Source organism: Prionailurus viverrinus, chromosome B2 (assembly GCF_022837055.1).
Source record: "Prionailurus viverrinus isolate Anna chromosome B2, UM_Priviv_1.0, whole genome shotgun sequence".
NCBI classification, from domain to species: domain Eukaryota; kingdom Metazoa; phylum Chordata; class Mammalia; order Carnivora; family Felidae; genus Prionailurus; species Prionailurus viverrinus.
In genome coordinates this window covers 31,624,715-31,696,803 of record NC_062565.1, presented here as the reverse complement: position 1 = coordinate 31,696,803, position 72,089 = coordinate 31,624,715, and the positions used below count along the sequence as shown (strand labels likewise).

General features: G+C 39.8%; 2 protein-coding genes across 2 annotated transcripts; one reads left to right on the top strand and one right to left on the bottom strand.

Annotated features, from left to right (window-relative positions):
• Window positions 1–12,846: 12,846 nt before the first annotated feature.
• LOC125165420 (DLA class II histocompatibility antigen, DR-1 beta chain-like) lies at window positions 12,847–23,233 on the top strand. The gene is made up of 6 exons (XM_047858310.1): window positions 12,847–13,018; window positions 18,097–18,366; window positions 21,302–21,583; window positions 22,000–22,110; window positions 22,563–22,586; window positions 22,887–23,233. Exons 1-6 carry the CDS (start codon window positions 12,919–12,921, stop codon window positions 22,898–22,900), a joined length of 801 nt encoding a protein of 266 aa, XP_047714266.1. The 5' UTR covers window positions 12,847–12,918; the 3' UTR covers window positions 22,901–23,233.
• A 20,707-nt stretch (window positions 23,234–43,940) lies between these two features.
• On the bottom strand, window positions 43,941–47,802 carry LOC125165421 (HLA class II histocompatibility antigen, DR alpha chain-like). The gene is made up of 5 exons (XM_047858311.1): window positions 47,645–47,802; window positions 46,242–46,487; window positions 45,498–45,779; window positions 45,036–45,201; window positions 43,941–44,347 (listed from the first exon to the last, which is right to left on the bottom strand). Exons 1-4 carry the CDS (start codon window positions 47,724–47,726, stop codon window positions 45,047–45,049), a joined length of 765 nt encoding a protein of 254 aa, XP_047714267.1. The 5' UTR covers window positions 47,727–47,802; the 3' UTR covers window positions 43,941–44,347; window positions 45,036–45,046.
• Between the last annotated feature and the right edge of the window lie 24,287 nt (window positions 47,803–72,089).

Genomic DNA, 72,089 nt, shown 5'->3' with positions numbered 1-72,089 from the left:
GTCCATTACCCATCCAACACATCCCCCCATCCACCTCCATCAACCCTCAATTTATTCTCTATCATTAAGAGTCTTTTATGGTTTGTTTCTCTCTCTTTCTCCCCCTTCTCATATGTTCATCTGTTTTGTTTCTTAAATTCCATATATGAGTGAAATCATATGGTATTTGTATTTCTCTGACTGACTTATTTCACTTAAGCACAGTAGTCTCTAGCTCCAACCACGTTGTCTTAGCACACTCCTTCGAAACAGGAGGTGTTCAATAAATATTTGCTCTTTGAATTTCACCTGTTATACTCCATGCTTCTATAGTTCATATAGTAATTAGCATAGTGCTTGACATTTATAGGTGATCAGATAAAATTTATTGTTTAATTGATATCATTGCATCAAGGAGAAATTTAGATGGACATTAAGGAAGAGTTTTCTCTGACTTTGGAAGTGATCATTAGGGAGTTCATCGCTGATGTGCCACACTTCCTCTCCTCTTGCACATTTCGATTCATCACCTTCCTGAAGGTCCTCTTGTTTCATGGATTTAATCACCCCTTTCCCTTCAGTGATTTCCAAAGTATCTAAAGGTGTGCTCCTCTGTTATCTTATTTCTCTTCCTAACCACAGATATTGAAGCCCAGCCAGTGAGAGGTTTCTGGTATCAGTGTCATATGCTCATCGAAGATCGTTCAGGGGTTTTCCTAGTGTATCCCATGACACTCTCTAGTTGTGTGCAATAATTTCTTGCTGTCCTCATTAAAATTTTTTTAATATTTATTTTTTTTTTTGAGAGACAGAAAGAGAGAGAGAGTGGGAAGGGGCAGAGAGAGAGAGAGGAAGACACAGAATCAGAAGCAGGCTCCAGGCTCTGAGTTGTCAGCGCAAAGTCCAATAAATGTGGCTCGAGATCATTACCCAAGTCAAAGTTGGGTAACTGACTGAGCCACCCAGGCACCCCTGTCTTCATTTAAAAGTTATACTTGTGACTACTGGCTGATTTTTTTTGTTATGACTGGTGAGCTTTGGATCCTATGTTAAAAATTATTTTTGACATCAAGGTCATAAGGATAGTCTCTATCTCCTGAAGGTTCTATTGCATTGCTTTTTACATACAGAAATACATTTCAGCTGGAATTAATTTTGTATGTGATGTGAGATAGGTGTTAAATTTCATTTATTTTTTTCAATAAAGATTTCCAAGTTCCAGCAGCATTTATTGACAAGACTATCCTTTCCTGGCTGTTCAATTGAAAACAATTAGTGCACAAAAGTGAATGTGCTGTATGATTTAATTTATGTACTGCTACTAAGCATATTTACAGGTAAATAACACATTGTGAAGGTATACCAAAAAGCCAGGATGTGGTCATTATACAAATCTGGATAGTGACTTATCTTGGTGGGGACGTGAAGAGGCACATGATGGGCTTATAAGTTGTTGACCCAATGTTCCATTTCTTGATCTGGGGAGTTTCATGGATGTTGGCATTATCTTAATCAAATAAGTTGTACATTAATTGTCTATTGTCTATTCTAATAGAACTAATTATATTAATTAATTTTTATTAATAATAATAAAATAAATAATAAAAAATAAAAAATTATCATTAGTGAATTCTAACTAATTCTAATAGAATTATTGTCTATTTCACAATAAAGTGTTAAAAATGTAAACTATTTAATTTCCTGACTAGATCCTAGTAATCACTATTTATTGAGTACTACTAACTGGTCAGCATTTTTTCAATGTACTGGGATGTAGCAGTTAACAGATAGTATGAGGTGATACAATATACCTATTGCAATGCTATGAAGATAATTAAATGAAATAAAGCACATGGAAGTACATAGCTCAGTGCCTGGTCGAAAATAAATAATTCATTATTTGCTTCCCCCTTCATGTATATGTGCAACTGGAGTTGGGGTTATAGATCTCTTTCATAGCCCCCATCTCTTTTATAACAGGAATAACAAGGAGATACCAACATCACAGCTGTTTATTCATGCTTTTTAATCATAGCCAGAGACTTCCTAGATTGGCACAAAAACCCAAGCATTATGTCTCTGTCATTCTAAATGCCTTGTTCCTCTAATCCTCACTCCATGTTTTGTTTTACTCTGCAAGTACCCTTTCCTCACTACCCACCTAATTATGTCCTAAATAATTCCATTAAAGGAAATGTTCAGTCTTTCTTATCCACATCTAACTTAGTCGTCTTGTCCTCCCCTGACTTCTACCTGAGACTTTAAATAAGACCTTCTGGTCAGGTTGATCTGCCAGAGATAAGTGATGCTGTCTCAATCTTTATCCCCATTGGATACAGGAAAAAAAAAACAACAACAGTTATCTGAGAGAGGATAAAGATTTCTAGCATACCTCTCTCTCTTTCTCTTTCTTTCTCCAAAGTGTGTCACCCATAAGCTAACACCTACACCAATAAGAGGTTTGATCCTTTGGGTCTTATTTCCAAGAAAAGAAAATACATTCTTTTAAAAAAAAACCCTCAGGTTCTTTATTTATTCATCACATACCAATTTTTAATGCATGTCTAGGAATCCAAAAGATGCATGGCATCCCTATCGTCCTTTCCTATACATTCATTCCTATTGTCATCATGTTAATCTCTATGCCCAGTGCCTCATAACTAACCCTAGATTGTTAAATGTTTTCCTAGTTAATGTTTTTTTTTTCTGCTTCCACTCCCATCTTTCTAAAAGATGTTACTTCTTCACCAATTTATCAATGCCTTTCCTAGCATAGTTCAATCCTGCACACTCCCTCTGATCTCCCAGCATTATTTATGGAGGAATCTAAATTCCTGTCAATCAGGACGCCTTCCTATCTACCACCTCCTGACCACCCCTCACCCCCACACAGGTTTTTCACTATTGTTTGTGGTTCCCTGCTAGTCTCTAACCAACTGGAAGAATAACCCCTTCCTCTATGTTCCTCACTTCCTCTAGAACTCACGTCTATATAAATGCTGTTTCAGTATAAATTATATGTTTTTACTTAATTTTAACCATTTTGTTTCATCTTGAAAATTAATGTCATCAATTTGTGTTCTTTTTAAAAATAAATGTATCTATTGTGGATCTTGTCACATTATTTTATATTAATTTTATATGTCTGTTTTCACTGTGAGTTTTAGTTTCCTTAAAAGTAGGATCTAAACCATATGTATGTATCGCCAGCATTAGAAGTCTGCACACACAGGAAGCCCTCAGTAAACTTTTTGTGAATTGACTATCTCCAACTAAATTGCATATGCATATACATATACATGTGGTGGATTCTCAGCTAAAATTACTGAATGGTGAATGGTTGACATCACTGCAGCAAAAAATACGAGTGATATATATCAGGGATATTTTTCTGATTGTGAGGATATTAGATACGGACAAGCCCTGCCACACAATTCTTTTTTCACCAAAATACTGTTTACTGCTGCCACCCGGTGTGGCTCCAACAATTTTTCCTATGTAGAAAGAGGTAACTATTTCTTTCTGGAAAATGGGAGTATGAACTGACTAGTGAACAACGGTTCACTGTTTCTGGGATCATATACCAGATGATACTGATGCTCCTGATTTCATAATTTAATTATCAATAAAAGATTTTCTAGATGCTGGCTGTTGGGACTTTTAGATGTTCTTTATTTCTATTTGCCCCCACTCCTCAATATATCCACAAAAAGCCTTGTCCAAGGGTAGTATTTCATACAATTATCTATTTCAGACCCTGTTGAGGTTCATCTTCCCTTTCTTCATCTCCCCACATCAAATGCCAGAATCTTTGCAGTAAAAAGAAGCTAACATTAACCATGTGCTTATTTTTGGGCTCTAGTCAAGAACTTTCCTAGAGTCCTGTGGGAATCAGTAACCTTGTCTCAATACTTTCTCATTGTTTTCACATTATTCACTGTCACTATCGTATATCACTACTGAATTATTACTTTTTAAAATTAGATTTTGGCAACTGGCCCAGTGCACTGTATTGGTTCATTCTCTATATGTTATGGTCCTTTTATGACTCACACATGCTACTTTCCATGAACCACACAGGATTTTTATCACAGAAGACAATGCTCAACTTTTCCTCCAGATCCCACTCCTTCTTCTCAACACTTGGACTCAAAGAAATGTTTCCTTTCCACTTTTGTTTTCTGCATTTACCTTCTGTTGTCTGCTCCAATATCCACAAAAACATTCCTAGTTCTCCAAGGCCTTTTGTTTAAAGTATACTGCTTATTTTCATGCATTTAAATATATACATATATATGTGTGTATGTGTGTGTGTGTTTAAATGTTTATTTATTTCTGAGAGAGAGAGAGAGACAGAGGATGAGCGGGAGAGGGGCAGACACAGAATCTGAAGCGGGCTCCAGGCTCTGAGCTGTCAGCATGGAACCCAATGCAGGACTCGAACCCACAAACTGGGAGATCATGACCTGAGTTGAAGTTGGATGCTTAACCAACTGAGCCACTCAGGCGCCCCAAATATGTGTGTGTGTGTGTATATATATATATATATATATTTAGTGCTTTATACATACTTGGGAAAAATGTCAGGTTGGTGCCACTCTTGAACCCCAGTTCTCTATTTGGTAACATTCTGCATTTGGGTAGGAGGAGTGAAAGGAATGTTGATGGGCACAGCTGTGAACATGTTTGGTACATATCTCACCTGGGCTATGTCTCTAGAAGTTATTGGATAGTTCGTCTGCATCTTGCTATTAAAAATAAATCTTGGGGGGGCGCCTGGGTGGCGCAGTCGGTTAAGTGTCCGACTTCAGCCAGGTCACGATCTCGCGGTCTGTGAGTTCGAGCCCCGCGTCAGGCTCTGGGCTGATGCCTCGGAGCCTGGAGCCTGTTTCCGATTCTGTGTCTCCCTCTCTCTCTGCTCCTCCCCCGTTCATGCTCTGTCTCTCTCTGTCCCAAAAATAAATAAACGTTGAAAAAAAAAATTAAAAAAAAAAAAATAAATCTTGGGGAAAAAAAAGAGTCTAATGTGTGATCCCAGGATGCCATCATGAACAAAGATATTAAAAAAAAAAAAGATGTATATTGACAGAGTGATTTCTCAGAAAGAATGCCAGAGAGTTCCTGTTTTGATTTCCTTATTTGGAATTAAACACATTTTTGTTGAATATAGAAGTAGAATTTCTTCATACTATTTGGAATATTTCCTATTACAGTATTACTTGGATATAGTTTATTTATACTAAAATTATTGAATTTTTATTATACTTCTCAAAAGTTTACTCTAAGTATAAAGGAAGGCTTATGAGTTTTTGGGATTTGCTTACTCTTTTGTTCCAAATATCTTTCATTGGCTGGAATTATCAGTGCAATACTTAACTCTACTGGTACTAGTTTGCATACATTCTTATTTCATGATCTGAATGCGATCAATCCTAGGAATTCATATATTATATTATATTCATTACTCATTAGAAAGAGAAAGAGAGACTGAGCCTAAGCCTACATTGTTTTTTTTACCTTTTAAATTTTTTTAATGTTTATTTTTGAGAGAGAGGGAGAGAGTGAGCAGGAGAGAGGCAGAGAGAGAGGGAGACACAGAATCTGAAGCGGGCTCCAGGCTCTGAGCTGTCAGCACAGAGCTCAATGCAGGACTTGAACCCATGAACTATATGATCATGACCTGAGCTGAAGCTGAACACTCAACCAACTGAGCCACCCAGACGCCCCTAAGCCTACATTGTTAAGTGTGATTTGGAGTTAGTACTTTTCATATATATGAAGTAATAAATAAAATCAATTTCTTTATGCTCTGGAAGATATAGCTGATATGATATGAGAATTATTTCTATTTTTTGAGAATCATTTCTATTTTGAAAAAAAAGAAGAAAAATAATACAATGTTCTTGGAATGATTTAATACCTTATACTCTCTCTCAGTTTATATATTATTGTTTTGGGTATTAAATTGTATATTATTTTATTTTATTTTTAAATTGTATATTATTTTAAAACTCCATAGGATAATCTTAGTATTATTTTATAAGTTGATACATTTTAGCATGGCCCACATATTTACCACTGTCTTTGTTCTTCATTTCTCATTTCATCCCAGAATTTCTATCTGGGGTTACTTTCCTTCTGCCTGAAGTATATAATTTATAATTTTCTTCATTAAAATATATTGGAGACACATGATCTTGATTTTTGTTCATATGAAAATGTTTCCTCATTCTTTTTCTTTTTTCCTCATTCTTTAAAGATAGAATCACTGGTTATAAAATCCCAGGCTGATCATTATTTTTATTAAACACAATGAAAACATCACTGTACTACTTTTGGTTTCCATTATTGCTGATGAAAAGTCAGCAGTTAATCTAAGTTTTTCTCTTTGAAGATAATCTGTACCCCATCCCCTCAACCCCATGCTGCTTTAAGACATTCTTTGTCTTAGGTATTCTATGGTTTTTCTAGAATGTCTAGTATGTTTTCTTTTTCAGTTATATTGCTTGGAATATTCTGAGTGTCTTAAATATGTAAATTGGTGTTTCATCAGTTCTAGAAACTATTTTCAGAAAAGGTAAGCATCATCATCAGCTCTCATGAAGCATTCTTCAAGATTTTCAGTACCTCGTGCTAGAGTCTGGCTGACTGACTGTGGCATAAGTTCAGTTTTTATCAGGGGGGACAACTGACCTATTACACCTAATGGCCACTATGATTACCACAGTGAAATTCTGCACTTTCTAGAGAATGGTGATAGCTGTAAGATATCTGTATAGTAGGCTTTTTGTGCCATTAGGCTGGCTCATGACACCTGTTTGGGGAATGGTTAATGGTAACAAAATTGCATTTCAAGTTACTAGATGTTTCTGTTCATGTTTGGCACATGTGCCATTTTGAACATCACAACATTGTGATCTTGTTGCTTTTGGGCAGTTTCATAAGATAACATCAACCAAATATATGATCTCCAACACTCCATGTTTGAGATGGGGAAATGAATTGAAGATGATACTAACAGACAATTCTTGACTTCAAATTTTCCATAGCAGCTGGGACCCAGAGATACTTCTTGAGGTACTTATATGAAGGTTTCTTTTTGCATAAAGCTCCCAATCTAGAGAACCTTTTGTTACTACCCCACTGTCAATCTTAGAAGATCATTTTCTGGTGGGTCTGGGATAATATTTAGATGCAGTTAGGGGTATTGGCATACCTACCAAGGATATTTTTCATCTTTCTGATCAGGATATATGGAAAGCTGATGTTTACTCTCTGTTGCATCTGGGCAGAGACCACTAGTAAGCACTTGATGGACTCAATTGCAGCAACCTGCCTTCTAGTGGACCTCAACTATCTCTGTCCAAAGGTTACCAGGTCACCAAGATATTTGACATTGAGGATTTTAACAACGTTTTCACTGAACTCTTTGGAATCTATATCAGACTGCACTCTGGAAGACTTCTGAGTTTCTCCCTGGGTATAAACTTCAAATCTGGAGGTCCAATACAGAAAGGACTCTCAATTTGTGCCCTGATGAGGTCAGCCTAAATTTTGCCAATTTCCCTGATTTTATTATTGGTTGAATGAAATTGAAATTGTAGTCACAACTCCCAATACCTCTTGATTAGGAAAGCTGTGGAGAGTTTGAGTATATCTCTTCACTTTCCCAAGAAGTTATTTATTTATTTATTTATTTATTTATTTTGAGAGAGAGACAGGGTGGGGAGGGGCAGAGAAAGGGAGAAAGACCATCCCAAGCAGGCTCTGCAATGTCAGTGTGCAGCCCAACCTGGGACTCTATCTTGCATACCATGGGATCATGACCTGAGCCCAAATTAAAAGTCCAGCACTTAACCAACTGAGCCACCCAAGCACCCCAAGAAGTTTTAAACCTAGACTTCATAGGTGATAAAGCTGTGATCTTCCAGAGGTGTGCCAAAGATTACAGCATGTCAGAAATTTCTCCCAACATTTCATGGCCCACCTAAACTTGCTTAAACCTATCTAGAATTTTACAACTCAATTAAATCTTTGTCATGGTAGTGATTATGTTTTTAACTAATAGAGAGGGAAACTAGAGGCACCCTTAGGAACCTGTCTATGTAAACACTCCAGTGAATTGCCCATACAGGAGCTCAAGAAGGGGTTTGGTTCTGATGTTCTGAAGTAACATGGCTATAAAACTACAGGTAAAAAGACCATGGTTAAGATTAACGATATTACAATTGATATCAAATTATTGATATCAGCAATAGCACTAAAGGAAATGTTGATGGTTAAAATAATTTGGTGTTCAACTGATGTTCTAAAGGAAAATAAACCAACAGCTATGTATTTTGCTTACATTGGTGGAACCAATTGCCTATGGGACTGATCCTTGTTAATGCTTTTGTGGTTTTCATAGCTTAGAAATTGTAAATGCAATAAGGATTCCTCACTTCTGGAGAACCCTAAACTTTCTAAGTGGTCTTATGTTCTCTTCTGCTATGTTACTAGAAATTTTTTTTTCCTCTGGTTAATATAGATTTTTAAATAATTAAATCTCCCCTTGGATCTTATTTTTTTAATTAATTTTTTTAAGCTTATTTATTTATTTGAGAGAGAGAGAGAGAGAGAGGGCAAGTGGGGAGGGGCAGAGAGGGAGAGAGAGAATTCCAAGCAGGCTCTGCACTGTCAGTGCAGAGCCTGATGAGGGGGCTTAAGCCCATGAACCATGAGATCATGACCTGAGCTACAACTGAGTCAGGTGCTTAACCAACTGAACCACCCAGGTGCCCCTGCCTTGGATCTTATTTTAACAACTGACATGATTCATCTGAAAACTTTTTCTTTAAGGTCAGGTACTGAATTCTGAACTCTAAAAACTGAGAGGTTGTCATTGCACCCAAATTATCTTTAATATCTCTAGGCAGAGGTGTAATGCACCAAGTTTTGTTCCTTGTGTAAACTATGGAATGAGCATATGACCAAAATATGGATGCCAGCAATAGTGAGGGTCATACACTCTAATGTTCTCAATATTGCTCTACGATATTGAGAGAATTGCTTTGAGAGAGTTGCTTTGTGAGATGCACATCAGGTAGGAAGAGACTACAAAGCAAAGAAAGTATCTTTTTCTCTCCCTTGGGGAGAATAATTACTAATAAGTTTACATTTTCAGGGTGGAAACTTGCTTATTTATAAGGGGATAGACTACTGAACTATTAATAAATGGCTAAAATATTTTATTATTAATTTTGAATAAAACAGCTTTTGAGGCATACAACTAGAATCACTGGGCCGTTGACTAGTGTGACAACAAAGCAGAATTTTGAAAAATAGTCTGGCCAATATTTGTACTGTCTGAGAAGTAAATTCTTTGCCATAGCACAGTTAAAGCATGGTCTAGATCAAAGAGAAAGAAAACTAAAACTTTTCTTATGTGCAATATTAATGACAGGCCTGTGAGAATTCTAGTTGTTCTCCCTGTGACTACTCAATGGTAAACATTCTGGTTCTAAAAAAGAGTGCTGTGTTAAAGTATCATAAAACACTTAGATAACACCACAACATAAAGACTGGCTTCATCCAAAGTCTTGGATGGAAGACTCAATGGAAGACATTGCTGAAATCTCACTGGAAAGGGTCTTATCAAGACTTCTAAGTGCTAATATGACCTGTAATTGGGACAGACTTCTGTTAAGGATACATGTCTTTCATTGTAGAAGAAATTGGCCCTGTTTATCTACTTCTTGTTATTAATATTTTTTTTCATAGATAAAGGGATCTCTGATCTGCTTCTCACTTTAAATTCCATATTCATGGTCATAGCTATCTGAGAACTACAGAGAATATTCTGACACTACTTGGACAAGTGATGGACATTCTGTGCTAACTGTAGATTGCTGATACCTGAGAGCTTCCTAGAGGTATTGCAACTTTCCAGACTTAACTACAAATGAGTCCCATTCTATGACAATCAGTGGGACTCAAGACATTCTGTAATGCTACAAATTTCAACCTGCCTGCTGTTCAACAAAAGTCTGTGCTTTTGATGTCACTTGTTTGTTCCCAATGGTGTTTTATTTCCAGTGAAAACAAACCTATGATTTCATGTATCAAGAGCAGAGATGGTAGAACTTCTGTACTGATAAGCACTCTTTTAGAAACCAATTTAACTCTCTTTTCCTCAGGAAACAAGGTCTTACCTGACACTTCTTACTTGATACACAGCAGAAGTTGACTAGGACTGCTTCTTTTGTGTTAGGTGAAGAATTTCAGCGTACACACCTGCAGGATTGATGGTTTGGTAAAATTTGCTATAGTGTTTCACCTGAACTTTCCTAATACTGAATTAATATTGAAGAAAAGTGTGAAATATGTTATATTTAAAGCAGCACATTTTGTTACTCACAAATGTATACAACTATAGAATTTAGCTCATCGTTGCTGGCTTATTCTTTTCAAAACTAAATGGATATGATATGTAAATTGTCAATTTTATATAGATAAGTTTTGATAGTGTTGTCTTTGACATTTCAGTATGTTTAATATTTCAATATGTTCTTGATATAGAATTACTTTTCTTTGCCATTCCTTTTATCCTATAATCTAAGGTGAATTTAAGCTTAGCTCTCTTAGATTATCACTGTTATAACTATTTAATTCTGAATAAATTATGGCTTTCATTTTTGAAATTAAATATGGCATTCTTCTGGTTGTAATTATACAACTTTCTAAGTGGTCTTATGTTCTGAATTATCGCTGGGGTCTAGGAACACAGTTTCTTCTGAAATCCAGGGACAATAATGACTTCTACTCAACTTCTACAGGATATTTTTAAGTTTCCACATTAATAGAAATACATTTTTCCAAGGTATGTGAGATAAAATTTCTATCCTTTTCTGACATGTTCAAATTTGCAATAAATTATTCTGAGAAATCTGAAATAATGATTGAGAATGATAGATTGGATTTAAGAATTTGGAGGCCACTATTGTCTTTGATAGAAAGGATACTTAGGCAGGAGCTGTGGGTGTCATTACTTAAGATAAATGCAAATGTTGTCATTTCCAGAGGAAAGTAACAATGGTGATGAAAGAACTTTTGGAGGAACTAGAATTACTACGTGGTAATTTATGTAAAATGCTGTCATTCATTAAAAGGAGTAGTTGCATTGTTATGGATAAACCATGAATTAAACTAATAACAATAGTTTTAACAAAATGGACACTATTCTCTTCAGAAATTGAATGGGAGGTGGTGAGGTGGTGTGATGCAATGGCTGGCCTTCTGAGTTTGGACTCGCATATAGCTGGGCTCAATCTGGAGTGCGCCATTTACCGCTTGTGTCCTTGCCAAACTTATTTAACATACACCCATTTTATCCTCTGCATCTGTAGGGGTGCAAAGGGTACGCAAATCACTGAGATGATGTGAGGATTAAATATGAATATGGTGTATAAAAAGCTCTTGTATAATTCTGGGTGCAAAGTAAAATGCTCAAAATTTGCTCAGTAAATATTAGTCATTTTTATTGCAATGTGGTTTGTTCTCTGTCACTAGTCCATAAATAAGGACTGCTGATCAGACTGTGGTAGACTGGCAGTTAATGCAGAACTTTAGATAGATAGTTGTCCTTTAAAGTCCATTCTGAATCTGAGATATTACATTTATATTAATATAATACATAATAATTATCTAAAGGTAGAAATATATATATTTAAAACTACATGTTGACATTAAAGGATGTGATTCATAGTATTTCCATTGTGTTCTCTTTCACGGACACTCTATAATGTATCCATTAGCACCAGCTTCTTATTTTCTCCTTAGGATAAAGCAGGAGAAGGTAATATAATAATAAGAGCAGGGAACATAATAAAGGAAAAAAATTCCCAATAAAATGAGGAAATCAGAGTGTGATCCAGGAGTATGGATTGAACACATTTTCCGTATAAAATATTAAAGTTTTTCTAAGCAGAGCTGTTATGTTAGAGGTTGAGTTTGAATCCTTTATTGATCTCTCAGCCCCCTGCATACTTTGATTTGGACAGTGGCCTTATCATTTTGTTAGGTTAAATGCTATACAAAGGAACTTTCAAGACCCTTCATTCCTTACAGATCATGTTCTCTAAGCCCCTTTTTCTATGCAAATTCTGGAGGTGCCTCCAACTCAATGACAGCATCAGCAGACAAACTTGAAGAGCATTTTCACTCAGGTTAAGTTGTGAGTAAATTCCCATTTCCTTTAGTTTATCAGAGACCTTTCTACCCATAAGGAGGTAGAGATTATACTCTCCAATCAACAGGTATAATTCTGCCATGTCATCAGTTACCAGGAGATGCTGCTCCTTGCTTGAGCTGTCCAGAGAATCACACCACTTTTCATTATCCAAGTACCAGAAAGACTGCTGTGCCTTCATTTCAGGGTGAAGGTTAAGTAATTTCCCCAATCTACACTACTGATGGGTGCAATAAGTTCCAGATAAAAGGTTTCTTCATTTGCAATCATCGTCCCTCCACTCCCTCAGCTCCTAAAATCCCTCGGACATACATTAAACAACCCTGTCTTCACTGGAGAGACATGAATACTCCTAAAAGACTCAAACTTTTGTTTAAATAACTGCCCTGCATAGAGCTGGCTTAAAATAGGGGCCCAATCAAATGTTTCACATACATTGGATGAAACCTTTCAAGTACTAAATTAAAATCATCCTTTCAATGAACGAAGTCAGAGTTTCAGAAGAGGCTCTTGATACTGAATCTCTGACCAGCAACTGATGATGCAGTATATTTGTGATGCTGATTGGTTCTCAAACCTAGATTACCCAATCCAGGAGCAGAGAAACAAATTCCTTGGTTGGTATTATTTGGGAGGTGCCTAAAGGAGGGTCTTAGTTCTCACTGACTGAGACTTGCCTGTTCCCCTGCCCCCTGTCCTCTCTGTTCTCCAGCATGGTGTGCCTGTGTTTCATGGGAGGCTCCTGGATGACAGCTCTGATGTTGATATTGATGATGCTGAGCCCTCCCCTGGCTTGGGCCAGGGACACCTCACGTAAGTGCACTCCTTGGGTGGTGAGCTATTGTGGAGTGGGGGGAAAGAAAGAAATCAGTTTTGCCACTGTGTCCACGCCATGTGCCTTAGAAAATTGTGACATTTTCTTTAATGATGGCCCACCTTTATCATATAGATCCCCAATTCTATCCAAAACAAGAGGAGGCCGAATGCTTGCCCTCTCCATAAGAGCTGTGTAAGGGGCCTCCACCTATAGAGGCCATTTCTTCTCAACTCTTCCCCAGTCAAAACTCTCCAGATTTGAGTTTCATTCCCTCAGTGTCTTGAGAAGACTCAGAAATAATGATTTCAAATTAATTCCCATAAGTGGTTCCCTTTATAATGTTGAGTTATGCTAGAAAATAAGAAAGTTTCTCAGAAAATTAGACAGAGAGTCAAAAGGAATTAGAAAGGTGTCTCCTAGAAGACCCTGTGTTATGTCTTCACAGGATTAGTTATGTTGGTACCTCTGTGTAATATGCGAGGCTGTACCAAGGGTTCTCTCCCATTATCTCCTTTACTTTCTCCGCACCTCAAAGTTTACAAGGCTTTTATCCCTGGTCTGAAGGTTCTCCGACCAAAGTTGGGGCTAGTTTTATCTCTATTTCTCACCCTGGAGGTACAGCAGAGATCCTTAGTACTTGAAATGACATTTTAGATGAGAAGCACGTATGGGATGTTCTTGGGAGTCTTAAAGAACTTAAGATATCTTCTGAGAACATGGCACAAGTTAATTTTTCATTATGAATCTATGTTGAACCTTTCTATGGTGTCCGTTTCTCCTGCATCTTTCTGTTCTGTGGCCTGAGCCCACAGATAGGGATTCAACTAGTATAGGATAAATTATATGCAATTATGGCTTTGTAACCCCAAAATAGGCAACATCAGGATTTCATATGGTTCCAACTATCTACCCCGAGCAGAGTACAGAGAGCGTGAAGGTGTTTACATTTCATAGTACTGAAAGCCAATATGCAAGTCAAGGGAATATATTGGCTCACTGAGGTGATGTCCCCAGATGGCATAGGTTTATTCCTCATGTTTTCTGTTTTTCTTTAATAGCCATGTTGGGTTGCCTCCACTTCCAGTTCCTATTCTTTCCCGAGCCATGCTGTCACCATTACTGTGAATCCCCCGTGTATGCAGAGACCTCAGCACTATCACAGATCTACAGGATGAGCTGAAACTTAATGAGATTTTTCTTTTTTCTTAAAATCACCCTTTCCTTACCTGTGATATTTTTTCCAACAGTAGACGGAGAAGGAGGTAGTCTGTGTGAATTTCTCACAGGAAGTGGAGGGGATATAATGTATCATCAGAGTAAAAGAATGTTGGACCTGAGCCCCTTCTTGCTTTCCAGGATCCTCACAATGACTGATTCTCGGAGCCCTGTGTTTATCCATTGTATCACAGACATTTCTCTGAGAAGCTATGATGTACTAGGCTCTGTTCTGGGCTCAGTGAATTCTATTTGAATAGGCTAAAGATCATTACCATCATGGATTTTATGTAATGACAGAGGAGAAAGCCCGATAAACATTTAACAATAACAACAAAAATTCTGACAACAATAAGTATGCTGAAAAAAAAATACTCCTAGTTGTGAAACAGAGAGAATTGGATGCACCTGACTTCAGTTCAAGTGTGTAGGGAGTTCTCCCTGAGGAAGTGACATTGAGTTGAGATATGACTGGTGACAGAAGCCAGGCAAGTGAAGGATGTACAGGACAAGTGTTGTAGGGAGAGAAAATAGGATAAAGGTCAAGGGCGGGAAGATGTTTGGTGAGTGTAAGGGACAGAAGGAAGGCTGGAGAAGCTGGAGTGTAGGGAGCAAGTTGGGGAGTGCTCTCAGTCACCACTACCATGTTTCCATCACTCAGGGAATGCCCCGTGTGACCCCATCATCAGTGCTCAGTATTTTTGGATCAGCACCTTTGACTTATTTGTTTGTTTGATTGTTTAAGATTATAGGTATACATTTAGGCAGAGAATATCTTTTAAAGTTATTATATACCTTCCATTTGGTTAGCATACAGTGTAATGTTAGTTTCAGATGTACAGTGTAGTGATTCCACACTTCTATACACTACCTGGTGCTCATCTCAAGTGTACATCTTATTCCTTGGATTTATTTAGATAAACTTATATATACATTGAAGTGTCATATAATATTTTCTCATTCATCACATGACAGTTTTCATGTCTTCAACTGGTAGTTCATTTGCAAACTCAGATGTAGCCCAAAGTCTTGCTAGGCAGTTTTTCAGGTTGGTTTATTAAACATTAGCTTTGTCATAACACTAGCCCTTAACTTATTTCAGAAGATGTGGATTCGTAGGCCTCTGTAAACTGCATCAAGAACAGAGTTTAAAAGTTTTTTATACTTGATCTTCATGGGATGAGAAAATTCCTTGTTCAAAGATTGCAATATAGACGTCATACTTGGTGGTGGGGCAGGGGGAGAATTAGAAGCCAAAGCTTTAATTTTTATAAGAATTTGAGGAGTACAGTATGTGGAACAATTATACAGGGACAATTAATTTCCAGGTTTCTCCCAGTCCAGCTTGCGTCTCATGAACGAAGCCCATTGATACAAAGTGGTTTTGAACCAAATAAGATATGTATCTGGTTATCCATACTATCTTTTTTGAAAACTAATGCACAAGTAAAATATTTGTCCCTTCCAGGCATCCTGGATTTTGGCTTTTTCCAGTGTCTGCCCACTTTGATTTGGGTAAGCCTGAAGCATTAGCACACCCAATCATCTTTTGGTTGGAATTCATAGTAAATTTTGATACTCTCTTGGTAGGCAGTATGAATTTTTTTTTTCAGAATCTGGTCTCAGTGAAGAGCCATTTATCCAGCAAAATAAATTTGTTCAGTATCAAAGGTTTTTTTGTTTTTTTTTTTTTTTACCAGATATAATATTGGCAAAGTTTTCAGTGTAATTCTCAGCTGACATAGAATTAACATTGGCTTTTTGTACCACAGATTTTTCAGGTGGTGTAACAGTGGTTCTCATATGGGGACTTCAGGGAACATGGCAATGTCTGGAGCCATTTTTGGTAGTCACTTGGGGCTTTTTTCTGACATCTGCTAGGTAGAAGCTAATGATGCTAGTAAACAATCTACAACGTACAGAACAGGCTTCCCACAAAAAATATCTCGTCCAAAATGTCAAGAGTACTGATGTTGGAAACACCAGTTTATACTCTGCTGCTTCTAAAACCTCTAGACTTACCCTTTATACACACACTTACCTCCAATTCAGGTCTTTGTGGTGTAGTTTAGCTTATTTTATTACAAAAAATAATAAGATCAACAGTTCATAGATTGAACACTTTCTCGCTGAGTCCACTCAGTCAATGCAAGCTCGAGATCTTCATCTTTTATTCTTTGTCTTATGCAGTGTTTTATAAGATTTCATGATTTCTTGATCATCAGCATCTCTGTTAACTTTCGACAGCTTGCATTATGAGTCATCAATTGTGACCGTCACAAGTATCTTTCTGTATCAACTTGTGCAGAAATGCTACATTCTGTTCTGTTGATAATGTCAAAAGCTCCTTTTTTTTGTCTCATTTTTAAAGGCACAGGTATTTTTAAACTATTTTTAAAATGTTCATGTCAATTCCACTTGAATAAAAAATTTTTCTTAGTTCAATTAAACAGAAAATAAAACATCAAAATATATACATACATGTATGTATGTGTCATGTATGTATATGTGTGTATATATATGTATGTATATGCATGTATGCACATATGTTATGATGTGTGTGTGTTTATATATTGAAACTCCAGAAGCCAATGTGACTGACTGACCAATAAGAGGTCTGACATGTTTGACCCTTTACCTCATCAGGTTAGATTTGGCAAAAGAGTTTGGCATCAAGGGGCGCCTGGGTGGCGCAGTCGGTTAAGCGTCCGACTTCAGCCAGGTCACGATCTCGCGGTCCATGAGTTCGAGCCCCGCGTCAGGCTCTGGGCTGATGGCTCGGAGCCTGGAGCCTGTTTCCGATTCTGTGTCTCCCTCGCTCTCTGCCCCTCCCCCGTTCATGCTCTGTCTCTCTCTGTCCCCCCCCCCCCCAAAAAAAGTTGAAAAAAAAAAAAGAGTTGGCATCAAAACTTGTAAAAAGATCTGGTTTCCTAGGTTTCTGGAGTTTGAAAATTCCAGGTAAGGACTTGAGGGACTGTAGTGCAGTCATGGTTTTAATGTCCTTAAAACTCTTCAGTAGTTTCCCATTACGTGTAGTATGAAGTCAAAATCCCAACATCACCTGTAAGGCTTTTACTGCCAGCTCCCCGTGATTTCTCCAGTCTAACCTTTTGCCTTCCTTTGTCCCATTGTGCTTCAGTGAACTCCCTTTTTCCATTTTGTTGAGGAAGTTCATCAATTCTTTCAAGATTTTGCACATTGTATTACCTTTCCCTGAATTATCAAACACACACGCCCTCTAGTTCACATCTAGTTACTCTTTCCTGTCACATCCTAAACATCCCCCTTGAGACCACCTGTCTGGCGCCCTAAGGAAACTCAGATCACCCAGTTATCCCCTGCTCTAGAACTGCAGTCTTGTCTTGTGACATTTCTCCCCCCAGGTAAATAAAGTCCTGCCTGGCTGGGTTTTGTCCATCACTTTCCCTAAATTTTAACCCGAGAGTGGAGGGGATGTGGGGGTGTTTCCCTTCTCTGGGTTCGCAGGCGCCTGAGCCACTCAGCCCAGACCAAGTGTTGGGTGGGGGTGGGGGAGGGGGACGCAGGTGGGACGTGTGTGAGGCCAGGAAAGGGCTGTGGGAGGCGAGGAGGGAGGTGGGTGTCTGCCAGGAGGAGGCGTCCAGGAGGAGGCGGTGAGGGGCAAATCCTCAGGCTGGGAGGTCCGCCTCTGAACCGGAAGCCAGTGACCCGGAGAAGCTCCCAGGAGAGGGGTCACCTCCCGGCCTCCTTCCGCCCCGCCGGCACAGGAGAGAAGAGCCGTGGGTGCTGGTGGTTTGGGGGTGCGGGTGGAGCCCCGAGGGGTGGCGGTGTCAGTGTCTTCCAGGATCCCGCGAGTGACCGGGTCGCCCTGTCCCCACAGCACATTTCTTAAATATGTGGAAGTCCGAGTGCCATTTCACCAACGGGACGGAGCGTGTTCGGTTCCTGGAGAGACACTATCATAACGGGGAGGAGAACTTGCGCTTCGACAGCGATGTGGGGGAGTACCGGGCGGTGACGGAGCTGGGGCGGCCTGACGCCAAGTACTGGAATGGGCTGAAGGACTACATGGAGCGGAAGCGGACAGCGGTGGACTGGTTCTGCAGACACAACTACGGTGTTGGTGAGAGCTTCACGGTGCAGCGGCGAGGTGAGCGGGGCAGGGGGGCTGGGGCGGCCGGGGCTGCGCGGGTGCGACTGTGAGACAGAGACTGGGTCCCAGTGAGCCTACAGGGTGTTGAGCAAGAGCACGTCACGGGGATCCCTGCGAGAGTGCGACGTCGGGGAGGGTGTGCTGTGTCTGTGGGGTGGGGACAGTGTGGTGTGTCCTTGTGTGACTGGGGACAGTGTGGCTGAGTCTCTGTGTGACTGTGAGGTCCATATGGTTGTGATCGTGGGGACAGTGTGATTGCGTCTATGTGTGACTATGGGGACAGTGTGGTGAGTCCGTGTGTGACTGTGGGGAAGGCGTGGTTGTGTCCATGAGTGACTGTGGGGACAGTGTCGTGTGTCCTTGTGTGGCTGTGGGGACAGTGTGGGAGGGGTGCCCTGTGAAGTGAGGGGGACAGAGAATGAGTGTGTGGGAAGGGGGGGCGGTGCATGTGGAGAGAGTGGGTGTGGGGGGAGGCAACAGGAGGGGACATCGGGCATCCTTGGTGGCCCCTGGGGGGCTCAGGAGCTCCAGCTGGAGGGCACACTGGGCAGGTGGTTGGAGACCTGGGGAGGGAAGTGGAGGGTGTCCTGGTTGGGGTGAAGGTGGAGGGGAGGGGAGGGGAGGGGAGGGTTAAGAGATTGGGGAGATGTGAGGAGGCCTGTCACCTTCTGTCCCTGACACTCCCCCTTCTTTTTCTGAAGCCCCTGAGATACGTGTGCCTGTGTCTGTATGTGCTACCACTGCAGTGAGAAAAATGGCCAGACTAATCGTTGAAGATTTGGGGGGATTTCTGAGGTCCCTCTGACATTTCTTTTTTTTTTTTTAATGTTAATTTTTGAGGGAGAGATCCAGTAAGACAGAGTGGGAATGGGGGAGGAGCAGAGGGTGAGATAGAAAAAGTGCAAGCAGGGGAGGAGCAGAGAGAGAGAGGGAGATACAGAATCCCAAGGAGGCTCCAGGTTCTGAGCTGTCGCCCAGAGCCTGCCCCGGGACTCGAACCCAGAAACTGCCAGTTCATGACCTGAGCTGAATGGGACCCTTAACTGACTGAGCCACCCAGGCTCCCCAAACCCTCCTGATATTTCTGGGGCTTCTTTTAGGTCTCTACTTCCCGCTCTTTGTTCTCTTAGACTATGTATTCTTACATTCTTGAAATGATTGTGAAACCAGGTATCTTAATTATAATTTTGTTACTAAATGTATTGATGTTGCTGTTTTTATAATGATGAAAGTATTTAAGGAGTTGCATATTATTTCTTTATATAGTTGTAACAATTCACCTCACGTTCCCCTTTGTTAGATCTTTTTCTCCCAATATTGCAAATACTCGGTTGAAATTTTATATCTTTTTTTTATTTTTAATGTATATTCCTTTGATTTTAAGGTCCTTGGATTTTTTTTTTTTTTTACATATCTATTGGCTAATTGTTGTTACTGATGTAAAAATTATCTACTATTATCTCGGGGATTCTGGTATATTTCTCAGTGATTTTAGGTGTTTTCTATGCATAAGATTATTAATGCTTTGCTGATAGTCGATTCAGCATTTTCTCTAGTCTGTGGCTTATATTTTGACATTGTTTATTACTTTTCATGCTAGGAGTGTAAACATTTATATTTAATGAAATATGCTACAAAAATTTTTAGCAAAGCTTTGTCATCAATCTTGAATCTACCATTTTACGATATTGTAAAAATGGTTTCACCATATATTTCCTTTCTTAAAAACAGTATTTATTGAGGCTAGTAGTGTAAGGGATTGTCTCTGCACTAAGGATACCTGTTAAATAGTCTGAGTCTCTACCCTGAACTCAAGTGTCAGCTTTCAAAGGGAGACAATTATAAAGGTATAACAATTCCAATAACAGTAATTTTTTTTTAAATTTTTTTCAACGTTTTTATTTATTTTTGGGACAGAGAGAGACAGAGCATGAACGGGGGAGGGGCAGAGAGAGAGGGAGACACAGAATCGGAAACGGGCTCCAGGCTCTGAGCCATCAGCCCAGAGCCCGACGCGGGGCTCGAACTCACGGACCGCGAGATCGTGACCTGGCTGAAGTCGGACGCTTAACCGACTGCGCCACCCAGGCGCCCCAAATAACAGTAATTTTTTATACTGCACAGAAGGAGTGATCATCTGAGTGCAATTATGAGAACTTTTTAAAATCAATGAGTTTCCTTGTTCCTTTCCCTCTCTTTCAGGACTCACACTGTTCTTGCAATTAAACAAATAGGCTAGAGTATCACCTCTGTCTTTCCTGCTTCTGGGGGAGAAGCATTTGTGTGGTGTTATAAGGTGTGAGTGGAGCATTTCCAGGGTTTCATACTCTATTTCCACATCAACCTCAAGCTGTTCTCCAATTTACCCAGACTGCTTTAAATCATATTTTCTCTGTAATTAAACAGGGTAATAAGTACTTAACATATATTGAAGGCTAAACTCCAATCATCACTTTACATACTTTAGGTGCATTAATCCTCACAGAACTGTAAGAGGTTAAGTATTACTATCTCCTTCGATAGAGGAGAAAGCTGGGGTGCAGAGGAATGTAATATTCTTCTAGGATCAATCAGTAAGGAGCAGAGCCTATATTTGAGCTCAGTCAGCCTGCTCCAGAAATCATGCTTTTAATTGAGACCCATTATCTCTTGCAAAATGTGTAAACACTTGAATTCCGCAAGGAATAACTACCTCACACTATGAAAAACAAACCCCACAAATTTCCTCAACATCTCTCAAACTTAATGGACCCATACTGTCAGGATTGAATTCAGGACTCATGAGACTGGCTGGTACTGGGCCACGTGGCCAGCTTTGAGGGAGGCCTGCACGAGATGCAGCCTGGGACCAGAGACCGGAGGCAGGAGGGCAGCCAGCCAGGGAGACTCATTCTGTCGTCCTCACTTAGTCCCGCTACCACTTGTCTTCTAGTTGAGCCGACAGTGACCGTGTTCCCCTCGAAGACGCAGCCCCTGCAACACCACAACCTCCTGGTCTGCTCCGTGAATGGTTTCTATCCAGGCCACATTGAGGTCAAGTGGTTCCGGAACGGCCAGGAGGAGGAGACTGGGGTCGTGTCCACAGGCCTGATCCGTAATGGAGACTGGACCTTCCAGACCCTGGTGATGCTGGAAACAGTTCCTCAGAGTGGAGAGGTCTACACCTGCCACGTGGAGCATCCAAGTCGCACGAGCCCTATCACCGTGGAGTGGAGTGAGAAGCTTTCTGATCCCATAAGTTCCTCGCCCAGCAGGGAGGGGACTTTGGTTTGCCTTTTGTGCTTCTGGCACATCCTCTATTTATAGGGACCTTCCGGGCAGGAGGGGAATACAATCTTGGCTCTGCCTTTTATTAGCTCTGTCACCCTGCACAAGTTACTTGAACTGCAAGGAGCTCCTCATCCATAGATATTGAAGTAGTGGATTTGTCAAAGCTGTGGTATTTAAAAAGTTCAATACCTAAACCTTGTATCTATGGAATGGGATTTAAATTTTTCCCCCAGAAATTGCCACTTACTCTATTTCTTCCAAGGCAGGCTTCATTCCTCATTCTCAAAGTTCTCAATCCAGAGTCTCCAGCAGGGGAGTTGGATTTGGGGTAAAAATCACTAAAGCTGCTTCTTCTCTCAGGGGCTCAGTCTGAATCTGCACAGAGCAAGATGCTGAGTGGAATCGGGGGCTTTGTTCTGGGTCTGCTCTTCCTGGTGGTGGGGCTGTTCATCTACTTCCGGAATCAGAAAGGTAAGGCACCTGTTGGTAGCTGGGCCTCCTTATAGACCTTGTGGGAGAGAAATACAGCTTTGATCGCATAAACTCTCTGTAGACCAGTGGCCTTGTAAAGCCTTTCCTTCTCCCTTTGCCCTCAGATTTCCTAGAAATCCAGACAGCAAGGGTCCATGGTTACTGAGTTTCAGCATAAGAGATTATGGGTTGTAGAGACAAGAAAGAGGTTAACAAGACAGATATCTTGGCTTGGGGTCCTGGGCCAAATCAGGAAGAGCTATGAAAGCTAACGAAGCCACAGTAGATTGGTGTGATAGAAACTTCCTGGGTCACATCTCTCCCTTTCTGATCCCACTGGCATCATGCGATGCGGGTTGTGGTGGTAGGTGGGTCTGGGGTTGGGACCTTGTATGTGGGGACAGATTTACCTGTGTCTCTGTTAAGTGTATGTTGTCCCTTTTCTTTTCCAGGACACTCTGGACTTCAGCCAACAGGTAATTCTCTTTGACCCTCTTTAGAGATAGAGTTGATTATCCTGGAACAGATGGTGGAGATGAAAGACAGAAACAATGTCAAAGACTTTGGATCTGACTTCTGCTCAGGCAGTTAACTGAAGCTTCTTCTCTCCACTTACTAAAAGGCCTGCACTGCAAATAGCTTTAGATCAAGGATACATAAGAAAGAATATGTTGTTCTTCTTACTGTAGTGCTTTCACTTGAGGCCCTGGGAGAGGGGAGAGGAAGCTGCTTGTGGAGGTGGGTCTGGGAACAACACTCTGCTCTGTCTTCTGCAGGACTCCTGAGCTGAAGTGGAGATGCTGACACTCCAGGAAGAACCTTCTTTTCAGGCTTCCTCACATAGTGAAAATGTTTCCTGTTTGGCTCGTATTCTTCCACAAACACAGTGCTTCTCAGGATTTGGTTTGCCCTGGGTTCAGTGACCCTGCAGAAACTATCCTCCCTGATGACTCCCTCCACCCTATCTTTGACCTGGAAGCCCCAGTACTGACTGCAGTTCCTTATCTTCATTCTCTCCCAGCTCCCTGTGTATTCAGCCCCTTAATGCCTCCTCTACATTGGAACTCACCTCTGTTCACGTGTCTTTATCAGCTTTTCTCAAATAAACATGGAGTGACAATCATCCGTTGCATATAGTTTCAAGGAAAAGAAGTAGCAAAAAAAAGGGAGAAAGGGAGGATTGCAACAAATTACAATATTGGTTTTTATTTATATTCCAGAATTTGGGTCAGATGTGGATCTGGAAGGTATCTTTGTATCATGTCCTTTTATACTTGGTCTTTTTCTATTCTGTAATTAGGCATGTTTTCTGGAGCTAGGAAATGGAGCTTCATGGCCCATATGATGCTGGTGTCCTACACCTGTGTGTTTTCAAAGACAAACCAGAAGTCCCTTTGCACAAAAGAGGGGACAAAAAAATATCAGCAATCCACTAACTTATAATGATATGACACACCCAAATTTTTGTACTCACTTTGTTTCGTTACCCAGATTTTTTATTTTACTTTTCATATTTTTATTTCATTTTATTTTTAAGTAGGCTCCACGGCCAATGTGGAGCTCAAACTCATCACCCTGAGATCAGGAGTCGAATGCTCCACTGACTGAGACAGCCAGGTGCTCCTTTCCTTGATTTTTCATATTAAAGTGTCTAAACCTATGGAAACCCCTTTCATTAGCCTGATGGTGGGCTGTATCTACACTTCCATCTCTTTCTGTGTCTCTCAGATAAACATCAGTGGCATGCTGACACTTTGGCTTAGGGGACATCCTTCCCCATCCTTCCCCTTAGACTATCAGGACCAAGCCACAACTCTAGTGGAAAAGAGGTATGTCTGAGGCCTTCCAGATTGTAAGCAAATGTATCATCTGTACGGGAACATCCTGTATGGATCTCATCTTAGAAATCCAAGGCAATGCTGGGAAACAAAGAAGGAAATTATGAATACTGTGATGTGCATACAAACAGTGACATACTATGTAGCTAGAAGAAAAAAATAACCCTTGCTTACAATAATCTCCACTTCTGTACAGGTAAGGAGATTTTGTACAACACACAACATTTTGTTTAATAGGATCCAGGAAGAGAATAGGAATACATAGCTATATCAATTCAATTTATCTGCATCCATCTATCATTATCTCTTTCTCCATCATCTATTAAATCTATTTACTTTTTTATATATGACAACTAAAGGACTTTTAAAAAATGGTTGCCTCTTGGGCACAATGAGGGAATAGATTGAAGGGAATAGGAATGAAAGCTGAACTTTTCTGAAAGTGTCTTATTTGATAGTTTTTTAATTTCAAAAATTTCTTTTAGAGAGAGCGAGACTTTAGTGAGGACCAGGGGATCAGAGAGAGAGAGAGAGAGAGAGAGAGAGAGAATCTTAAGCAGGCTCACGTGAAGCCTGATGCAGGGTTCAAACTCATGAACCATGAGATCATGACCTGGGTGGAAATCAAGAGACGGAGGCTTAACCGACTGAGCCACCCAGGCACCCCTCTTATTTAATAGTACAGAACTGGCAATATTTTACGTAATAAAACTTTACACAATATATACAAATGAACCCAATTTAATGAAAGAAATGTGACAGAGAGTATATGAGGGGAACAAACTAGACAAGGAAACCAAATATTTGTGTCTCCTGCATAAAACAATGTGGAATCATAATTATAAATCAATATACAGTTAAATTTCATAAACTTCAGTAATATAAAAGAGTTAGAAAGGTTTCAGAGAAATGCAACAAAATTGTTTAAGTAGATGATGAGTTCTGTTATCATATTCTGTCTGAAGGGTCAGTGTCAAATGTAAATTAAACCTAAAGAGCAGACAACAGATTCAGAAGTTTATTTCCAGGTAATAGACACTCAGACAATTTCTCCACGATCAGAGACAGCTATAAATTTCAAGCCAACTCAAAGTTTGTGTATATTTCAGTCATATATTATGCACTATTTGTGTGAAACAGGTTATCATCGCCTGGGAAGTTAATAACTAACAGTAACGTATGCAATATTTATATGGTTGGGATAAGTTCTCTTGATCCCAGGGTTGCAACTTTACTTTGTTTTGTTCCCCAAGATGAAGAAGTGAATTGTCTCATTTTATCTGAGACCTATGGTGTGACATTATAATATAGAATTAAAATGTATGGCAGGAGTCTTTCAGTGGAGATGCTTTGTGTTGCTAATGGAAAAACCCAATCTATTTGACTTTATTTATCTTTAACTACTTGTCTCACAGAGCAGATAGACCCACGGTACTTCATCTCCAGACTGGTCAATTCATCAGGCCAGTGGTGTCACCAGTGATGCTGGGTCTTTTGGCCTCATCTCCTTATCGCACACCACTTGTCAGTGTTCCTAAAATGGTAGTAGGATGGTGCAGCAGCTTTATGCTTCATTGTATCTCATAATTTCCAAAGGCAGGAAAAGGGAACTGCTCTTTTATGCTTTTATAAGAGTGACCTATACCTTTTTCAGGTGTCCCCAGTAGACCTACTTCCCACATGTTGAGAGGACCACAGGATTACAGCGATAGGCTCAGACAAATCATGCTTCATCCTTTTCGGCGATGGGCTTGCCTCACCTGATGCGTTGGAAAGATGGGAGCAAATAATTTTCTTTGGAAAGGAAGAAATATTAGATGGGATAGATGAGAACAATTTCAGGCAAGGAAACTATAGTATCTGGTACTCTCAGAATGTTACTATTTTTTTAAAAAAAAGATTTTTTAATGTTTATTTATTTTTGAGAGAAAGAGACAGAGTGTAAGCAGGAGAGGGTCAGAGAGAGATGGAGACACAGAATTGGAAGCAGGTTCCAGGCTTGGAACTGTCACAACAGAGCCCCCGAAGAGGGGCTCAAACTCAGGAGTGGTGAGATCATGACCTGAGCTGAAGTCAGATGCTTAACCAACTGAGCCTCCAGGCACCCCTCTAGTGTTAGTATTTTAACTTATCTCCTCATAAAGGATGATACATTGTTGAGGGGAAGCATCAGTTTGTGATTTTTTTTAACAGGGAGTATTAAATGGCAGCTATAAACCCAATTACAATTAAAAACAGCAACTGAAGAAGAAGATTATTTGTTTGCTCTTAGAAATTAACATGCCGAGGGGCGCCTGGGTGGCGCAGTCGGTTAAGCGTCCGACTTCAGCCAGGTACCGATCTCGCGGTCCGTGAGTTCGAGCCCCGCGTCGGGCTCTGGGCTGATGGCTCAGAGCCTGGAGCCTGTTTCCGATACTGTGTCTCCCTCTCTCTCTGCCCCTCCCTTGTTCATGCTCTGTCTCTCTCTGTCCCAAAAATAAATAAACGTTGAAAAAAAAAATTAAAAAAAAAAAAAAAAGAAATTAACATGCCGAGACTTAATTTTGTAAGGAAAAATATATTTTCCAGAAAATTTTCAAAGATAATGGAGAAGGGATGCTAGTGTCCCTTCGCTTCTCCATTGAATCCTTGGCTATAAATGTGTGCCTGTGATATGAACAGAAATACTGTGTGGTGCTGTGCCTGGAAAGCTGTACCATAAAAGGCCAGGCTGTAGAAGGCCGTGTCTTCGTTTACTTTGTTTTGAGGAGCATGCCATGAAGGTCATGCCTTAGTTTCCTTGAAGGCTGTGCCGTTTTTAACCCATGGAAAACACTAGAAATGGTTTACAAGGGGGAATTACCCAATTCTGTAATTTAAGTAGTTAATAGAGGACATTGACAGAAAAGAGTAAACATAGAAATCCATCATGATCTAAGTGACATTGCAACACATATTGTCTTTACATCCAACTTTCGTAGGAAATGGTCCCCGGTTGGGTTTTACTTCAATCGGGTACTGGTTTTGGCAGGCTTCTAGTGGAGGTCTTGTGGCCAGAAGTGGCTAGACCAGGGATGTGGAGGGGATCACATTAGACCAATAAGGAGGAACCTCAACAGGAATCATAAGATTGGGAGCTGTGCCAGTTTCTTAGGTGGCTGTCCCATGCCCAAGAAAGACAACGTTGTATGAAGACAGGAATAAAGAGAGGGCATCAAGTTTCTGGGTCTTAATACCATTCTGGCTAGGGTACTAACTTCCAGCTGAAAGGCAGGTTTTCTCCTCTCTGGAGAGTAGACATGGGCTAGAGGATTATAGACTGAGAAATCGACATGAAAGTGTTCCAATAAGAGCCCAGTCCTTGAAAAGCCCCTGAAATGAGAGTAAAGGAAGAAAAGAGAAAGTTCTCACCAAGTTTGAACCAAGGCTCGGAGTACGGATGAAAAGACTCAGAAAGCCTCACATAAGAGCGCCAATATGATGGGGCTCTTGAGCAAATGGCAAGAGGGAATTCTTGAGACATCTTTGGTGCAAAAGTGTGATTTTATTAAAGCACAGCGACAGGACTTGTGGACAAAAAGAGCTGCACTGAGGTTGTGAGGAGTGACTGATGATATGTTTTTAAGTTAGTGGGGGCCAGGGATAGTGTAAGTCTCTAACGAATTTGGAAGCAAGGCTTTCAGGACCTTGAGGGCCTAGCTGCTGTGAAGATAAGTTTACTTTTAGGTAAACAAAAAACATCAAGCAAGTAAGGCAGCCCTGAGTTCCTGGAGCAAGGTCACACTTTGCATGTTTCAGATGTCTATCGGTGGGCAGCAAACTGTAAGGAGATTTCATTTAAGCAAAATTTCTCTGGCCTTTGTTTCCCTCATCACTATCAACAGTAAACAAATTGTAGAAAGAGCTCAAATGTCCATCAACTGATGAATGGATAAAGGAAAAGTGGCATATATGAATATATATAATGGAATATTACTCAGCAATAAAAATGAAAGAAATCGTGCCATTTGCAATAACGTGGATGGACCTAGAATGTATCACGCTAAGGGAAATAAGTCAGTCAGAGAAAGACAAATATCACATGCTTTTACTCATGTGAAATTTAAGAAACAAACGGGTGAACATAGGGGAAGGGAAGGAAAATTTAAAAGATAAAACAGAGAGTGATGTGAACCATGAAAGACTTAAATATAGAGAACCAACTGAGGGTTGATGGAGGGAGGTGTTTGGAGGGATGGGCTACATGGGTGATGAGCATTAAGGAGGGCACTTGTTGGGATGAACACTGGATGTTATATGTAAGTGATGAATCACTGAATTCTACCTCTGAAACCAATACTAAACTCTATATTAATTTACTTGAAATTGTGTTAAAAAAAGAGAAAAAATCACGTATCAATAATCTATGTTCCCACCTCAATAACGTAGAAATAGCAGCAAAATAGCCTAAAGGAAACTGAAGAAAACAAGTAGTACCTGTAAGAACAGAAAGAAACAAAATTGGGAAAAGAAGACAATAGAAAAACTCCATGACACATTGAGCTTGTTCGTTGAAAAAAAAAAAAAAGATGTAATTAAGAAACATTTAGGAAGACTTACAACAAAGGAGACAAAACACAAATTCCCAATTTCAGGATTGTTGGTGAGTGGAGGGACTGTGAAGGCTCCTGCAGACCGTGAAGTTTCTTTGATTGAAAAATGAAGTAGGCAACTCCATCCAGTTTACACAGACTTATTCAGGATAACTTACAGGGAGGATGGCCAACTTATAGATGGTGATCCAGACAGCTGCACAGCTAGTCTTTCTGAAGTCTGGACCTTAGTCGTACAGATTTTACAGAGTGAGGGGACATGCGGAGGGCATTGTAGTGAGATCAAAGGGTTTGACAAAGTTAATTGGTAACATTTAATAGACCTTGTGACACCATGTGTACAATAGGAAGGAGACAGCAAAATCGAGACTCTCGTGTCAAGCAGGAGCCCAGGTCAAAGCAATGACAAAAGCAGTTAAAGGTACTGCACTGGGAGATATCACTGGGACCAGCATCAGCTGACACTCCAGAAGTGATAACGAGCAGAAGCAGAGGAGGTCTGCCAGAGCCCAAGGCTAATTAAATCCCTATAAAAAGGGGAGGATTTTTGCAGCCAACTCTCAGACTCTTCGGACATGACCCCTCTGTGTCTGACCACTTTAAAAAGGCAACTGCTGTCGAAGACTCTGCCCGATTGATCTCCAGGCAGAAGGGAAATCCTTCACTGCTTGAACATAATAAGCAGTAAGTGCCGAGAGCTGACCAGGACCTGACCACGGTCTCTCAAAGGCTTCCCCACAGACGCACTTCATGTGTGGTTTGTTAACTTCCTACACCCTTTTGTTATCTTGTGTGTTGTGTGATTTGTCTCATTTCTGCTGGATGCCCTGTCAGAAGCCAAGTTTAATCACATGGTGAAATGTCATTGAGTTTGGAATTCTGAACCTGCTTATAAATATGATTCACTTTATTTCATGACTGAGTAAAGCTGACATTGTGGAAAGACACAACGGGAGTGTACGCCTTCATAGCATGCTCATGACAAGGGGAGAAACTGTGTTACTTCTAATAGTTATCTAAACAGAGATATACAGGACCGGAACAAATCTCCCTGCATTGTGGTCATGGTCTGCCATTCTAAGGCATATACATTAATGTCCAAGGGGCCTGGGACACGTAGCCCTGAGAGAGGTCAATGGGGGACACGGGCAAGATGGCAGGCCGAAGAAGGAGTATTCTCAGCACTCCTACTCTCCACCCCAAGAAACTTTATAGCCTGTACAGTATTTTATGTGCCATTCTTCCATGATTACCCTAGAGTCGGATATGAGGAAGTGACTTACATACATGGCAACGTGAAGTTGATATACTTAAGACAAAAGAAAATACTTAAGACTATAGTTCCCCAGCAAGTCAGTGAAGAGGTGAACCATCTAGAGAAGGCATCAGCAAAAGAGATCTTCTCTACATGATTGATAATCTTCTGCATATGGGACAACATGCTCAGCATTCCACAGACCTGGCAGTGGGAGCAATTGTGAATTTCAACATCACTGGTGGCCTTTGACAGGCAACAGGGAGGGACATCAGCAGTGTGAGATCAGGGGAGACAAGACAAATGTTTAAAGGCAATTCATAGATCAAGTCTTCATTTAGCAACAACACAGTAGCTGTTTGGTCCCCAGGAGCGAATACCCTGGCTTAGATATCCTTCCTGGGGGAAGTTAGCAGATATTTTGTCCTAATATTGTCATAGGCTGTGTCTATATTATACACGGGTGTTTTGGGGAACACTCATAGAAATAATTCCACTGTAGTACCAAATATCAGCTATCCAGAAGCAGTTAGTTGTGTCCATGTTTTTGTCCTGACCAATATAGAACAAGGGGTCAAAGGCAGCACCTGATGTGACCCCTTGGCCCAGTGAGTTAGGACACCAAGCCACCAAGGGTGAGGGGAGGGGGCATTTGGAGCCAATTTCCCATGTACTAAAGTCTTTGCATGTGGAGGTTTGTGGCAAATGCAAAATGAGTTCCTCCTGCCACTGAATAGGCCTCAAGCCTCCTGACAGTCCCCATACCCACAGTGCCCCAGCTCTGAGGGTGTTATTTGTTAGATGTTCACATGCTGCTGGTTTTCCTGCTGTTAGTGTGGCCTGAAGGAATCCAAACACCTCTCTTAGTTGTGGAGACCAACCTTTGAGGGAACTATCTGGCAAGAAAGTCTTTAATACATTCTTATGTTAAGCTAGTAAGGTTGCATCTAGGGATTACATCTCTAGCATATGCTGGCTATTTGTCTTATAGGTTCCTTTGAATGATAAGCAAACATTCTTTTGCTTTGAGCCTAGTTGTATGTGTTCCTTGGCAGTCCAGCTGTGCCTGGGGGGATGTGACCTCTACTGCTCATTCTTCCATTTGAACTGACAAGATGGATTCTGGCTTCAAATCCCCACTGTTTTCACCATTCCTCATTGTTGCAGGGTAGGAGCAATGAACACTCTAGCTACTGCCTGTTAACAAAGGGCATGGATCAGGATTTCAGGTGTGAAACTGCCTTGCTCCCAATGGCAAATATTCCCTAGCACCAGGCTCAGCCCCCATCCTGCATAGAGCCATTATTTTGGAACTTCCATGTACAGTGTTAGCATCTTATTCCACGATTTATAACGAGGTAAATTGGGTCAGTTCATTTAAACAGTTGTCTCATTTTAGGCGTTGGTCCTGCAGGTGGCCTCTCCAAGTTAGGCCTATGCTGTGAATGCAGACAGTTAGAAAACTAGCCAGAGACTCAGGAGACCAGAAGAATTTAGGATCCAAGCTCAGTTGCATAAACAACAAATACTCAAAGACAACGAATCTGAACTAGAATCTAACACCCATGGAAGTGTGTTTCAGAAACATGTTTTTTTCTCTCTAAAAATCACCCTCATTTCCATCAAAGATAGCCAAATTAAGACTAATTTTTTATGTAAAATAAGTTCTGTTATAATAAACTTGACCTAATTACTTACTTAAATATAGCAAGAATACTGACTGGCCATGTAAGTTTTTTTTTTTCTGATTTTTTAAATGTTTATTTGTTTTTGAGAGAGAGGGAGACAGACAGACAGAACCTGAATAGGTGATGGGCAGAGAGACAGGTAGACACAGAATCCAAAGCGGTCTCCAGTCTCTGAGCCATCAGGACAGAGCTCAATGCAGGACCCAAACCCACTAACTGTGAGATTTTGACTTGAGCCAAATGGAGGCTTAACCAACTGTTGCCACCCAGGCACCCCCATAAGTTTTTTTTAATCCGCTTTGCTATGAAACTTTTCCTAAGGAATTTCAGATTTAGCTTAGAGTAGCCTTTTGAGGCTAAGAGTCAGAATAAATACTTAGCATCAGATTCAGTTTCAATCCCTATAGATTTGGGTGATTTTCTCTCTTCTTAAGGTTCTTCCAAATATGCCAGGTTTCTGAGCAGCTAGGTAATAGCCTTACTTGTTTGTGCTACTGGGAACCCTATAAACAAGATACCAGGGTAATTTTTCCAAGGGGTTTCATTGATTCCAAAAATTCAACCTTAGTAACTCAAAGGTGTCTGGTCATATCTGAGTTTGTGCATATCTTCCCCAAATACGACATTCCAGTTAAAGACTTGGTGGTATGATCAATGTTTCCTGTTACAAGGGAAATAGATTCTTACTGAGATTCTGCAAATAACTATCATTGCCATGAAATTATCAATACTCACTGAGAGTTTCTAAATTATAGAGAAATCAGGTAGGGAGAAAAAGAGAAATGTTTGTTTACAAAGGGATATTTTCCCACATTTTTGTCAGTTGTAGATTATAGAAGTCTTATTCTATAGCTATAGTAACCAAGTAAACCTTTGTGGTATTGGTAGAGAGATGGATATATGGACCAAGGGACAGATCTTCTTGTAGAGGATATTGGATGGCAAGGAAAAGAGGTGAAAAAATGTTCAGCATCACAAATTTTAGGGAAATGCAAATTCAGAGCACAGTAAGGAATCACTGCACCTATTTAACCAGCTAAGAAAATAGTGACAATACAAAGTGCTAGCAAAGACGTGGGGAAACTAAACCTTTCAAAAGTTGCTGGGAGGAATTCAAAAGTGTATAGCCACTCTGTAAATAGATGGGCTGTTTACTATACATGAAATGTTGCCTTTTTAGCTAAACTAAAAGCAGCCTACAGAACGAGAGAAGATACTTGCAAATGACCTACATGCTAAAGGGTGAGTATCCAAAATATATAAACACTTTCAAAACTCAACACCCGAAACCAAAAAATCCAATTAAAAATGGGCAGAAGACATGAACAGACATTTTTCCAAAGAAAGACATACACATGCCAACTGACACGTGAAAAGATGCTCAACATCACTCATCATCGGGGTAATACAAATGAAATATCACTGCACACCGTCAGAATGGCTAAAATCAACAACTGAAGAAACATCAGGTATTGGGAAGGAAATGGAGACACGGGAACCCTCTTGCACTTTGGTGGGAATGAAAACTGTGCAGTCACTCTGGAAAGCATTTTGAGGTCCTTCAAAAAGTTAAAATTAGAACTACCCTACAATCCAGCAATTTAATGACTAGGTATTTATCCAAAGGATGCAAAACTACTAATTCAAAGGGATATATGCACCCCTATGTAAGCAGCGTTATGTACATAGCCAAATTATGAAAATAGCCTGAATGTCCATAGGCTGAAGAATGGATAAAGAAGATGTAGCATATTTATACAATGAAATATTCCACACCATAATAAAGAATGAAATCTTGTCATTTGCAATGATGTGAATGCAGCTAAAAATATTAAGTCAGTGAGAGAAAAACAAATACCATATGATTTTACTCATATGTGGAATTTAAGAAAGAAAACATACAGTCATAGGGCAAAGGAGACAGAGGCAAACCAAGAAACAGACTGATAACTATAGGGAACAAGCTGATGGTTAGCAGAGGGGAGGTGGGCAGGGGGATGGGCGAAACTGGTGATGGGGATTTAAGGAGTGCACTTTTGATGAGCCTGGGGTGTTGTAATGAAGTGTTGAACCACTATATTGTACACCTGAAACTGATATCACACTGTATGTTAACTAGCTGGAATTTAAATAAAAACTTGGGGGAAAAGTAAAAAGCCAAACCAAAGAAAAATTAAAAAACTGAAATGTGTACTTGCCACATGATCCAGAGACTGCAGTCATAGGCATTATTTCAAAAAAGTGAACATTTACATTTATACAAAGCCCAAAAACTTCTATATAAATATTTACAGTAACTTTTCTTGTAATAGTTGAAAAGTACAAACAGCTACATTTTGCTCAATAGGTCCTGATTAAACAAATGGTGGTACATCCATCCCATGAAATAGCAGTAAAAAAACCAAACCACCAATGGATGCAAAAACTTGGATGGACCCCAAAAGCAACATGCCGGGTACAAAATGCTTCTGTTTGGTACTTTCTTATATTTTCTAACTCTTTGTTGAAGTTCTTTGTGTGCTTATTCTTCATCTAGTTTGGTGAGCATCTTTATTACCAGTGTTTGAAACTTTGATAAGGTAAATATCTACATTTCATTAAGGAATTTTCTGCTGTTTTATCTTGTTCTTTCCTTGGGAACATATTCTGTTTCTTCATTTTGCCTGGCTCTCTTTGTTGGTTTCTCTGCATCAGATAAAACAGGCACTTCACCCAGGGTTGCAGAAGTGGCCCCTTGTAGATACACCTTCTCATTCACACCTGCACTAGCATTTGATGGTCTCTCAAACTTTGGTGACTGTCCAAGCAGCCGATTGTATTTTAGTGGTTCCCGGCATTTGAGGGTATGGCAAGCCCTGTGGATGCCCCAGAGGGAGGGTGTCAGTTGGCACCTAGATTCAGGCTGATTGGAAGCCAGATAGTCAGGCAGCAGGTTTCAAAGTGTACAAATACATACAGTGCTGGGGGACAACAAATGTCAGTGCTGCTGGCCACTAGTTGTGTCCCCTTGGGTGACAGTCCCAAAGCCATTCCAGTTGAGTGTACAAGTTCCTTTCTGGACAAGAGCAGGAGTCCCTGGAGCGAGGCAGAGGGAGAGGGAAACGATGTCACCCACCGGCCTCTGTCCCCTGAGTGCACCTCCACAGGCTCCTAGATGTCAGCCAAACATGTTTCCCAGACCAAAGTTCCAAGACAAGCAAATGGCCCCTTTCATAGAAAGACTGTGGGTGGGTTTCAGCCTGCTCTCTGCATAGTGCCCTGGGGATGTTAGTCTGCCAAGAATGTTCTCTCCAATAGTTACAGTTCAGAAATGCAAGGCCCCTGGCCACAAAGAGCCAGATGATCAAGGAGTGTCCCCTGGGCAGATAAGATGGACTCCTTGATCAAGTTGCCTCTTGCTGTGCCCTGACCGTGGTAGCTGGCTAAGAACTCTTTCTCCATTGGTTACAGTCCTGGAGGACCCATGAGCAGAAGTCCCACTGGCTACCAGAGTGGAGCAAGATAGGGGTGGACCCTGGCAGCAGCTGCAAACACTGGGGAACCAGCAAAAGCAATAAACTCCTTTCTGGGAGATCCTGGTGAGCTGGAACTTTCTCCGATGAGTATTAGTTACGTACGCTGGGAAGTGTGATTTGGTGTGAGTACTTCCCTAGTTTTATAAAATAAAGTCAATCTGTTCTTAGCTCTGGAAGACCTGATAGCTGATACGGTATAAGAATTATCTCTATTTGAAAAACAAGAAAAAGAAAATTGATATGAGTCTGATACATTTCCTAGAGGTATTTTAAATGGAAAAAATGTAATTCGTGTTTGCATCTCTATTCTATTTCTGTCATTTTCTTGGATTAATTTAGGCAGTTTTTATTTCCCCACAAAATCATTCATATTACTTGAAATTGTTTGGTGTGATATTTGACCTGATATTCTCCTAAATTCTTTAAAATCTCCATGTATCTGTCATATCACTTCTTAAGCACACAATTTTATATGATCTTAAGTGTTTTATTTCGCAATGGATTTGTTTTCATTATAACTTTAATATTCAAATCTCCCTAATTCATGGAGTTGGCTTTATTGTCTTTTGTTAAACTTTGAGGTGAATAATTATTAGTTCATTGTTTTCACCTTCAGTTTTAAAAAGTTCCATTACAGCTTTGGTGAATAAAGAAAAACATTGAAATGTAAAACACAATTATACGTAAGACTGTTCATTTAATTATTTGCTAAGTCTCTAACCAGTTAAATTTCAGGAAATATTGTCTTCTATGTAGATGTTATTTACTCTTGGTACAGTTTAAAATCATGTTTGAAGAACATGTAAGAAAGTCTCTTTTAGAACATATTAAGGTGTTTATTGTGGTTTATATATGTTTCATATTGTATTTTATGAGAACTTGGGGACCAATTTGTTTCTCTGCCCATAGAAAACATGTCATACATACTATACTACTCCACATTATAATTTCCATTTAAATTATTTGCAATCATTCTATCCTTTTTCCTTTTTAATGTTTACTTATTTTTGAGAGCGAGAGAGACAGAGCATGAGCAGGGGAGGGGCAGGGAGAGGAGGAGACACAGAATCCGAGGAAGCCTCCAGGCTCTGAGCTATATCTCAGAGCCTGACGTGGGGCTGGACCCCACCAGCTGTCAGACCAAGATCAGAGCCACAGTTGGATGCTTAACCCAGTGAGCCACCCCGGCGCCCGTACGATCATGCTATTCTTTAAACTTTTGTTTTTCCTGTTCTTTTGACTTATCATAGAGGGTATGATTTTTAAAAAGAAAATATTAACATTTGACCTAACATCCGTTTGTGGCAGAAACCTGTGAACATAAGGAAAATTTCAGTGAAGAATTAAAAGTCAGCCATAATCCATGATCCAAGTGTTTCCAAATATCTGAGGGTTTTTAATATGTATTTTGGCAAATTTTTGTCTAAACCATTAATTTTCATGGCTACTACAACATTTTTAAACAATATTATTATAGCAACATTGTACATTTTAAGATACATTATCATTTTTGTCACATTTCCTGTTTGGGTAAAATTGCTTTTTTATTGCTTTTGTATTCCTTTACTTTATGTCTTATGTGTCATTCCTATTTTTTCTTTTTTAAAATAAGAGAATATCATTGTATCACATTATAGAGGATATGTGACTTAATTTTTTAAATTTTGTTAATGTTTATTTATTTTCGAGAGAGAGAGAGAGAGAGACAGAGAGACAGAGCATGAGCCAGGGAGGGTCAGATGGAGAGGGAGACACAGAATCTGAAGCAGGCTCCAGGCTCTGAGCTGTCAGCACAGAGCCTAACATGGGGCTTGAACTCAGGAACCGCGAGATCATGGCCTGAGCCAAAGTTGGATGCCCAACCGACTGAGCCACCCAGGCGCCCTTATGTGACTTAATTTTTTAAATCCATTGTGCTTTCTCATCTTTTTAAGTTTGGAGAGTTCTACCATCTGTATTTTATGTCATACACAATATCTCTGATATTTTTTATTCTTTACTTCTTTCTTAATGAATTTCTCCCTTTTTGACCTAAAATGAGATGGAATTGATTTTACCCACTATGATAATAGACTATACAGTTTAATTCTATGGCTGTTAAGTTTTCAAGTCATAAATATAACACTGAACATACTACTCACCTGAAGGAAAACTACAATCATATACACCACTTCTAGATATTTAAAATTGTCAACAAGGTAGATGTACTGTATCAATTAGGAATGTGACTCACCTAAGAAGATAAACTCTGACATTGAGCCAATCATAATTATGTTTATATATATATAGTTTATTTATTTATTTTGAAACAGAGAGAGACAGAAAGAGACAGAGTGAGACAGAGAGCACTGTTGGTGGGAATGCAAACTGCTGCAGCCGCTCTGGAAAACAGTGTGGAGGTTCCTCAAACAATTAAAATAGACCTACCCTATGAGCCAGGAATAGTACTGCTAGGAATTTACCCAAGGGATACAGGAGTGCTGATGCATAGGGGCACTTGTACCCCTATGTTTATAGCAGCGCTTTCAACAATAGCCAAATTATGGAAAGAGCCTAAATGTCCATCAACTGATGAATGGATAAAGAAATGGTGGTTTATTACACAATGGAATACTGCTTGGCAATTGGAAAGAATGAAATATGGCCTTTTGTAGCAATGTGGATGGAACTGGAGAGTGTTATGCTAAGGGAAATAAGCCATACAGAGAAAGACTAATTAGGTAGTTTAAAGGGTCCTCATGTAGCCATTTAAAATCATCCTCAGTAAAATCCTCTTAAAATCTTTCTTCTGACTTCCTTCACTGAGGACTTCTACTTTCAACTTGAGGAGCATTCAGTCCCCTGGAGCATTTACCAAAGTGTGATTTCTCTCAAAACCCTTTGTTTGAATGCTCCTTCAGTCCTCACCACCACCAAGACAGGAAGCACTCACTATTGTTGCAAAGCCTCAAAAAGGGCTGCAAAACGCATAACCATGAGTGCCCCTGCCTGTAGCAGGTATCTTTCCCCAGCCCAGAAAGAAGGGCTTCTATCAGCTACTTACCAGCCTGAAAAGCTGCTCTCCACCCGATCCTTAACCTACAGGCTTCCTTTCCCTGTCTGTCTGCCCCTGGAACTATTCAAACAAAAGCATCCTCCTATGGGAACCAGGGGGCACCTCATCTTCTTGTTACTACAAAGCCTGCCTGCCACAGTCCTGATGATTCACTTTGTTCCTGAATGCAACCTTCGTGTGGCTCTACATGGAATGAAGTGTCCTTCTGTGTCAGGCTGTGAGTATATGTAGTAACTTGCTATCGATCTCATCTGTCCATATTGAGTGTTATATGTTCAGCTATCACATGCTATTTAGGGAGGGGGACCCCTCTTTCATCAACAGGATGAATGAGAGGTGTTCAGAAGACAGGCACATCAGCAAGGAAGAAATAAAACAATCTTTATGCTCATTTGTTGTGATAGTCTCCATAAAAAATCCCAACAAAGTGTTTTCCCAACATAAAAAAACCTCCAAACTAAGGAGGGAATTAATTCATCAAGGCGACAGGAATCAAGATCAACAGAAAAACTCAGTTGTATTTTTACATACAGCCATGAATTAAAAAAAAAAAAACAAAAATTAAAAGTATAACACCATTTAAAGTCACTCACCAAAAGAAAAGAAAAGAACAGGAACACTGAAGTAGAACTCTAGGAGAACATGTACAACTCTTAACAGAAATGCTGAGGAAAGAAATCAAAGATGTAATTAAATGAAGAGACTTACCATGTTCATCAGCTGAAAACCGAGAATAGTAAAGATATCAGTTCTCCTCCCAAATTGATATCCCAGTTTCATGCAATATCCAGATCTCAGCAAAATTTTCATTAGTTGTAGATAGTTATTCTAAAATGTTTATGAAAAACAATGAAGTTAGGATAGATAAAATGAAATTTGAGGAAAAAAATAGAATTGAATGATCACTAATTGAAGACTTTTCTGTACCTCAGGTGATCAGGGCTAATGGGGGTTGTGCGGGGTCAGGCACAGAGATGAACAGTGTAGAGAATTCAGAAAGAGATCCACACTAACTCATTTTTAAAATGTTTTAATTATTTGTTTTTCAATGTTTATTTATTTATTTTGAGAGAGAGAGATAACATGAGCAGGGGAGGGGCAGAGAGAGAGAGAGAGCGAGAGAGAGAGAGAGAGAATACCAAGCAGGCCCCGATGCGAGGCTCGAACTCATGAACCCTGAAATCATGATCTGAGCAGAAATCAAGGGTCAGATGCTTAACAGACTGAGTCATCCAGGTGCCCCCAACTCATTTTTGACAAAGGTACAATGCAGCTATGAGGAAGATGGATTGTATTTTCAAACAATGGAGTTGAAACACATGGATATTCATAGACAAAAACAAAACAAACAAAATTGGAGGAAAAAGGGAAAAAAAGGAAAAGAAAAACATTAGATCAAGTCTTAACACTTTTTAAATTTTTCACTCAATGAAATCATGAATTTAAATGTAAAGTGTACAACGTTCAGAGGAAAACAGGAGGAAATCTTTGGGATAAAACCTTTGAGTTTGGTGGAGAGTTCTTAGACTTGACATCAAAGCATCATTCATAAAGGGAAAATATGGATGAATTGGGCTTTATCAAAATTAAAGACTTCTATTCTATAAGATATCCTATTGAGAGACAGAAAAGGTTAGCTTCTAAAAGAAAACATTTCACATTCAAAATGCCACAAAGACCATGTGTCTAGAATCTATTAAGAACTCTCAGGACTCCCCAGTAAATAAACATACAGGCAAAGAAACACACGAGCACACACACACACACACACACACACACACACAACTGCTCTAATTAGAAAAAGGATGAAAGACATGAGGAGACATTTATCAGAGAGAATATTCATACAGAAAATAAGCTCATTGAATGATGTTCAACATCACTAGCCAGGAGGAAAATGCAAATTAAGAACATGCTGAGATATCATGTACCTACCGAAATAGTTTACATATGAAATAGCGTCAATGCCAAATGATGAGAAGAATGCAGAGAAACTGGAAGTCTCCTGCACTGATGGGGGAAGTGAACTGGTACAACCTCCTCTGGAGGATAGTTAGGCAGTTTCCTAAAAACTACGCATACACATAAAAAGTCCCCACCCAGGAATCACATTTCATGGCTTTATGTCAGAAAATGAAAACTTACATTCACCCAAAACTGTTCACAAATGTTCACGGCAGTTCCATTTGCTATAACCCCAAACTAGAAACCACCAAAAGGCCCTGCGGTAGGTGAACAGTTAAACAAACTGGTGCGTCCATACAATGGAACACTGTCAGCAATGAAGACTAGCAAACTGTGGGAGCACCTGACAACCTGGATGGCTCTCAAGGGCATTGTGCCCGTGAAAAAGGCCAGTCTCGGGAAGTCCTCTACTGAATGATTCCATCCATCTAACATCCTCAAAATGACAAGTTACAGAGACGGGGCACAGATTAGTGGTTGTCAGGTGTGGAGTGGTGGGTCTGAAGGGAAGTGGTTGTGAATATAGAGGGCAGCATGAGGGCGATCTCTGTGGTACTGGAATAATTCTGTGCTTGCCGGTGGTGGCGGTCACACAGAAGCACACATGGGATGAAACATAGGCATACGACTGGACATGCACATTTTACCGATATGGTTCCTGGTTTGAGATTGTATTATAGTTATTTAAGGTATTTAATATGTAATCACTTGGGGAAACTAGGCAAAAGGATACACAGAATCTGTCTATGTTGCTTTTTCAACTTCCTGTGAAACCCCAATTATTTCAAAATAAGAAGTTGTTAAAAGGTGGCCTTCTGGCTAAAATCGAGAACCCTCACAACATCAAGTGCTAGCCAGCCAGGATGTGGTACAGTAAGGGTTCTCATTCCTTGTTGATGGTAATGCAAAATGGTACCATTGTTCTGGAAGGAACCATGGTGATTTCTTACAAAGCTAAACATGCTGTTACCTTGCAGTCCTGCAATCACACTCATAGGCATTCTCTCAAAGGATTAAAAACATATATCCACACAAAAACTGGCACAGGAATGATTATAGCAGCTGTGTTCACAATTGGAAACTTGGAAGCAACCAAAATGAGCTTCGAGAGGTGAATGGATAAACTGTGGAAAAACTATACAATGAAGTATCATTTAGCAATTTTTTAAAAAGCTATTAAACTTTGAAAACACACAGTGAAACCTTAAATGCATATTGCTAAGTGAAAGAATTCTCTTAGGCTAAAAAGTTCTCACTGTAGGGTTTCATTCTACGATATCCTGGAAAAGCCAAACAGAGACCTGTATCATGTCAACAGTGAACCTTAATCTAAACTATGGACATCAGTAAGTAATAATGTATCAATGTTGGCTCATCAATTGCAAGAAATGTACCACACTAATGACTCATGTTAATACAAGAAACTTTATGTGGTGGGGGGAGGGGGGAGGGGGGAGGGCATGCAAATTAGGAACTTTGTACTTTCTGCCCAATTATTCTATAAAGCTAAAACTACTCTTCAAAAGGAAAGTATTCAAAATATGTGTTTCTTTATGAGACGATTGAGATGTTTCCTTTTTATTCCATGTGTCTGAGTTTTACTGTATTCTCTATTGTACACCTGTTTATTTTATAGTAAAAAATAGGAATATGTAAAAGAAACACCCATGCCTGTTATCAACTTTCTAAACACAAGGCTTTGATTTGATAACCCATAACTAAAGAAACTTGCTATTTTCAATTTTTTTTTTAATTTAGAGGGAAAGAGAGAGAGAGAGGAAGAGAGAGAGAGAGAGAGAGAGAGAGAGAGAGAGAGTGCTGGAGCGGGAAAGGGAAGAGAGAGAGGGAGAGAGAATTGGAGAAGGCATCATACCCATTGTGGAGCCCTGGGGAGGGCTCCATCTCATGACCCTGAGATCCCGACCTGAGATGGAACCAAGAGTCAATAGCTTACACAACTAGAAACTTACTATCGGGTGTTGAAAGATAAACTGAGGCATGAGATAACTTCCAAGTGCTTGTTCGAGAGCATGATTCAAATCTGGCAGTGCCAACCAAAAATGGTGAAAGAACTCTGGAGATGGAACTCTGACAGGAACTGGAGAAAGGCTTTCATAGAGCAGATGCAGAGGCAAAACATGGAAATTACCTGATTCGCTATATCTTATTCAGTCTGACTTGGAAAATCCCAGTTGGCTATTGGTGAATTTGGCTGGGATACAAGTGCACTTATAGGAATAGAGCCTGGCATAGGATTCAGTTTACTTATGTAAGTTACCAAGATGTTGGATCCATCTCTGTCTAATAGCCTCCTAGTAAAATTACTCCAATCATCTCCCATTTTGGTCATCCTTTCATGCATGAGAGATGGACCAAAAATTTGGCATTAGTGACTCTCTCAGTCACCATCAGGCTGAAGTTATTCTTGTTTCCTTGTGAAACTCTTAAGTTATCAGATCAGGTTCATGGAAGGTGTTTGCACCTCACCGTTCATGCCATTTCTGCTTCTCCAAGTGCAGTGAGACCATCTGATGTACTGCTGCTGATTATAAACATGTGTTTAAACCCCTTGAGAGAGCACAGCTTCATGACGACTATCAGGAGAATACCAAGGGACTGAAGTATGTCTCTTAGTCGGGACCCCCAGGTACCAAACCAGTTGGTATCAATGTGTTTTAGCCAAGAAGCTTGTTTGTCATTTTCCTGTATTTGAGTTTCTGTAACATTAGAGGCATTGATCCAGGAGCAGCAGGAGGTATCTGCTGTGGCACAGACTCTTTCTTCAGCCAATAAGCAATCTAACACAATTTGATTACCCAAGACCACCTTCTCAGCTCTAAAGGATCCTTTTGGCTAAGTGGTATATTTTGGGGTGATGTATTCTGCTACCCTTCAAAGTCATCTTGCCTTGATTTGTTCTTTTCCGGGATTTTTATCATCAGGTATTGAAATTTTGAGAAAAAATAATGGAATTTATAATTCTTGAAGCATTGTTACTTCTATGCATTGTACTTAGTCTTTTTGCAGTTTTCCTTTGATTTTTATAATAATAACCCAGTGTGGGAAAAATTGCCATCAGTATCTTCAAGAAAGGAATCAGATAGGTTAGTTAAGCAGGGTACCAGTGAATGCACAGATAAGAAAGGTAGAGTAAGTTGAACCCAAAATTGACATCATTGCAACTGCCCTTATTTGCCACTCTAGCAAACTGTCAGGATAATTAATCTGGAAGATATTGGCTAGGCCCTGGTAACCACTTAGTAAGAGTTTCATAGATAAAGAGCAATAGCCCTCTGTGTCTCAAACATGTTTTCAGTCCATCTAAATGTCATGTCCTGTCCAACCTCCCACTTTTTACTGGGGGTTTATACTCAGGGATACATATGCAATACAAGAGTCTTCCAGGAATAAGTCAGACCATTCTCCAGGTGATGAAACAGGTATCCAAGACCATGTTAATTAGATGGGTAATGCTGACACGCAATCTCCAATCCTATTTTTCCTTAAACCTGGAATGAGTGTCACTGATACATAAATTCTGTAAGGTATATGACTCCTACTCTTCTCTTCCCTACTCCACTCCCACCTGCTCCCCATCATGAGTCTTATTCATTATCTGAGGCTAAACCCTACATTTTGCATTCATTCTACCAAAGATCCAGATATATCATTGGGTTGGAGACTCAAGAACCAAGACCAGATCCTGAAACCAATGCTAAGTAGAGATCTCCCAACAAACTCTACTCTAGGGTTTTCCATAGGGGGACTGGATCACAGCAACTGAATTGCTTATGGATGCTACAAGTGAGGCATGGTCCTAATGAACCTAGATATTTCTGATTACTTACAGAACTTATCACAGACATTCAACATTCACGCATTTTGGAAGAAAGAATCATATATATTCTCTAGTCTCTGTGAAGAACTGGCTTACACACCAAACTTTCCCTCAGAACATCAAAAGTTTATTGTGTTTAAAAAAAAACACAATCACAGTTGGGAGAAACCCAAGCAATAAGCGTGAAGAGATGTTTGAATTGAACATTCAAAGTGTTTCTGGGCAGAGAAGGGATCCTCTGGGGTCTATTCCAGAGGCAACACATGGTGATGATCAAATGATGGTAGAAAATGGAGAAAAATAGACCCAAGAAGGGCAATAAACAGGGAATAACTCCACAGCAGAGCCTGGACAGATCAGGAAGGCATCATTCTTCTTAGAATAGCTAAAGGGCTGAAAATGCCGAAAAATAGTTGTCTTCAGTGAGGTGAGCAATTGGGATATTGCCAGGCTTATACAGCTTTCAAGGCACACATTTCTTCATTGATCTTCTCTTTGGGAAAAGCCATTGCCTGTAGAAAGACATACATGGTTACTAAAGATTAAGATGAGTATTTTAAGCTCTTTTTTCAGATCCTTTTTCTTCTCCCTTAATCCTTTGTTTTGGAAAAGCCTCATAACATTCCTCTCACATCTGTCCAGTAAACACAACCTGAATACCACTGTTCCAACATGAACTGCATCCCCTACACTCTGAGTAAGGATGAATGAGCAGAGCACTGCTTACCTTCTCTTGGAAGTTTCAACATCACTTTTCAGATTAGAGAAGGTCAATATAGGTATTGACCTTCAAGAGAATTTCATTTCATGCACTGAATCTGCCCTAAGCCCAAGTGAGCCAAACTCTGGAAACCCTTCTTAACTGAAGGTCTGCCTCAGGAAATACAAACCAGGAAGTGCCCAAATGTTTCCTTGAACACTTGGATTCAATACTCTGATGTGAAACAATGGTCTTACGTAGTGGAGGTAATTTCCAAGACTGAAGTTTTGGTCTAGGTACACACGTACGGAAAGAAATAAGGGATCTTGAAGCTTTGGGATACCAGACGATGTCAATGTCTGGCTCTATCCTAGCAAAGATATCCTAGCAAGAGCCATGACTTTCCTATCACTTTAAAGGCATCACAATCCTCTTTCCCATGCTGTTTCCTACCCTTGGTAAACTCCATATATGTCTTCCTCTGCCCACATTAAACCCACCTGTGGATGCCTCACAGAGGCCCCCGGCGTTCACCAGCATTGACCTTGCGCATGCCCTTGATGATGAAGATGGTTCCAACAATGATGCCCACCAGACCCACGACCAGGCCCAGGGCACACACCACATTCTCTGTTGTCTCTGGGAGGGGGGTTGGTGCATCAAACTCTGGGGAAAATAAAACAGAGTATGGTACAGAAGCAATGATCATGGTCTGGAAAAGCACTTAGATGCAAATGTAGACATTTAGTCAATGAAGAGTTACTAGTCACCTAAATAAGAGGAAGACAGAATGATATATGAAGGGAATGCAGATTAACAAGTGGGAGCTGAATAATGGGATAAGACAAGGAATAGGATTTGTAGCAATGGTTATGGATGAGTTACAGTACTCTGGGTCTCAAAGCACCAAAGCATCATGGGAAGAAACCATAGAAGAAATGAGATTGACGGATGGTCCATACCCCAGTGCTTGAGAAGAGGCTCATCCAAACCCCAGTGCTCCACCTTGCAGTCATAGACATCCTCCGCCGAGGGTAGGAAAGGGAGATAGTGGAACTTGCGGAAAAGGTGGTCTTCCCGGGGCAGGAAGACGGTCTCTGACACTCCTGTGGTGACAGGCTTTCCATTTCGAAGCCACGTGACATTGATCACTGGTGGGGAGAACTTGTCGATGAAACAGATGAGGATGTTGGGCTCTCCCAGTTCCACAGGGCTGTTTGAGAGCACCGTCACCTCGGGAGGTTCTGGGGACGCATGACAGAAATTAGGCCTCCCTGCTTAGGCTATACCCTCTCCCTCCCACTGAAGCTTTTGAAAAAGCAATTGGAAATGTGTCCCGAGATTCTATGCCACAGTCTCAGATACCTATCTCTGATACTCTCCCCCATGAATTGGAACCAATGTTATGGTATAAGATATATTGGGATACTTTAAGTAATGGGTATAATTTTATTCCTGTCTCTCCTGGCATAGATTTGGGGCAATGACTCACAGTATGAGTCACTGTGGGTGGTGAGGATAAGATGTGAGCACCTCAGGAAAGGAATAAACTCATACATTGTTCTTGGGCCTTTGGCATGAGAGGTAGGGGCTTGCTGATGGCGACTCTAAGCCCCTGGGAGGGAAAGTCAGTCACAAAAATGTAACACAATCCAAAGCATCTGTTTCAACATTAGGATTGCAATGTCTAGCGGTGTAGAAGTTACCATTGGTGTTTGGGGTGTGGTTGGAGCGCTTTATCAAGATGTCCAGGTTAGCTTTGTCCACAGCTATATTGGCCAAGGCACCCTGGGCCTCAAAGCTGGCAAAACGTCCAAATTCTTCAAGCCGCCACACTGTCTCCTTCTTTTCCATATCCACATGGAAAATCTCATCACCATCAAAGTCAAACATAAACTCGCCTGATGAGTCAGGCTTCAGATAGAACTCAGCCTGGATGATCACATGTTCCTCTGAAAAGGCAGGAAAGGGTGTCAGAGTGGGTACCAGGTGGAAGAGAGTAAGAATAATCCAGTATGTGAGACAAACATGTTGGCAGGGGCAGTGGAACCATACAGAGTGGAACCATACAGAGTGAAGGAGTGGTGGAGGGCAGGGATGAGTCTGAAGATGAGGGTCAGGTGGAGGACATCCAGGCTGAACAGAGTTCTAAGGCAGAAATAAAGGGGCAGAGTTAGAGAGGGTGGATTGAAGGGAAAGAGGGATGAATATCCCTCAGTCTTGTGAAGCTGTTGTTAAGCTCCATGTTACAAGCTGTGAAGTGATCCACTCTTTGGAAATTCACCAGCAGCTGCTAAAAAGGAATTGATCACTCACTGTATTTTCCCAGGCATTGAATACACTTCAGGCTTAGTTGTGTGAATTTCTCAGACTATTGCAGTTTTAAGAATAGGGAGACACTCTTTAAAAGGCTATGTCCTGAACTCTGGAATCAAATGAAATATTGAATTCTCTTCGGTCAATGGATATAAAATTGACATACAAGATTGTATTCACTTTACCTAGAAAACAAATGTTCTGATATCTATACACATATATACTGCAATTCATATCAGGTACCTGGCCTTCCCTCTCCCTGGATACATTGTTGCTCTGGGGCGATGTTCCTTTCTAGTGATCATCAATATAATATCTGTGCTCAAAATATGCTGATAAGATTCACATGCCAAAATTTAACCAGCATGTATTCTCTAAGTACAGGAGCTGAGAACATCTCATATTGTTTTCTCATTGAATCCCCACAAAATTATGTGAGGTTGAAATTTGTAATGGCACTCATTTTTCCAGTAAGAGACATTGAAGCCCAGACAGCAGCTTATTAATGCTTCTCAGATCCTACTCCTCCCTCACATTTGGCACACTTCAAAGTCAATGGTATTAGTCAATATAGACCTAAGTTTTTGCTTCTCTAAACTACATGTGATTGACTTCAATTAATGGTAATGGCAGCACTCCTCCAGACTACAATTTGCTATACTTTCAGATTTATAGCAACATAATACCTGTCATCATTTTGCTCACTTCAAAGATTGTCCTGCAAGTGTCTACAGTTCATCTCTCCAGTGCTTTCAGAGCTCATATCCCTAGATTTGATTCTCTCAGCACCTACCTTTGATAGCCCTGGATTCCTGAGGACACATCAGGAAAGCCACGATAAGAAATCCTAGCACCAGGACTCCATTTATGGTCATTTTCTTCTTTGGTGCTTTGATGGGGGCAGTAGAGCCTTAGACTGGGGTAGAAGTGACAAGACTAGAAGAAAAGAGAAGGTCTGACATTAAAAATTCAAATCACTTAAGGTACAGCCAATCACAAAGACCTTTTGAGATGGCACATCTGTTACTAAGGGAAGGGCTATTGTAAATGGTTCAGGAAAGGAACCACTTCATTCATTAGATAAAGAAATAAAGTTCTTAATCAAATAAACACACAACCAAATAACAACACAAAACATCAGGTTTTTAAGAATGTTGTGAAGTTACTCACAGACTCTTCCATTTCAGCCCAAATGCTAGAAAGAGATGTGCTTGAAGCTTAATAGTGAGAGGAGAGTCAATGGAAACACACCAAAGTGAGAGCTAATGACAGATGATTCCTCTGTGCTGTGACAGCTGGGGATGCTAATTCAGGGCTAATAAACCATCTTAAGAGATGGTAAATTGTCATGCCATGGAGAATGCCTGATTTTGGCAGTGTTGTGTGACAGAGTTTCACTTAAGAAGCTTCTTATTGCTTTAAGATTCTCCTCCATGTCCTACTGTCCCAGAGGGACAACTCAGTCCAAGAGCTGGGCATCCATGGTACTGTACCATATTTAGAGAACATCAGAGGTGAAAGTTAGTTTCAACATTCCCCTAACTATACATGGATGTTAGAGATGTCATAGGTGGTGGTTACTGGAAACCGTGGACTCTAATCTCTACTATTTGAAATATGACCAGAGCTTGGAGTAGACTGGGGGGACACACCTCACTTGAGGAATCAGGTTGATGAATACGGTAGAGCAAATTGGGCAGAGACTATCTATTTTACTGGCAGTAATAGAGATAAGAAACTACAGGAAAGCTTGACCATAACCTTCCTCATGTCATAAGATCATGACTGCTGTCCTCATGACATAAATTATTGAAATTCTGTTCCTAAGAATTTATTTTGATATTCTCTCCTGAGAAAACGGAAAGTTAAAACACTCTGGCCCTGATGTTTCTGAACATACGGGGCCATCATAAGGACAATTAAACCACACATAGAAAGGGCTGGAATCTGAATACAACCAGTGAAGAGAGACCTGTCAGTGAGGCAGGCCATCTGATGGTGAGTTCACTGTTGAATATCAGTCATGACACATATGCTCAGGGTGGATTTCCACACTACTGTGCTGATGCCTTATTTGCCCCACAGCTGCCCTCACAAATTATGAGGGAGAAAACCCTATCATTACTGAATATCTAATCACATCCAAGGGTTTTGAACATCCCCTGACCCTGGTTTTTGGATCACTTGGGAGAGATCCACAACACAGTGTTGCCCTAAAACTGTTAAGAAATACACTTCCTGGAGGCAAAAGAATGGTCCAGATGAGAGTTCTACCGTATCAGTCTCTGCTGAGAGTCGGGTCCGATGATTTAGGCTTTTCATCTCCTCTCTCAGAGGAAAAAGCAAGTCTGATGTTGTTATGCCTGCCCTTTGCTGGCTGGCATACTAAGTTGTTCTTAAGGTGCTCATAAATATATGGTAAACAGGCATTTTATATAAAAACATTTTGTATGTTGTAATAGCACCTTCACCCTCAGGTGTTTTGCAGCAACTTATGATATGGCTGAGTTCTAAAGCACTGATTGGTTCTCCTCAGGAAATTACTACATTTGGGAAACTTTAGAAAATACTTTCATTTCCCTTTTCTGTGACAGGAGAGAAGTTCCTATCTGGACTCTACTCATGGTCACCAGGTCTCTTCCTATACTTGGGGGAGCTTCCTAAGTCTGAGGGGATTTCCGAGGACACTTGAATAAGGTCTTCTCAGTGGCATCAAATGGTGTGGAGCCACTGTGCTAGTAAAAGTCCAGTCTGTAAATAGAAGTCCCTGGAGACACTCTCAACAGAACTGTTTGCTACAATTTTTCTATATAATAGAGACTTCCATCTTTAGACTGTTAGGAAGCCTGAAGGAGCACAGGTCAGTGCAGACTCCTAACTCTGAGGGGTCAAGAACCTGTGGGAAGCCTCTATGGACATCTCAGCTCTTCTAGAGCCCCAAGGGAAAGACTGCCTTGGGAACACAAGGCTGTTGCCAAGACTCCTGCGTGTGAAACCATTGTGTCCACCACCCGAGATAGCTTCAGTCTACCTGCCACCTCCGAAATCTCATACTACTAACTTTCACTTGCAATGTGTAGGCCACATCCAGATCCCAGGGCAAAGAGACTCTTACGTCTATTCCCTGTAGTACCCACAAATCACAGAAGCTGACAGGAAAATTACTAAAATATATTTACATCTTGATACATCTAGATCTCTAGCATCTGTTTATCTCCACCATGGTTCACTCAGGTGGGGTCACCACAGTGGGTAACCTAGAACCAGAAAAAATATTAATTGGGCTCTCAGGGGAGGGTTTGGACATGATAGTTTTCCATGGAGCCAGGTTATGTCTGAGACCTCACCGCTTCATGTGTGTGTGGTTTGTGTTCAACGAACCTCCAGCCCCTTCTTTTGGCTTCCTTCCATGCCTTTTGCTCTTAGCATGCAGAACTTCCTATCAGAGTTGATGGTGGCATTGGGGAGGAATATCAATCCAGGTATGTCCTTCCCAAATCTACATGGAGAAACTTTACTGGTTCTGTTTCATTTCTCCATCCCATCTTGAGAGGTGGCAGAAGCTAGTGTTCTGAAATAAATTTCTTTCAGTGTAAAGACTGCCAACTGTTGATATTAACCAATGTGCTAGAGTGGCGTGGTCGTGGGCCTCCCTAACCTATTCTGTGTGAATAAAGAGACCATGGTGCTTTGGCCCATCTCTAACTTGGGAGAATGACAGTAAGTGAATTTGATTCATTTTCTCTTCACCTGTACCTGAAATATATTCTTAAAAGTCTGAGTTTTTAATAGGCCCTGGGGTTGTGAAATCACGCTTCTCTGCTTGGGTAATCTTTGTCAATAAGAACATGCAGATTAATGCCACACACACACACACACACAGATGCACACACACTCATTAGAGGAGTTCTTCTCGTGATGTTGTATAGGAATTATAGCATACCATAGGATTTATTTGCTAAATTTTAGTAAGTAGAGCATTCTAAAATTTCCTGTAAATTGCACAAACATATCTGAATTCAGCCATTAAACTGTTTGGAACAATGTAAGAATCAATTGTCCCAATTGGATTTAAGATAAATCCTTTTCTACCCCCTGCTGGAAATTTTTGCAGGCAGAAGTGAGTTGAGTTCATCTTACTCACGTTCTAGTTGGGATGGATTCAGAGAGAGGGAGGAAGACGAAAAGGCAGGACATGTCTTAGTGAGAATAAAATGCAGAACCCTCGCTGAAAATTTAAGAAGAATACATGTAGTATGAAGATGAAAAGTTAAGAAACATAAAGATGAATCACTAGGCTTGCTGATCGACTGGATTAAGATAAGGTGCTAGAGAGTGATTAAAAAGAATGTACCTAGTTCATGTGTCAAGTGAATGTCATAAATGACTGAAGGAAATTTTTACACAAAAATAGACTTTGGTGCAGGAGGTGGGGCTTGTTTGCACCAAGTGTGGCATGGGTCCAGCACAGAGTGTGAAGGAACATGTCGGTGAACACAAGAGGACAGGGAGAACATGAGTGGACAAATGGCATAGTGGTCAATGCTGTAAACTATTTTGGAATAACCAGGAGTGAAGATGTAGAGTAAACTCACACAATTTGGATTTCTGAGGTTACTTTTAAACTTTAAAACTTTTAAAGATGGAAGAAAGAAGAGAACTAGGCCTGCGGATTGCTATGGGTTTCACTGGAAGGTGTTTTGGAACGCACTTTCTCTCACCAATTAAAAAACCCACAAATAATGACTATATTAAATCTTACCATCATATCTTCTAGATAATAATTGCATTTACAATTTGTTCTGTGAAATCTGAGCTTTAAAAAATCTTAGGGTAAGGTTCCACTTAGGGGGTAAACATGGTGGTATTCTCAATCAAGTGTCTGATCCTGTGGCCAATAAAATGAGTCCATTGAAAACTGTAAAATCACTTCAACATAAGTGCAGTCAGAAGGGATGGCATCGTTTTGTCTTGACATTGTGCCTATAGGTGAATATTCAAAGGTTTTCAGGAAAAAACTTCCCCGTTTTTTTGTTGGTTTGTTTGTTTTTGTTTTTGTCTTTTTCATAATGCACAGTAAAAGTGGTACTAGGATATTCTCTTTTGTGGTCAATAGTATTTGATCTTCTTAAATTTTGACGGAGTATTCAGCGGGCTTGGAAAGGTCAAAGCTCTTAATTCAGGATGCATTACCTAATATTTCTACATGTACATCTGAAATTCTCAGGTATGTTTGATGTAATTAGGTTGTTTAATGATTACTAGGTTAATGACCTTTAAAGTCTCTTTATACTAAGTATCACTGGGCTTTTTGTGTTTTTGTTTATTTGTTTGTTTGGTTGTTTGTTTATTTTGAGAGACAGAGTCAGAGAGAGGGAGGAGCAGAATCCCAAGCAGGATCTGTGATATCAGGGCAGAGCTTGTGTGGGGCTTGAACTCACAAACCCTGAGATCATGACCTAAGCTGAGATCAAGAGTAGATGCTTAAGGGACTGAGCTACCTAGCCACCTCTGTTTATTTTTTTGTTTTTGTTTTGATAAGCACACAAAATGGAATGTGCTTTTAAAAATACTGTGTTTTGAGGGCTCCTGGGTGGTTTAGTTGGTTCACAACTGACTTCGGCTGCGGTCATGATCTCAAGTTCGTGAGATCCAACCCTGCATCGGGTTCTGTGCAGATGGTTCAGAGCCTGAAGTTTGTTTTGGGTTCTGTGTCTCCCTCTCTCTCTGCCCCTCCCTGGCTCACACTGTTTCTCTCTTGCTCTCTCTCAAAAATAAGTAAACATTAAACACATTTTTTTAAAATCCTGTTTTTTGAGGGTTAAAATTATTTTTTAATTTTTAAATTTTTTAAAAATGTAATTTATTGTCAAGTTGGCTAACATACACTGCATCCAGTGTGCTCTTGGTTCTGGGGGTAGATTCCCATGATTTATCGCTTACATACAACACCCAGTGCTCGTCCCCACAAGTGCCTAAAACTATTTGTTACTTAAAAAATGTTTGATTGAACTCCAGTAATATTATATTAGTTTCAGGTGTAGAGCATAGTCATTTCACAATGATATACATTAGGATATGCTCTCCAGAAGTGTAGTTATCATGTATAACCCCACAATGTTATTACAATATTTGTGACTATATTCGCTATGGTGTAGGCTTCATCTCCAGGACTTAGTTATTTTACAACCGGAAGTTTGTACCTCTTAATCTCCTTCTTGAATTTCAACCATCCCCCCCATCCCTCTCTGGCAACAACTAGTTTATTCTCCACATTTATGAGTGTTTCTTCCTTTTTGTTGTTGGTGTTTGGTTTGTTTTAGAGTCCATATATGTTAAGTCATACAGCTTGTATAAGTCACACTCATACAAAGTTGTGTTTCAAAAAAGAAAAAGTAAATGTATATCACTTCGACTCGTAACAGTAAATGTGTAACACCCTTTCTACTGCTCCATGACAAATTTAATCTTAGGCTCATTTTCTAGGTCTTTTCTGGAAATCTGATAAAGGAGGAATGTCAGCTAGATTTTTAGAGAAAACTGTGGTCAAAATGCCCTTTGCTTGGTAAATCATATCATGTCTGGGAAGAATACTGGATGAAGTCTAACAAATGGTGGGAACCCACAGTTTGATCATCACTAAATGCAGTGACCCTTGTAACCGGGGTCTGGAAGTAATGCTCATGGAGTTGTTATTAGACTTACAGGCTCCAAGGGAGTTGAGGATGCTAATCCAGGGCAGACTCCACTCCCATAGGTGTCAATTCATCTCCCACACCTAAAGTCTCCCTTGGGGGTGGGGTGGGCAGAGACTAGCACCTGGACTGCATTATGGACTTTTTCAAGACTATGTCCCACTGAAGATAAAAATATCTGATGCGGCCCCTTTGACATGCTTTGATTTCTGTCTGTCATCCTACTGAGTGAATCTAGAGCCAAGTGTTGCCTGGGGCAATCATGTGAATCTGCATTTCAATGTAAGAAAATCCCCTGAGTCTTAATATATGAACAATTTCATTTCATTTCTTTCATATATGTGTGTGTGTGTGTGTGTGTGTGTGTATGGGAATGCTGTCTTTTTATCCATTAGAAATATATATATGATATATAATATATATCACATATAAATTATATGAATATTAAATATGTGTATGTATCATATATACTACATCTCATATATAAATTATATTCTTATAAATAAATATATAATTTCATAAGACATTTTTAAAACATTTCATATGTTTACAGCTTTAACATAATCTCACACCTGATATTTTATTTTCCCTTAAAAAAAATTAATTCTAGTTGGTTAGCATACAGTGTTACATTGGTTTCAGGTCTATAATACAATGATTCCATACAACACTTGCATACATTACCCAATGCTCATCACAAGTGTCTTCCTTAATTCCTATCACCTATTTCACGCATCCCCCAAACCCCCATCTGGCATCTACATGTGTTCTCCATAATTAAGAGTCTGTTTCTTGATTTGTCTCTTTTTTACCTCTTTGCTCAACTGTTTTGTTTCTTAAATTCCACAAGTGAGTGAAATCATATGGTATTTGTCTTCTTTGACTTATTTTGCTTATTATTATGCCCTTTAGCACCATCCGTGTGGTTGCAAATGGCAGGATTTGGCTTGCAATGGCAAGCCTTAAAAAAACGCTGAATAATATCCTATTGTGTGTGTGGAATATATATATTCCACATATAGTATGTGTGTGTGTGTGTGTGTGTGTGTGTGTGTGTATGTGTGTGTGTATATACACCACATCTTCTCTATGTATTCATCAATCGATAGGCACTTGGGCTGCTTCCATAACTGGCTATTGTAGGTAATGCTGCCATAAACATCAGGGTGCATGCATTCTCTTGAAATAGTGTTTTTGTATTCTTTTGGTAAATACCCACTAGTGCAACTGCTGAATCACAGGGTAGTTCTATTTTTAACTTTTGGAGGTATGTCCATACCATTTTCCACAGTGACTGCACCAGTTCACATTCTCACCAACAATGCTGAGGGTTCTCTTTTCCCCACATCCTCCCCAACACTGGTTTTGTCTTGTTCTCTTTACTTTATCCCTTCTGACAGGTGTGAGGTGATATCTTGTTAGAGGTTTGATGTGTGTTCTCTGATGGTAAGTGATGATGAACATCTTGTCATGTTTGTATTGGCCATCTGTAAGTCTTCCTTGGACAAATGTCTTTTCATGTCTTCCCAGTTTTTAATTGTATTATTTATTTTGGGGGTATTGAGTTGTATAAGTTCTCTATAACTTTCAGATACTAACCATTTATTAGATATGTCATTGGCAGATATCTTCTCCCATGCTGTAGGTAGCCTTTGAGTTTTGTTGATTGTTTCCTTCCCTGTGCAGAATATTTTTATTTTGATGTAGTCCCAATAATTTTTGTTTGTTTCTTTTTGTCTTTGTTCCCTTGCCTCAGGAGACATATCTAGAAAGAAGTTGCTCTGGCCAATGTCAAAAAGGTTACTGCCTCTGTTCTCTTCTTGGATATTCAAGGTTTGAAGTCTCACACTTAGGTTTTTATTCCATTTTGAATTTATTTTTGTGTGTGATACAAGAAAATGTCCAGTTTCATTCTTTTGCATGCTGCTGTCCAGTTTTCCCTAATCCATTCATTGAAGAGACTGTCTTTTCCCTATTGGATATTGTTTCCTGCTTTGTCAAAGATTAAATGGCCATATAGTTGTGGATTTATTCCCAGATTCTTGGTATTTATGGGTGTTCTGTTCTATTTATCTATATGTCTATTTTTTGTGCCTGTACCATACTGTTTTGATTACTACAACTTTGCAATATAACTGGATGTCTGGAATTGTGATGCCTCCAGCTTGGTCTTCCTTTTTCAAGTTTGCTTTGGCTATTTGGGACATTTTGTGTTTCCATACAAATTTTAGGATCGTTTGTTCTAGTTCTGTGAAAAATGTTGTTAGTACTTTGATAAGGTTTGTGTAAACTGTGTGGATTGCTTTGGATAGTACAGACATTTCAACAATATTTATTCTTCCAATTCTTGAACATGAAATGTCTTTGTATTTATTTCTGTCATCTTCAATTTCTTCCCTCATTGTTTTATAGCTTTCAGAGTACAAGCCTTTTACCTGTTCAGTTAGGTTTATTGCTAAGTGTCTTACTGTTTTGTGTGCAATTGTAAATGGGATTGTATCCTTGATTTCTCTTTCTGCTGCTTCATTATTGGTGTATAGAAATGCAACAGATCTCTGTCCATTGATTTTATTGAATTCATTTGTCAGTTCTAGCAGTTTTTTGGTGGAATCTTTTGGTTTTCTTTGTATAGTAGTAATTCATCTGCAAAGAGTGAAGTTTCACTTCTTTTTCACCCATTTGGATACTTTAATTTCTTTCTATTTTGTGTACTGTGGCTAGCACTTCCAGGAGAATTTTTTTTAAGTTTTAATTATTTATTTTGGACGAGACAGAGAGAGGGAGAGGAGGGGAGTGGCACAGAGAGGGAGAGACAGAGAATCCCAAGCAGGCTTCGTACTGTCAGCACAGAGCCTCACACGTGGCTCGATCTCAGAAACTGTGAGCACATGACCTGAGCCAAAATCCAGAGTCAGACGCTTCACCTACTGGACCACCCAGGTGCCCCAGGACTTCCAGGAGTATGTTAAACAAAATGGTGAGAATAGACAAACCTATCTTGTTCATGGCCTTCAGGGAAAAGCTCTTAGTTTTTCCCCATTATGGATGTATTATCTGTGGTTTTTCCATAAATGGCTTTAAGTATATTGAGATATTCTCTCTATACACAGTTGGTTAAGGGTTTTGTTTTTTTTTTTATCATGAATGGATTTCACATTTCGTCATTAGCTTTCTCTGTGTCTTTTGAGATGATTATATGGTTCTTATTCCTTCTCTTGGTGCCTGTGATGTATCATGTTGATTTGTGCATATTGAGCCACCCTTGCAACCCAGGTAAATCTCACCTGCTTGTGGTGAATGAATTATTTAATGTATTGTTGGATTCCATTTGTAGTATTTGGTAGAGGATATTTGCATCTAGGTTCATCAGGGATTTTGGTCTGTAGTTCTCATTTTTAATGATGTGTTTATCTGGTTTTGGTATCAGGGTAATGCTGGCCTCATAGAATGAGTGTGGAAGTTTTCCCTGTTTTTAAGTTTTGGAGTAGTTTGTGAAGAATAGATATTAAGTCTTCTTTAAATGTTTGGTGGAATTTGCCTGTGAGCCATCTAGTCCTGGATATTTGTTAGTTGGTAGTTTTTATTTTTGTTTTTTTTGTAATTACTGATTCAAATTCTTTGCTGGTTATCATTCTGTTCACATTTTCTATTTATTTCTGTTTCAGTTTTGGTAGATTACATGTCTAGGAATTCATTTCTTTTAGGTTGTCCAATTTGTTGGCATATCATTTTTCATAATATTCTGTAATGATTTTTTGTATTCCTATGGTCGTCATTGTTTTTTCTCCTCTTTCATTTCTGATTTAATTTGAGTCCTTTTCTTTTTTCTTGGCATGTCTGGCTAGAGGTTTATTAATCTTCTTGATTTTTTTCAAAAGAACCAACTCTTCCCTTCATTGATCTGATCTATTGTTTTTCAGGTTTCTTATCCCTTCTTTATGTTCTAACCTGTATTATTTCCTTCTTTCTGCTGGTTTTAGATTTTGTGTGTTATTTTCATAGCTCTTTGAAGGTTAGGTTGTTTATTTCAGATTTTTCTTGCTTTTGAGGTAGACCTGTATTGCTATCAAGTTTCCTCTTGGAACCACTTTTGCTGCATCCCACAGGTTTTGATCCGTTGTGATTTCATTTTCATTGGTTTCCATGTGCTTTTAAATTTCTTCTTTGATTTCCTGCTTGACCCATTCATTGTTTAGTAGCATGACACTTAACCTCTATTGTTGTGCACTCTGGGTCTAATGTTCTGTCTTGTCTAGCAAAAGAGAGGGATGCAGGATGAAAAGGAGAGATGACTAATGTCCAGGAAAAGACAAGAGCCCCAAACAAGGGTTCTTGCCCCGTATTTATTAAGATCATAAGGCTTACAAATGTGATGGGCATGCACAAAGAGACAAAGAAACTGTGAGCATTAACTTGGGGACAGGAGGCAAAAGGGTGATTTTGAAGATATACAGTGTTTGGGGTTTGGGTCAGTATAAAATAAAATCCTGGTGCTGGGCAGATGGGCAGATGGTTGTTAACAGCACACAGGAGGTGCCATGTCTGTTTATCTTAGCTAGCCTAAGGGATGAGATAGATAGGGGGAAAAACCTCAGGGTTAACAAGGCACCTTCTCTTTTGTTAACCATCTCCACTCTGGGCTGCTTCACCTGCAGCGCAGTGGTCCATAGTCCAGTTCACCAGATTACCTAACTGGACCCTTTTCTCCTGTGAAAGCAGCTTTTCTGCTATAGTACTTAAGTGGGGGGACATTTTTGCCCTGCATGCCTAATCTTGTTTACCTCATATGCCTTTGTATTGGAGCCTTTGCACCTGTGCCTATTTTGGGCCTTTGCCCCTCCCTCTGTATTCTGGGGTGCCTTTGCACCTCCCTATTCTTGGGGGGCCTTTGCATCCCCCTATTCTTGGGGTGCCCATCTGGTTTACCCAAACTCGGGTGTGAGCATTCTATGGCTTTGTATTTCTTTATGCCTTGTTAACCCTTTGGTGTAAGCCCGAAGGATTCCTAAGCTTATCCCCCACACTCCACATATTTGTGATGTTTCCTGATTTTTCCTTGTGGTTGACCTCTATTTTCATAGTGCTATGGTCAGAAAAGATGCATGGTATGACTGATTTTGAATTTGTTGAGGCTTGTTTTATAGGCTAATATGTGATCTATTCTGGAGAATATTCCATGTGCACTTGGAAAAAGTGTGTACTCAGCTGTTTTAGGATGGAATGTTCTGAATATGTCTGTCAAATCCATTTCTTCCAGTGTGTCATGCAAAGTCATTGTTTCCTTTTGGAACAATTTTCCTTTTGGATGAGCTGTCCATTAGTGCTTGTGTGTTCTTAAAGTCCCTTAGTATTGTTGTGTTATTATCAATTAGCTCCTTTATGGTGTTATTAACTGTTTGTTGTAATTGGATGTTCCTATGTTGGATATATAAATATTAATAATTGTTATGTCTTCTTATTGGATAGCCTCTTTATTATTATATGGTCTCATTTTTCTCTTGTTACAGTCTTTCTTTAAAGTCTGCTCTGTCCAATTTAAGTGTTTTTACTCCAGCTTTCTATTGACATCTGTTTGGAAGGTATATGTTTCTCCATCCCCTCACTTTCTGTTTTTAAATTTAAAAAAATTTTTTAATGTTTATTTATTTTTGAGAGAGAAAGACAGAGCGTGAGTGGGGAGGGTCAGAGAGAGAGGGAGACACAGAATCCAAAGCAGGCTCCAGAGCACAGAGCCCAACATGAGACTCGAACTCACAAGCTGTGAGATCATGACCTGAGCAGAAGTTGGATACTTAACCAACTGAACCTCCATCCCCTCACTTTAAATCTGCAGGTATCTTTTTAGGCAGCATATAGATGGGTCTTGTTTTTTTTAAATTTATTCAGACACCTGTATCTTAGATTGGAGCATTTAGTCCTTTTACGTTAACAACTATTGATAGATATGTATTCATTTTCATTTCATTTTTTTGTTTTGTGGTGGTTTCTGAAGTTTTTCTCTGATCCTTTCTTTTCTTTTTCTCTCTTTCAAGGTTTACTGAATTTCTTTAGTGATATATTTGAATTTCTTTCTCTATATTCTTTGCATATTTATTAGTGGTTTTTGGTAGATGGCAGACATTGGGTTTGTATAAAACCTCTTCTGCGTATAGCAGTCTATATTCAGTTTATTGTTTAAGTTTGAACCCGTTTTGTACTCCTGACTTCTTCATGTTTCAGGTATATTGTATCATAGTTTACATCCTTTCTTTTTATGATTTCCTTGATTGATTTTTTACAGAAATATTCATTTTTTACTTCTTTTGTATTTCCTACCTTCTTACTTTGGTCCTTGCTTTCCACTCAAACAGTCTCCTTTAATATTTCTTACAGGGATAGTTTAGTACTCATGAACTTCTATTTGTCTGGGAAACTCTTTATCTCTCCTTCTATTCTGAATGAAAGCCTTGCTGGATAGAGTATTCTTGGCTGGAGATTTTTCCCAGTCAGCATTTGAAAATATCATGCCACTGCCTTCTGCCTTGGAAAGTTTCTGCTGAATAATCCTCTGCATGTCTCATGTATTTTACCTTGCCTTTTACTGTCTTTTTTTTTTTGATTGTTTGCTGCTTTTGAAACATTTTATTTATCATGATATTTTGCCACTTTAATGAAAATATGTCCTGGAGTCTGGCTACTTTTGTTGAATTTATGGGGATTCACTGTGCCACCTGGATGTAGCTATCTGTTTCCTTCCCAGAGGAGGGAAGTTCAGCTTCTTTCTTCAACTAAATTTTCTCCCAATTGCTCTGTCTTTTTCTCCTGGAATACCTGTAATACAAATACTGTTGCATTTGATAGAGTCACTGAGTTCCCTAAGTGTATTAATGTTCTCCATCCCCTCACTTTCTGTTTTTAAATTTAAAAAAATTTTTTAATGTTTATTTATTTTTGAGAGAGAAAGACAGAGCGTGAGTGGGGAGGGTCAGAGAGAGAGGGAGACACAGAATCCAAAGCAGGCTCCAGAGCACAGAGCCCAACATGAGACTCGTTACACAAAACATGAGAATGTTTTGTGTAATTATTTCCCTCGTTTTTGCTCAGCTTGATTACTTTCTATGACTTTGTCCTTTAGGCCATTCATTTGTTTCTCTGCATAGCCAGCCTGCTGTTCATTCCATCAATGGTGTTTCTCATCTTGTTTATTGAGCCCTTTGTCTCTGCTTTGTTATTCCTTATCTCTGTGTTAAGGGTCTCACTTATGTCTTCCATACTTTTCTAAAATCCAGGGAGTATCATTATAATTATTGTTTTAAATACTCCACAGGTATGTTACTTGTATCTGTTTTGCTTAGATCTCTGGCTGTGGCTTTGTCCTGTTCTTTCATTTGGGATAGATTTCTCTGTCCTGTCATTTTGTCTAAGTATCTGTGCCTGTTTCTAGTTACTAGAAAAGTCAGACTAGTCTCCTGTCTTGAGGGTAATGGCCTCATGAAGAAGAGATCCTGCAGTGCTCTGTCATTTATTGTCCCTTGTACCACATGGCCTTGCACTTCTGGGAGTTTCTTCAGTGCATGTTGTGTGTGCCCTGCTGTTTTCTCCTGGTTGCTTTGTCCTTCAGGCCGATTGTCTATAAAGGCTCTCCTTGCCTGCCATAGGCAGCATTTGGTCCTTGCCCTGAATGTGGTGCATTTTAACTAAGGGTGCTCTGATCTGCTTGTGCAATGAAACCTATTGCCACTACTGCAGGAACTGAGGCTTTGCAAAACTACCAGGACAATTTCTTTAGGGGTTTGTTTTCCATATGTACTCCCTTGTGTTGTCAGTCTATTATTCACCTTTCTCTCAAACTGGGGCTCTATCCCCTTCACAGCAGCCACTGTCCGTGTGTCTCCCAAACTATGTCTTCACACTTCATACCTTCTCTGATATGACCTTTTCTCTATCTTTAGTTGTAGAATGTGTTCTGCTTCTCTATAGTGGTCTCTAGACTTCTGGGATATTTAGGATGATTTGATAGTTATCAAGTTCTATTCATGGGACAAGGTGAGGCTAGGGTCTCCTCTCCACCACCATCATTGCCCACTCTTGTTTCGCTTGTTTTTTGTTATCAAACTTAATTGAAATGAAATAAACCTATTACAAATACCCTAGGACTGGTGCGTAGTATTTTAAAATATACCAAAAAGATATTAAAATATTATGGTGAGATACTTCTGTATTTCTAGGACAAGATGGAATAGATATAATTTTTCCTATTGATAATTGTTACAGAAAAGACAAACAGAAGATTCTAAAAGGTGGACAAAAGAAGGCAAGAAGGCAGATTGGCTATGGAATTTAGACTCAGCAGTGACATAGTGGTGATTTCCTTATTTTTGTTTTTGTTGATCTTTTTAAAAGTTGTTTAATGTTTATTTATTTTTGAGAGGGAGACAAAGCATGAACAGGGGAGGGGCATAGAGAGAGGAAGACACAGAATCTGAAACAGGCTCCAGGCTCTGAGCTGTCAGCACAGAGCCTGATGTGGGGCTCGAACCCATGAATCATGAGCTCATGACCTGAGCCAGTATCAGATGCTCAACTGGCTGAGCCACCTAGGTGCTCTTGTTTTTGTTTATCTTAATGAATATATGTACAAATGGTGCTTAAAGAAACTGGACACCAGGAAACATGAAAAAGTGCAGAGCTAAATATCCTTTTAAAAAGCATGTTGTGGGGCACCTGGGTGGCTCATTCTGTTAAGCATCTGACCCCAGCTCAGGTCATGATCTCACGGTTTGTGAGTTGGAGCCCCACATCAAACTCTGTGCTAACAGCTCGGAGGTTGAAGCCTGCTTCAGATTCTGTGTCCCAATCTCTTTGCCCCTCCTGCACTCATGCTTGGTCTCTCTTTCTCTCAAAAGTAGATAAACATTAAAAATTTTTTTAAAATAAAAAATATAAAATAGCATGCTTTCTTGGGGCCCCAGTGTGGTTCAGTCAGTTAAACATCAGACGTAGGCTCAAGGCATGACCTCATGGTTCAAGAATTGAAACCCCACATCGGCCTCTCTGCTGTCAGCATGGAGCCCCCTTTGTAACCTCTGTCTTCCTGCCTCTGCCCTTTCGCTACTCACTCTCTCTCTCTCAAAATTAAAATTAAAAAAAATTTTAACATGCTTTCTTTACTCAAATGAACAGGGAAGGACAGCCTTAGCAAGGCAAATTATGTAGAAGTAACCACACCATGCTAGCCAAAAGTTTCAGAAAAATCTCTGCCTCCCAAGTCCACCTCAGGCAGGAAAGGCTGAGTCGGGGGCCTAGACTAGCACACAACCTGGATGTAGGGAAGCACCCCATAAGCCCATCAGGACTGTGTCAGACAAAGCCTATGCAGGATTCAGGTCTTTCACCACTACGTATAAATAGTAGACCACTTCCATACTGTGTCATTGGGGAAATCTCTACAGAGGGTCTGGATTCCTACTCCACACAGTTGTCAATGAGGCAGCTGTCTCCTCCTCTTCCAGGGTTTGTCAGAAGACCGATGGAAATCTGGCACTTTTCACCACCATCTAGTTGTCATAAGACACTCTTATCATCACAGTGCCAGGGGAAGCTGTGTGAGAACAGTGCAAAGATGCCCCTCATTTCCCAGCCTGGTTTGTACAAGCAGAAGGCTAGTGAGGAGCCTGAATTTCTATACCGACCCTGAGGGTGCAAGGCATTCCTGCCCTGTGGGTATCAATGGAGCCAGGTGAGAACTTGGAATTTCACACCTATTTGGCAGTAAGGAAGTGGTGGCAACTCCCTTCTCCTCTTGGCCTGGTATCTGGGACATCAGGGTAAAACAAATCTAAATAGGATCCAGAATCCTTTAACATAATATTCAAAATGTCCATGGCATAATAAAATATACAGCATACCATGCACCAGAGAAATCTCAATATGAATGAGAAAAGTCAATCAACAGAGAACACTGCTGAGATGATACGTGTGTCAGAATTATCTTTAAAGGATCTCAAAGCTATGCTGTTATCAAAAAATGTTTGGATGACAAATTATGAACCAATTTAAGTGAAAAAATTAGAAAGTCAACCGAAGAAGCAGAAGATATAAAGACTAAATGGAGATTTTTGAATTGAAAATAATGACCCAAAATGAATTCTCACTGGATGGACTAAAGAGCAGGATGAAGAGAAGAGAGGAAAGTATCAGCTAACTGAATACAGAACAGAAATTATCCAATCTGAACAACAGAGAGAAAATGGAGTCTGTCATGAGTCTGTCAAGTTAATACTTGCTAAGCAGAAAACAAGTCTCTTACTTTGAGGTTTCGGTGAAGCATGTGTCTAGTCTAAATGAGACTCATGATGCTTGGAATTGGCACAAGGGTCTCATCACTAGGAAGAGGTGTAGGATGATAGTGACATGCAGCTGTAGGTCAGCCCCTGCAAGGTGACAGACCCAGCATCATTTACTTGCAAGGCCTGTGCTCAGAGGTTTGTATGAGTACATTTTTTCAGTTTGGATGTGGTCCATGTGGTTGTGATATAAGGCAGGGTTGTGCCAGACAATGGGGAAGACCTTATGGGTAAGGTGTGGAGAGGAGTGTAGGTGGCAATTTCCAATATGGAGGAGGTGCTGGTGGTGCTGGTGGGAACAACTAGGAGAGCAGGGTGTGTTGTGGGATGTTAGGTGGAGAGAAAAACTGTAATCTAGGACACTGAGCCAGGAAAACAGCACCAAGAGGTCCTGGATCATCGAGTTGAGAACATCTGCCTGGGAAGTTTTAAAGAAGTGCCTATATGGTTAGCATAGTTTAGAATATGTCATTTGGCTTGCCTGCAATAAAGGTGAAATGACACCTAGTGCTGCCAGGAATGTGGCAGAGGTACAGTTTACAAACACTTGGATAAAAATTAGTTTTCTGAGGCTGGTCCTCAGCTCTTTCTATAGACTCCTATAGTGTTGTATACAGACCTCAGTGTAAATCATTTGATTGATTTGATTGCATTTGATTAGCTGTGGGGTCGCCTTCTGACTGAGCAATGTGGATACAGAGGGAAGACAAGGTGTATCTTGTATCTTTGAAGCTAGAGGTCCTTTACCTCTTCCTCTAAGCAGCAATGGGGGCCTGGCCCTCCTCTGCTGATTGTGGCCACTAGATCCCAGGGTTCCTTTTTGAATGTCATTTCCTCATGTGCCTGGCATCTACCAGGTGCCTCTTTTCTTCTCTCTAATGTCCACACAGTTCCACTCATGGGTCCCAGAGCTATAATGTCAATCTTCTGCAAAACTTTTGATGAGTTTCGTTTAAGTTTATTAGCCTTTATAATTTGCACGGTGTGGAAAACCTGGTGGTGTTAGCTTTGCCATTGATAGTGGGCCATCATTGGGCCAGTAAATCTTAGAGATCTAAGTGATTCCATGAAATGAAACAATATCCGTATTATAGGAACCCAGAAGAAGAAGAGCAAGAGAAAGAGGCAGAAGGTTTATTTGAATGAATTATAGCTGAGAACTTCCCTAATCTGGGGAATGAAACAGGCATCCAAGCGTAAGAGGCACAGAGAACTCCCTTCAAAGTCAACAAAAACAGGTCAACACCACGACATATCAGTTTCCAGTGAAACTGGAAAAATACAAAAATAGAGAATTCTGAAAGCAGCTAGGAACTAAAAGTCTTTAACCTACAAGGGTGGACACTTATCTAGTACCAGACCTGTCAACTGAAACATGGCAGGCCAGAAGGGAGTGGCAGGAAATAGTTAATGTGCTGAACAGGAAAATATGCAGCCCCAAATCCCTTACCCTGCAAGCCTGTTATTCAGAATGGAAGGAGAGATAAAGATTTTCCCAGTGAAACAAAAACTAAAGGAGTTCATCACTACTAAACCAGTCCTGCAAGAGATTCTAAGGGGGACTCAATGAATAGAAAGCAGCAAAGAGTATAAAGAACCACAGAATAACATGAAAACACAAAATCTATAGATAAAACAATGGCATTAAATTCTTATCTTTCAAAAATCACTCTGAATGTGAATGGACTAAATGCTCTATCAAAAGACATAGGGTATCAGAATGGATTAAAAACAAAAAACAAAAATGAGACCCAGCTCTATGTTACCTACAAGAGACTCATTTTAGACATAAGACACATGTTGATTGAAAGTGAGGGGATAGAGAACCATCTATAATGCTAACAGATGTCAAAAAAACCCCAAAAACGTTGGAACAGCCATACCTATATCAGACAAGGTAGATTTTTAAAATAATGACGCTAATAAGAGATGAAGAAAGGCATTTATCAAAATTAAGGGGTCTATCCATCAAGAAGAGCTAACAATTGTAAATATTCATGCCCCCAAGTTGGGCAACACCAATATATCAATCAATTAATCACAAACAGGCAAACTTATTGATAATAATACCTTAACTGTAGGAGATTTTAGTCTTCCACTTAGTACTAATGGAAAGATCATCTAAGCACAGAATCAACAAAGAAACAATGGCTCTGAGTGACACATTAGACCCGATAGACTGAACAAATCTATTCAGAACGTTTCATGCTAAGCAGCAGAATACACATGCTTCTCAAGCACACATGGAACGTTCTCCAGAATAGATCACATATTGGGTCACAAATCAGACATTAACAGGTATAAAAAGACTGAGATCTTATCATGCATTTTTTTTTTCAGATCATAAGTCTATATGAAACTTACCACAAGAACAAATTTGGGAAGCCCTCAAATACATGGAGGTTAAAGAACATCCTAACAAAGAATAAATTGGTTAACCAAGAAGTTTAGGAAGAAATAAAAAAATGCATGGAAGCAAATGAAAATGAAGACATGACAGTCCAACCCCTTTAGGATGCAGCAAAAGCAGTCTTAAAACAAAACTACATTGCAATTCATGCCTATTTCTAGAAGCAAGAAAGATCTCAAATACACAACGTCACCTTATACCTAAAGGAGCTAGAAAAGTAGCAGCAAATAAAACCCCAAGCCAGCAGAAGAAGGGAAATAAAAAGATTAGAGCAGAAGTAAATGATATAGAATCCCCCCAAAAGAGTAGAACAGATCAATGAAATTAAGAGATGATGTTTTGAAAGAAGAAACCAAATTGATAACCCCCTAGTTAGACTTCTCAAAATGAAAAGAGAGAGGACCGAAATGTACAAAATCACAAATGAAAGAGGAGAGATCACAACCACCATGGAAATACAATTATAAGAGAATAGTATAAAAAATTATATGCCACATCAGGATAATCTGGAAGAAATGGACAAATTCCAAGACTTTCACACACTACCAAAACTCAAATAGGAAGAAATAGAAATTTTGAACAAGCCCATAACCAGCAAAGAAATGGAACCGATTGTCAAAAATCTCCCAGCAAAAAAGAGTCCTACGCCAGATGGCTTCCCAGAGGAGTTCTATCAGACCTTAAAGAAGTGTCAATGTCTATTCACCTCAAACTTTTACAAAAGATGGAAATGTAAGGAATGCTTCCAAACTCATTCTATTTAGCCAGCATTATCTTGATTTCCAAACCATACAAAGACCCCACTAAAAAGGAGAATCATAAGCCAAATTCCTGATGAAACTGGTTGCAAAAATCCTCAAAATATACAAGCAAATTGATTTCAACAGTAAATTAAAGAATTGTTCACCATGATCCAGTAGGATTTATTCCTGGGATGCAGGGCTGTTTCAATATTCACAAATCAATCAATGTCGTATGCCACATTAATAAAAGAAAGGATAAGAACAATATGGTCTTGTCAATAGATGCAGAAAAAGCAATTGACAAAACACAGCATCCTTTCTTGATAAAAACCCTGAAGAAAATGGGGATAAAAGGAACATAACTTCATGTCATAAAAGCCATATATGAAAGGCCTATAGGTGATATCATCCTCAATGGAGAAAAACTGAGAACTTTCCCCCTGAGGTCAGGAACATGGCAGTGATGTCTATTCTCACCACTTCGGTCAACATAGAACTGGAAGTCCTAGCTGCAGCAATCAGAAAACAAAGTGAAATGAAAAGCATCCAACTGTCAAGGTAGAAACCAAACCTTCACTCTTCACAGATGACATGATACTCTATATGAAAAACTCAAAGATTCCACAAAAAACTGCTAGAGCTGATACATGAATTCAGCAAAGTCACAGGATACAAAATCAATATAGAGAAATAGGTTGCATTTCATGCAATAATAATGAAGCAGTAGAAAGAGATGTCAAGGAATTGATTCTATTACCATTGCACCAAAAACCATAAAATACCTAGGAATAAACCAAACAAAAAGGTAAAACATCTATATGCTGAAAGCTATACAAAGCTTATGAAGCAAGTTGAAGAAGACACAAAAATGGAAAAACATTCCATGCTCATAGATTGAAAGGACAAATATTGTTACAATGTCAACACCACCCAAAGCAATCCACACATTCAATGCAATACCTATCAAAATAACACCAGCATTCTTCACAGGACTAGAACAAACAGTCTAAAATTTTATGGAACCAGAAAAGAACCTGAGCACCAAACATTATCAAAGTAATGTTGAAAAAGAAAGCCAAAGCCAGAGGCATCACAATTCCAGACATTATGCTGTATTACAAAGCAGTAATTGTCAAGACTGTATGGTTATGGCACAAAAACAGACCCATAGATCAACGGAATATATGAATAGAGAACCCAGAAATGGACCCATAAATAAAGGCTACATAATCTTCAACAAAGCAGAGAAGTGTATCCAATGGTAAAAAGACAGTCTCTTTAACAAATGGTGCTGGGAGAACGACTGTGACGTGAGGAAGAATGAAACTGGACCACTTTCTTACACCATGTACAAAAATAAATTCAAAATGGATGAAAGACCAAATGTGAGACTTGAAACCATCAAAATCCTAGAGGAGAAAACAGGCAGCAACCTCTTTGACCTAGGCCACAGCAACTGTTTACTTGACATGGTTCTAGAGACAAGGGAAATAAAAGCAAAAATGAACTATTGGGACCTCATCAGGATGAAAAGCATCTGCACAGTGAAGGAACCAATCAACAAAACTTAAAAGCAACTGATGGAATGGGACAAGATATTTGCAAATGACATATGGGATAAAGGGTTAGTATCCAAAATCTATAAAGAATTTACCAAACTCAACACCCAAAAAGCAAATAATCTAGTGAAGAAATGGGCTGAAAACATGAATAGACACTTTTCCAAGGAAGACATCCAGATGGCCAACAGACACATGAAAAGTTGCTCAACATCACTCGTCATCAGGAAAATACAAATCAAAACCATACTGAGATACCACCTCACACCGGTCAGAGTGGCCAAAATTAACAACTCAGGAAACAGCAGGTGTTGGTGAGGATGTGGAGAAATGGGAACCCTCTTGCACTGTTGGTGGGAATGCAAACTGGTGCAGCCACTCTGGAAAACAGTGTGGAGGTTCCTCAATAAATTAAAAATAGAACTACCCTATGATCCAGCAATAGTACTACTAGAAATTTATCCAAAGGATACAGGAGTGCTGATACATAGGGGCACAGGTACCCCAATGTTTATAGCCATGCTTTCAACAATAGCCAAATCATGGAAAGAACCTAAATGTCCATCAACTGATGAATGGATAAAGAAATTGTGGTTTATATATACAATGGAACACTAGTTGGCAATGAGAAAGAATGAAATCCTGCAACAACATGGAAGGAACTGGAGGGTATTATGCTAAGTGAAATAAGTCAGTCAGACAAAGACAGATATCATATGTTTTCATCCATATGTGGAACTTGAGAAACTCAACAGAGACCATGGGGGATGGGTAGGGGGCAAAATGGTTTCCAACAGAGAGGGAGACAAACCCATAAGAGACTCTTAAATACAGAGAACAAATGGAGGGTTGATGGGTGGGACAGGGGAGAGGGGAAAATGGGTGATGGGCATTGAGGAGAGCACTTGTGGGGATGAGCACTGGGTGTTGTATGTAAGCAATGAATCACAGGAATTCACCCCTGAAAACAAGAGCACACTGTGTACACTGTATGTTAGCTAAATTGATGATAAACTATATTAAAAAATAAAATATATATAGCTCAAAAAATAAACATTAAAAAACTTACCAAACTCAACACCCAAAACACAAATAATACAGTGAAGAAATGGGAAAAAGACATGAATAGATACTTTTTGAAGAAGATATCCAGATGACTAACAGACACATGAAAAGAGGCTCAACATTACTCATCACCAGAAAAATACAATTGAGAACCATAATGAGGTACCACCTTATAGGTGTCACAATGGCTAAAATTTATAACTCAGGAAATTACAGAATTTGGCAATGATGCAGAGAAATGGGAACACTTTTGAACTCTTGGTGAGAATGCAAAGTGGTGCAGCCACTCTGGAAAGAAATATGGGTGGTCCTTAAAAAATTAAAAATTGAAGGACCCTATGACCCAGCAATTGCTCTACTAGGAATTTATTCAAAAGATACCAAAATGCATATTTGAAAGCTCACATGAACCCCAATGTTGATAGCTCTGCTATGGAAAGAGTCCAAATGTCCATTGACTTATGAATGAATAAGGAAGATGTGCTATATACATGTACAATGTGATACTACTTGGCAATCAAAGAGAATGAAATCTTGTCATTTGCAACATCATTCATGGAACTAGAAGGCATTATGCTAAATAATATAAATCAGTTAGAGAAAGAAAAATATATGATTTCACTCATATGGGGAATTTGAGAAACTCAACAGATGAACATAGGGGATGGAAAGGAAAAATGAGATAAAAACAGAGAGGGTGGCAAAACATAAGACTCTTAAATACAGAGAACAAACTAAGGGTTCCTGGATGGGAGGTGATTGGGGGGTTGGATTAAATGTGTGATGGTCATTAAGGAGAGCCCTTTATGGGATGAGCACTGGCCATTATATGTAAGACATGAATCACTGGCTTCTACTCCTGAAGCCAAGAGTACAGTCTATGATAACTAACTTGAATTAAGAAGAAGAAGGAGAAGAAGAAGAAGAAGAAGGCAAGACTTCAGAAAATCAAAAGGGTAGGGGCACATTCATCGGGTATGTGGATTAGTATGACATTCACTTTGATGTCAAGGGAGTTGGGGTTCCTTTTGAGTACTAGCAGGGAGTCTTTGGAGGAAATAATAGTTGGTGTGTGAGGTTTAGAGGCCTGAAACCTGAGAATTAAGCAGTATTAGAATTTAGGATAAAATTTCTGTCAATTTGGGGAACCACTTATTGTTTCAAAGCTTGAGGCTCATGTCTTCTTAGGAAACTGTGCCTCTCAGTAATTCCAGCTGCTTGGCGTGTGTCCGCTAGGTGTAAATTCCACAAGAGTCCATGTTCTAGTGTCCGCACCTGAACAACTTGGAAGGTGATATGGGCATCAGATCTGAATCTTTGATGTCAGGCAGACCAAATGAGATGAACACAAATCTGGTTAAGATGGAGATTACATGATGGGAAGCCGTATTTCTGGAAGGAGTGGCCAGCAGGAATCTATTGAAGAGGCTGATGATAATGATTGCATAGCTAGTAGCTCCAGAAGAAGGCAGAAATAGTCCAATAAAATCCATTTGCCATCATGAGTAAGGTCAATAGCCTAAGGGCACATGTCCCCATCAGGGAACATCCAGTTTTCTTTGGCAGCCAAAGAAGCCATTGTCTACACCCACTTTGGCCCGAGCTGGAGTGGGGAGATGCTGCACTTAAATTCCCACTCAGTGAGTGTTGTCACTCTCCTCTGGTTTGTTGTGGTATGGAACCATTCTGCTGTGTGTTCAGCTTCTCTGCAGAAAGAGTTTTGTCTGGGGCTGTATCTGTTATGCTGGGAAGTGACCTGTGCAGGGCCTTGGGTGAGGCATCTACTTTGGATAAGGAGTTTTGCCATGTTATTATAATATGCTTCTGGTGTGTGTTGGTGTATGTGTGTAGAGATATTAGTGAGCATAATTGGCATGTGTGAGTTGGCTATTTTTTCCAAATGGAGGCAGCCCAGATACTTTCCCTGCATTCAAAAATTAGCCTTTTGCCTTTGTCCAGATGAGACTAAGCCCATTGTCTACAGCGCACAAGTCAGTAAAAATGTGTAAATTTGGGGGCCTCATTCTTAGGGCCTGTTGTCGGACCAGGCACACTTCCACCAATTCTGCCAGTTGTGCTGAGCCTAGAGAACCCTTGTCAACTAGGCATATACTTCCATAAGATGATATAGTGCAGCCTTCTTGGGGGCTGCCATGTGTACAATGGTGGAAAGAACACCAGCTCCTCTTCCATGTCAGACAATTGGTCCCATGGTGCTTCCCAAACTGCTAGGGGCCAGCAGTGAGGAGTACCACTAGTTGTGCCTCAGGACCAGGGAAGCAGAGAATGAGCATGAGGAAGACCACATTCTCTTTTCACCTGAAAGGGCTCTTGATAGTAGGTTTAGCTCTTCTGGAATATATGACTTCCATTTTAATATTTCCATTTTAACAGTAAGTCATCAGTGGCCATGCCAAGCCCCTGTTGGGTTGTATCCTTGA

Excerpts from the sequence above, each read along its gene's own strand:
- LOC125165421 (XM_047858311.1), bottom strand. The coding sequence starts at position 47,726 with ATGACCATAAATGGAGTCCTGGTGCTAGGATTTCTTATCGTGGCTTTC. Across the intron at positions 46,488-47,644 it reads GGAATCCAGGGCTATCAAAG|AGGAACATGTGATCATCCAG; the intron begins GTAGGTGCTGAG and ends CTGCCTTTTCAG. Across the intron at positions 45,780-46,241 it reads CCACACCCCAAACACCAATG|AACCTCCCGAGGTGACGGTG; the intron begins GTAACTTCTACA and ends ATGCGTCCCCAG.
- LOC125165420 (XM_047858310.1), top strand. The coding sequence starts at position 12,919 with ATGGTGTGCCTGTGTTTCATGGGAGGCTCCTGGATGACAGCTCTGATG. Across the intron at positions 18,367-21,301 it reads CTTCACGGTGCAGCGGCGAG|TTGAGCCGACAGTGACCGTG; the intron begins GTGAGCGGGGCA and ends CTTGTCTTCTAG. Across the intron at positions 21,584-21,999 it reads CCCTATCACCGTGGAGTGGA|GGGCTCAGTCTGAATCTGCA; the intron begins GTGAGAAGCTTT and ends TTCTTCTCTCAG.